Source organism: Calidris pugnax, unplaced genomic scaffold (assembly GCF_001431845.1).
Source record: "Calidris pugnax isolate Ruff unplaced genomic scaffold, ASM143184v1 scaffold211, whole genome shotgun sequence".
Classification (NCBI taxonomy): domain Eukaryota; kingdom Metazoa; phylum Chordata; class Aves; order Charadriiformes; family Scolopacidae; genus Calidris; species Calidris pugnax.
In genome coordinates, this window is record NW_015091083.1 from 3286732 (window position 1) to 3358454 (window position 71723).

Genomic DNA, 71723 nt, shown 5'->3' on the forward strand with positions numbered 1-71723 from the left:
TCCCTCCCTGAGCTTAGAGGACTCAGCTCTGGGGCAGGACCAGGCTGCATGAGGGTCAGTACCAGGGTGAGACATCCCTGCTGCTGTCTGCAGCGCTGGCGTGCCAGGCTGTGGGAAGGGATGCCGAGGGCTTTGGCTGCACCCCTGTGCACACACTGTCAGTCACCCGTGGGGGGCTGATGGCAGGGACCACAGACCATGGTCACTATTTGCCTGTCCTGATGTCCTTCAGATCCTCGGACTGGGAGCCAGGCTGCAAGCTTTGTTCACACCAGTTTTCTCACAGATTAATTTCATCCTCAGAAATATGTATGAAGGTAACAGTGTTTTTTTTCCCTTTCAAAATGAAGCTGCAGGTCCTGGGATGGGTGGGCTCCTGTCCCAGGCTGGGACTCAGACTCTGAGTCTGGAGAATAACCTGTTAGGAGGCCTGAACACCACCAGTGCCACCCTTTTGTAGGTGAGACTAGATGGAGAGAGGTTCATTTTCATCATATGACTTGTTTTCCTCCTCATTTCTGGACAGTGACACCTTTTCTCGGGGCAGAAACTCCTGCCGTCAGTGCTTGAGGTGTGTGGCTCAGAGTTACTGCAATCCTTTCCTCTCCCATTGCATCCACTCCTAAGGTCACCCAGTTCTTGGATTACAATGTTAAGTAACATCATCCATGCTTATACCAATAATATATCCTGGCTCAACAAGGAATCACAGGATTGTGACCCAAATGGGGAAAAATCATTTAATTTTCCCACAGAACAATGGAAAGGTTTTTCCTCTCCTCTCCTCTCCTCTCCTCTCCTCTCCTCTCCTCTCCGGAAGAAGGAGAGATGGAAACCCCTCATGCCCCGATCCTTGTGAGCACAATCCTGCAGTGTCTAAGTGTGTGTGTGTTCACTAGGACTGCTCCATCGTCTCTCTGCTCCTGCCCACACAGCGATGTGTAGTGAACAAGGACCTCCATATCACAAACACCTCCCAGAGACCTGAACTGAAATTGGATTTTGTGGTTCACTGACCAAAATCAAGAAGATAAAAAAAAAAAAAAATCATTTCTGTTTGAAGTAAAAGGGTCCAATCCTGTTATGATATATATCAATTCAGTATTTCAATGCTTGCTGTAAACTGACATGAAGTTCTGCAGTTGACTTACTACTGTTCCATTTATCTTTGTAGCAAAGATGGGTTAATAAAGTTACCACTCACTAGTTCAGCAGCAGAAGAAATTTCTGTGTCTTCATTTACAAATGGATAAATCATGTGCAAAATTGTGACTTGATTCCACTGTGATTTAAATTCTTCCATTAAAATTATTTACTTTATAACTACTGCAAAGAATCTACTGTGACATAAAATGTTAGCAATAGAAGCATCTTAGCACTTTCGTTTGTATTGTATGCATCTTATGATGTACCAATGCATGCTTAATATGCTAACAGCAAAACACAATAATGAAGGAATTTTTCAGGTGGAAGCATTTCAAGAAGCTTTTCAGTCAAAAGCAGTCAAAAAGCACTGATTAGAGCCAGGTGTTTCATTAGAACCATCAATGCCTCTAAATCTTGGCTTAGGACACTGTGGTCTTTCACAGCATTGACGTATTTTAGGAGATATGGCCTTAACAGTGCATATCTGAATTATTGTTAATATCTGAATTGTTACTGTTACAGCAGTAGCCATCCTGATTATGTACCAAAGGTCTTGGGAGTGTGGGGAGGTCCCTGCTGACTAGAAGCTAGCCAATGTTATTCCAATTTACCAGAATGGTGTGAGGGAAGACCCAGGGAACCACAGACCTGTTAGCGTAACCTCAGCTCCTGGAAAAACTATGAAGAAGCTCATACTGGGTACTACTGAAAGGCATTTAAAGAGCAGTAGAATCATCAGGCACAGTAAATATGGATTCACAAAGGGAAAGTCCTGTTTAACTACTTTGATTTCTTTCTATGATAAGGTCATTCTGGACAATGCCCTTAGCAATATGCTTTAACTTGAAGTGGTCAGGCAGCTGGGCTAGATGATGATTGTAAGTCCTTTCCAACTGAACCTCGCCTCTCCTCTCCTCTCCTCTCCTCTCCTCTCCTCTCCTCACAAGCAAGCGAAACCTCTAGGGGATTTCTATGGTAAATCTTTTGACCATTGTTAAGAAGCCTTATTTTTCATGTAAAAATATGAAATATTTGGGGGTTTGTTCTGTTGTGGGGTTTTTTGTTTGGGTTTTTTTTTTTTCTTTTTTAAATTTAGCATCCACAGCAAAGAGATGAGAACATGAGTGCTTACCATACAGACATGTACCTCAGACAGTTACCCCAAATCAAGGAGGGTAAGAAGCCACCTAGGCCCCTCAGCCTGGAAATAAGCCATGAGAGGTTTTGGTGTAGAAGCGGCTAAAGGTTGACATCGCTTGCAATGAGTGACACTGTAAAGACACTTCTCACATATTTTTGTGTGAGAAAATCTTTTCTTTATCCCTTATTCAGTGTTGAAGGAAATGCTGCAAGTTTAGGAGAGACCTGGCTGCAACTTTGAAGTGAATGGATTTATTCTTGTGTTTTACTTAAAAAAAAGGAGTAAGAAAACTTCACATACCAAAAATTCCCAAGAAGACAGCTGTCAGGGGGTGACATGTCGGATATGAAGTGGCTCTCCAGCTGGTCCCTGTCTGCATGCTGGGAAGGCATGTGGAGACATTTTTTCAATTGCTGTACTAGTTTGACACGTTCACAGTGGAAAATGATGTATCATTCTTGAGCCTTTGGTTGGTGGACACTTCAAAGTGCATTGGATCCTCAGAGAGGAGTGCCCTATTGTTAATTGTTCCTTTCACATGTACATTGGGATGAACATGGTGAGAGCAGCGAGGAACAAAAGGGCTCCGGTGGCCTCTTAGAGAAAACCCTGTGCAGCTCAACCTGAGTCTGACCTTGAAAGGGTGGGTTGCTCTGGTTTTTAAAGCCTGATCGCCAGTTCATTCCCCTCGGGCTCCCTGCTGTTACTCAGCTGCAGGGGAATGGGATGCCGGAGCAGGGAGGGCAGTGGGGCACGAGGAGCCCCTCCACTGGTGCCATGTGGTGCCAAAGAAGCTGCATCCTGGGCAAGCGTCCTTCCTCTCCAAGCCCCAAGACCGTGCCTGTCCTCTCTTGGGCTTCTGCAATGGGCGTGTTGGAGGGGTGCTGGGTTTCCCTCCAGTGTGCAGGAGAGCCATTTTGGTCCTCCTCAGTTTAACTGGCTCACTAGTCCTCAGGGTCAGAGCACAGTCCAGGGGTTCTGAGCCCCTGTGATTGGATATAGGGTCTCATAATAAGTGGTGTGAGTTTCTCAGGTCTCTTCTGAGGACGCAGTTCACTAACATATTGAGACAATCCTTTGCTTCCAGGCGCCTGTCCTGTGTTTCTCTGCCTCTCCTTCTCATCCCCTTGGGCAACTGACTAGATCTATTTAGAGACTGCACTGTACCACATGGTGTCAAGGTTGGATTCAAATGCTCAATCACAGGAGGCACTTGATTCCTACAAAAAGAGATGTGATCCCTTGGTGTGCATCTTTTGAAAACCTCTCCCTCTATCCTGGGTTGCACAGACGAATCTGTGTTTGGTCACAGAGAGGCCAGTCCCTGCCTAGCACATCCCAAAACAGATGTTCAGGCAGGTGACTGGAAATGGCACATGCCCCTGTCCCCCCTGAAATGAGCCGAATCGAGAAGATTTTGCAGAGATTTGCATGCTGGTGTGAGGCAGATGATAGAGGCTGCAGGCAGGGCTAGCTGCCCCAGGTCTCCCAGGTCATGAACTGCTTCTGAAATAGAAACTGGGAGGAGAGAGGCCTGCCGTGGTGCCAAAGGCTCTGTAGTACCTCCTGCTGCAGGATATCCTGGCCCTGAGATCTCCCTAGACCTGAAACACCTGAGCCCCTTGTGCTATCACATGTGGCTGAGGCCAGACTGCAAGAAATGATGTGAATAGGGATGGCGGCACTGGGCGTACCAGTATGGAGACACTGAAGAGTCATTCCTGAGGTCTCTGCCCAGAGTTTGTTATAATGGTACAGTCTGGATCTTGCTCTTCTCCAAGAAAAATGAAAGCAATAGAAATACAGTAAAATAACTGTAAAATGTAGCTGTTTTCAACCCTCAATGCTCAGGCCTTTGATGCCTCACATCAGTAAGATAGATTTTACTTGCAAAACTGCTTGGACTTCAGTCCCTGCTTTCCCTGAGGCACGTGTGTGTTTGGACCAGAGCTGGCAGCATCTTCCTGAGGGTGGGTGCACACCTCCTTCCCACCCCCAGGGTGCTGCAGGGTGGAGAGGGGGAGCGGTGCTGCTCTGGCCATGGGATGGAACGGGTCTGGGGGTGGCACATGGGCTGCTGCCAGCTCTGTGTCCTTGGTGTACACGGGGCACACCGAGGGCAGCCCTTCTGCTCTCCAGCTCTCAGTTTTACCGTGCTATTAAGTTATTGCCACCCCTTAGGGACAAGCCTGCGAGAAGGCGGAGGGCTCTCATAGCTCTGGATCAGTAAAGGAAGCAGCTCAATTAGCATTTCACACGCCTTTTCTTCCCTCTCTTCTTACCTTCCCTGCAGCGGGCATGCTTTCCCCTTAAAGGATTGTCCTGTTTCTGCTCCTTGCCAGCGTTGGCAGGGTGACAGTAGTCGAGTGTGCAAACTTGTGCTATTGTCCCCAGGCCAGGGGGAGTCATGGAGACCCACTAATATGACACAGGAAAATGTTTGCTGATGGCAATTCTATGGGCTTTGTCTAACTCTTTCTCCATCATGACGACTCGATTTAAGTCTCTAACTGTTTGACTACAGATGCAAGAGTACTATCCAACTCCATCCTTTTGTCCGGGTGGTTTGAATGGGTAATTCAGCTTTTGTGTAACTCAATTGAGGGGGCAAACATAAAGACAAGATTCTTGAGCGCTCAAGCTCCCTTTCCATGGATATCTGCACATCTCTTTAGAGATTTGTTCCTTTCCTACCTTTTTCTGACATCATCCTCCCCTTAAAAAAAAAAAAAAAAAAGGCTCTGATGGGGAACGGTTAAAAGTAGGCTAGCCCAGTCCCCCGTATTACATTGTCCTGTGCCAATGAAGCATGGTTAGTATCAGCCCTCAGACAGCACCGGGGAGTGCGAAGAAAACAGTGTCAAAACTTTCCTAACTCATCCTCAGCATTTTCGCTTCAGATTGTGCCATTTTTAAAAAGAAAGGCCTTGGTAGGGGTGAAGAGGATAGGGGAGAATGGTAGAAATTGTGGGGAAATGATTGTATTTATTAGCTGTCTTTCTGTGGCTGTCCCCATGGCGACAATTTGTGATGGCAAAGAATGCGAGGAGGGGAGGCTGATGCCTGATTGGGATGCTTTGTATTTGGCAAAGTGGCTTCTGATTGGCCTGGGAGAGCCCCGAACTCGCCGGAGTCGATATTCATTCAGCTTGCTCAAGTGCTCGCTAAACTGCGTCCAAACACTGGCGGGCCCCGGCTGCCTCCGCCGAGGTTGGCGGTGTGTAACCTGCCTAACGAGATTAGCGGGGAAGGGGCTCTTCTCCGCAGCGACGCCGCCAGCACCAGCCAGAAAAGCCGCCGTGTGCCGGGGTGAGTGTCCGTGCTCGCTCGTGTACAGGGAGGTGGGATCAGCCGCCCCGGCTGCTTCTTTTTCCACCTAAGCGCTATCTAACAAGATTAAGCGTGGGGCTGGCCGGCATTCGCCAGCCCGTCCGTGCATGCCGGGGCAGCGGTGCGGGGCGGTGGGATGCGGGCACGCGGCGGCTCCACTGGGAGTTTGCCGGCACGGAGGTGAGCTGATGGACAACCTGTTTGTGTGGATGAGAAGTTTGACATGTGTGTGTCCCCGGGCTTCCATTTGCCTGGTGCAATTTGAAACGAGGCTTCCTGCTTTTAAGTCTGTCTGTCATTTTTCCCAGGTTTGTCCAGAGGCGGATTATAAACTTTTAATGGGAAACTCCACGCGGCACATCCAGTGAGATGGCATCGGACAGCGAGGTAAAAACCCTACTGAACTTCGTCAACCTGGCCTCCAGCGACATCAAAGCGGCTCTGGATAAGTCGGCTCCTTGTCGCCGGTCAGTTGACCACAGAAAATACTTGCAGAAGCAGCTCAAGCGGTTTTCCCAGAAGTACTCACGGATCCCGCGGTGCCACCCCGGCAAAGCCCCCGAGAGCGGCTGGCGCAGGGTGGTGGAGGACCGGGGCCGTGTCCCCCAGCCTGAGCTGCCCGACCCCAGCCCCCATGGTGGGGCTGTCACCGAGAAGGTGCTGCGGACAGGCGAGGCGGAGGAGAGCCTCGCCAGGGAAGGGGTTTTGCAGGAGCAAAACCCCGAGGCCAGCAGGCCGGACCAGGTGCCCATGAGGAAGCGACAGCTCCCCGCCTCCTTCTGGGAAGAGCCACGGCCAGCCCCGAGCCTGCCGGCCAGGGCCTTCCCTGCCGCCATCGAGGGGCTCCCGGCCCCCAGAGACCCTCCTCCCTATGAGGGGAAGAAATGCAAACGGAGCTCAGACACTGCCAGCCCAGAGAGCCCCCCCGAGCCTGCCCCACATGCCGGGGACAAGGACCCTGTTGGTGTCCTCTCGGGCCGGGTGGGTGCCTGGACCTGCTGCCCCTTCCCCTGCCCTGGGCCAGGGGTGTACCAGGCCCCGGGCACGCTGGCCCCATCACCATTCCCTGGGCTGGGGCTGTGGAGGAAGAGTGCGGCCGCGTTACCAGCTGAGGTGCCACACTTCTGCAAAGAGGCCGACGGCACGGGGCAGAAACTCTACCGGCCCGTGGTTTTGAAACCCATCCCCACCAAGCCTGCCGTCCCCCCGCCGATCTTCAATGTTTTTGGCTATCTTTAGCCCCCTGGGGTTGGGGGGGTATCAGAGTCATGGTGAACACGAGTGCTCCTGAGAGTGAATTGCAACGCCCGGTTGGGCGCCGTGGGGGGAAGGAGGCCAGCCATCGCACCCGCTTCCTCTTGGGTGGGCTGGAGAAAATTAGTAACTGTCGGGAAGCTACTCAGGCTCTGCTCTCCGCTCCTCCACACGGGTGGAAATTGGGAATAAGCTTTATGAAGCTGGTGGGACGGAGTGTGAGGCAAAGCAGGGCTCTTTCATCGACGGGCATTGTCTGAGCTGCAGCGAGTGGGGCCGTGGGCTGCTCGCACCCACACTTGTAACACCTAGAAGATCTCCTCCATGTGGGAACATCTTTCCAGGGTTGCCCTACAGCAGCAGCAGCAAAATGAAATGAATTAAACCTCTTCAAAGAGTTTTTGTACTTTTAAGTAATTCCAGAGAAGTCAAGATATTCAGGTCACTTCCTTTTATGTGCAAGAGACTGGAAGGACAGTATTTAATGTAGAAACCATGGCTATGAATTGATTTAAGCTCTTCTTGTATGTAAATACTGAGAGAATTAAAAGAAAAAAATAAGGGAAGAAAGGAGGTAATTTTATTTTGGCAATTCTGCAAATGTTGTCTGTTTATTTTTGCCCCACTGGGTAGACACAGGTTTGGGTTGCAAATGGTGCGTAGATATGAGGGCTGAAATCTCTGCCTATTCAGAGTGATGTAAATAAAAAGTAATTCTGCTGGGGCTGGGAAATTAGCTAGTGCTTTTAATTGGAGCTGGTGAAAAATTAAGCAGGTGAAAATGAAAGCAGGATGAATTTCCGCATCCTGAAATGTTCTGCATCAACAGAACAAATGAGAAATTGTATTAGCTGAATACAAAAGCATAAGTATGATAGAAGAAAAAAGTGTATAGAATAGCCTGCCTTGATTTTGGCTCACAGACATCTTTTATCTTGCCTGATTTTGAGATGCTGTCACGAGACCTGGCTGCAAATGGTTTGCCTGTTATTTTCTCAGTTCTTTTAACAAATTTGTGTTAGAAAAGTTAATAGCTTGGGTTTCTTTTAAGTTAGATTTCTCTTAAACCCATGAAGAAAGTAGTACTAAGGCACAGAACCTGAGATCTGAAAGGTTTAATACTGCTGGCCTATGTCTCTTCAGTTATACTGGAGTAAATCACTGAGGTCAGAGAAGTGTATTATGAGGCAAAAAAAGGCCAAAGTGTGGACACCCGTGATCTCCCAGGGCCCAAACTTGCTAATGGGAACTTCTCCCAGGATTCAATAAAAAGTGCCCTCGATGGGCTTGGTGTCTGGCTAATGTAGCTTTGTATCTCTATGAGGGGAAAAACAGGCAACACTTATTTCGAGCACATTACAGTCATGAAAAAAAAAATTATCATCTTAAGCAATTGTATGATTTTGAATCTTCTGATCGCGCTTGGTGTTATATTACCTGGTGAGGGTAATATACTTACTTTTGTGAGGGTATGAACTACTCTAAGGCTAAAAATAGCTAATTCTTTTCCCAAACCTCACAGTACATCCCAAAAATGTTTACTTTGATGGAAACAATGGTTGTAATGTGCACCATTAGTAGACACAGACATGGCTTTCATTGCTTTCTCCATGCTACCAGCACTTAATATATTTATCTAGCCTGTAGGCTACTCATGTAGGAGAGAGGAAATTACTTTGGTCGCACATACCTGCAATTACATCCAAAGTGCAAGGTGGTAAAGAGCTGAGCTAAGGGTTAAAAACATCAGGTTAGCTCTTGATCCAGAAGTGAAGATACTTAGATATCTTTCTCTTTTTGTCTTTTTGGAAAAAAAAAAAAAAATCCATGGGGACACTCTGTCCCTAGCCATGAGGAGTCTGTAACGGAAACTAGAGGCAGTACTTCAATTTAAGTCAAAGGGAGGGGAACTATGGCTCTGAATTTGCAGAGCTGTAGGTAAGGAATTTTTTACATGGGAACAGAGGTGCTTTCTCACCCCAGTAATTCTGTGTCACTGTTGTAATCCAAATGAACCCAGATGCTGAACTCTGTCTGAGTGCTGTCAATGCAGAGCAGCCTCCTTGGCACCAGTCTGGATTTCCACCCGAATGACCAGAGCAGGTCATGGAACAAACCACAGATATTGCAGTGATTGCTGTGGACAAGTGCTCCTGCTTGAGTTCAGAAGGGAAATTTGAAAGTGATATGAATCTCGCCTGAATATGGATTTCTATCAAAATTAAAATACTTGGCAAAGTGGATAGCCTCTCTAGAAATTTTGTTTCTGAAGAAATCCATAGAAAGAAGAGAGTTAAAATCAGGTTTCTACATTTGGATATTAAATTCTTTGGTTTTTTTTTTTCTTCTTTTGAACTGTTTCTTACTTGAATACATGAGGGCAGCTGTGGGGAGAAGGACTCGGGGGTACTGGTGGATGAAAAGCTAGACATGAGCTGGCAATGTCCGCTTGCAGCCCAGAAAGCCAACCACATCCTGGGCTGCATCAAAAGAAGCATGGTCAGCAGGTCGAGGGAGGTGATTCCAGCTCTCTGATCTACTCTTGTGAGACCCCACCTGGAGTACTGTGTCCACCTTTGGAGTCCTTAGCACAGGAAGGACATGGACCTGTTGAAACAGGTCCAGAGGAGAGCCATGAAGATGATCAGAGGGCTGGACAACCTCTCCTAAAAAGACAGGCTGAGAGAGCTGGGGGTGTTCAGCATGGAGAAGAGAAGGCTCTGGGGGGAACTTATAGTGGGCTTCCTGTACCTGAAAGGTGCCCACAGAAGAGGTGGGGAGGGACTCTTGATGAGGGAGTTTAGCGATATGACAAGAGGTAACGGTTTTAAACTGACAGAGGGAAAATTTAGATAATAATTTCTTCCAAATATGGAAGAAATTCTTTACTGTGAGTGTGGTGAGGCACTGGAACAGGTTGCCCAGAGAAACTGTGGATGCCCCATCCTTGGAGGTGTTCAAGGCCCGGCTGGATAGAGCTTTGAGCAACCCGATTTAGTGGTAGGTGTCCCTGTCCATGGCAGGGAGGTTGGAACTAGATGATCTTTAAGGTTCCTTCCAACTCAAACCACTCTATGATTCCATGATTCTATGTTGCTGTACCTTTTCCATGTAGTAGAATAGCATGTTTTTAAGTTATGATGAAGAATTGAACCAGACTGTCCCAAATTACCTCTGTCACACAGGTATTTATGCACTTACCCTCAGATCTAAATGGATGTTACTTTTTAAAATCCTTCGTGACGTTTAACTTCCCACTCCAGCCCAGGGCAGGCAGTAAACCACAAATGACGAGAAGACAATTAAGTATATTTGAAATCACTGACTGGGGATTTGTGAGACTTTCTAAAATGTTTACAAAGAATAGCAACTCTGCCTTCTCTCTAGAGATACTGTTCTCTCACGCCTGAGATTAACATCAACATTGATTCAGAGTTTTCCTGACTATTTTTGTGTTTGGTTGTTCAATGTTGATATTCAGGACAGCTGATAGCCCTTCAGAATTTACTTGTTTATTCATACTTAGTTTGAAAGATGAAACATAACATTCAAGAGCTACTATTTACTACAACAATGCAAATTTAAACCACAATAGCTTTTATAAATAATGGCAAGAAGAGGTAAATGAAAAAGCTTTCATACAAAATGAAATAAAAAATCACAAAAGTGCACAAGAACATCAAGTGAATTGCACATGTTGAAGTAAAAAAAAAAAAAGTACAGTAACCTGGTCATGAAATATTTCTAGAACATTTCACATAAAGTCATCATCTCTGAATGAGTATATCTATCACACCCAGTAAAAACAAGCCACTTTACCTTTCACTAGAACTACTGATCTGCTTACAAAGCCTGGTTTGTTTGGGTTTTGGGGTATTTGTCTTTTCACAGTAACTTCTAGATAGATGCATTAAATATACAATGAATTTGTGCAGATTCAGTATTGCATACAAAATATTGTGTCAATGACTAGAGTGGAGAGGTAGTGGGCTCCATTTCAGTGCAAATAAATGTAAACTGAGTGTGTGAAGATTTGCTCTAAGGATCAAGCAGAAAGCACTTAATAACATTGCAATTACCAGATTCCCTCACTAACAGCCTCTTCTCTCTTCAGTTTCTGTGTACAGTGTCCCCTTATCCTTCCTGCAGTTGCGTTAAGTTCCCATCAGACCAGTGCTCTCTCTAGATCAGTGACTCTCCTGTTCAGGACAGATGGTTGAGAGCAACCAGGGTCCTCCCAATAGAGACGAAGGTCTCTTGGTTGAAAGAAGAAATAGGCTTTCTATACTTTCTCCACTCAAACCCAGTTACAACTTCTCCAAGGACATAAAAAGAAATCACAACTCGCGAGACTTGTGTACATAACAATGTTGGCTTAGGGGAGATTCCCAGTGTGGGATAGCTTATGAAATCCCACCCCTGTGGTTATACATACAGTTGGTGACTGTGAATCCTTCTATCAGCTGTTGGTCTCCAGGGCTGTCATTGCACACTAAAAAAGCACTTAAGTAAATGGTTTCCAACAAGCAGTGTCTGCATCCATTACCCTATATGACTCTGCTCTGTTACTCTCATTTAATTTCAAGGAATTTTCTTCTGATCTCTATCAACATGAGTAGGACCCAGACCTTCACTGCTCGGTGCCATAAAGTGAGAGTTGCTTGGACTCCACAGGTGATTTTCCATCTCCCAAGATATTGCTTACCAATAGATGGCCTTCCTTGGCAAAACCAGTCTAAATATTTCCTGTTCCCCATTCCTTTCCCTCCACCCAGTATTCTTCTGAGAAGCAGCAATTCCCCATTCATGCTGCAGGAGACAAGGGGGTAGGGTCTTAAACTGGTAGCAATGGAAGTCACTGGACAAAATTTCAGCAGTGGAAGAATCTCACATGACTTTCCAAAGCTTTGCAAGAAGATCGCTGTTTAGTGTGAATTGAAACTCTGTTGGTTTTTCAACTTCTTTTGCATTTGGAAAGGGGACAGCTATGGACAGAATGCCTGCAGCTATAAACAACTCTTCTTCTGCTCACATCCTGTCCCACAAGTGCTGAACATATTTCACACAAACCATCACAGAATCTGAACTTGTGCGCCCAGACAGACTTGTATGTGTGCAACACACTTTTAGTCCTGTGTTAAGGTACAAAACTCCACACAAATAAAACTCGGTGCAATGCATTTTCCCTACTTACATTTCTATCTGATACCATGGATGCTACGCAGGCCAACAAACAGAGCCAGATCTGTCAGGTCTCTGGTGGGGAATCCAAACAAACCATGGTGCACAGCTCCTTTGTCACCTAAGGTAAGAATGAGCATGCTTCTAGCATGAAGTCTGCAAAGGCTTAGTTCTGAAATTTAGGCTCTTCCATTCTTACTGAGATGCCTAGTCAGGAATAAGGCACTCATCAGATCAGTGGTTCAGCAAGTCACACCTGTCAACTGGGCTGTAGTCACTGCCAATAACTGTTCATGGGCTCCTCAGCCTCCCCAGCTGTGAGGGAATGTGACTTGTTAAAAACTTCAATAAAAGAATTTCACGGACAATTATAGCGGTTCAGCTGATAGATGGTAACTTGTTAAACTGCCATAAATCAGTTGTGGATCTGAGCTGTAAATAGGTGACCTAATTTTCAAAGAAGCTGAGATAATAACTTTCATCAGTGTCAAAGGGAGCTAATAGATACTTCAAACTTCTGAAGTCAGGAAATTCAGGGCAAAATCCTAAGACTTTTATTCTGCCTTAGTAATATCTGACACCAAATGCGGTTCCCATTGGCTTAAGTGGAACCACACCTGGTGCAAGCAATGTGGCATTGTTTAGGCACCTGAATAAGGATTTGTAAGCCTCATTCTGGGTATTTGTTTTCATAAAAGTCTAAGTCTGACTTCCATAATTTTGAAAAAAATCTCCCTTTTCTTCCAGTGATGGTACTGTTATAGCCACAGAGGTCCAAGGAGCAAGAGAGGCTGGGTTTTGTAGGGACAAGATCTTCTTGGGGAGGAACGGATAAAGTTGGTTTAGCAGTGTTGCCTCTCCCTACGTACCTTGCCTCTCTCCTTCACATCACTTTCTGTTCCTGCTCCTCTGTGGCTTTGTGCTGTTCTGACACCAGCTTCATGACAGAGTAAAGCTATTATTTACAGTGCAGCTACTTCTAATTTACACCAAAAAAAAAAAAAAAAAAAAAAAAAAAAAGCTCAGAGTTGCTTTCAAATCCCCAGTCTAGGAAATTCTCTCAAGCAGAATTTCACCTACTTCTTATTGCAAATATAATACAAACTGAACTATATTCACTATGTGCAACTACAATTCTTACACCCTTCTTAAAGAAACCTTTCCTTGACTTTTAAAGGAACCAGCATTTCTGCATGTTAGTCTATTAAAAAGTTCTGATATTTGAATATTCAGAAATCAGGTACTCAATAAGTCAAAAAAAACAGAAAGGAAGAGTGTTAGCTAGATGGTGTAAAAGTATCAGGGAATTAGCAACCAGCACACTTAGCAGAAATCCAAACAGTAGAATAGAAACGAAAATAAAGATCTCAGTCAGTGACGGAAATGTGATTGTTTTCCCAAATATGGAGATTCTTGACAATTTCTGAATTGTGATCACAGCAAGGATGCTAAGCTCCACCACACCCCCAGGATACCTTTGAATTCCTCACTGATACTTGCTTCAGCACTGTGCATTTCTCAGTGTTGGCTTTCATTTCTTGCTCTTTGCAGATCAAGATCTGAGGTGTATCGTGTTTTCTCTTGGAAAACCTAACAACGGTCCTATGTTTAGCTCTCTGTCTCTCTGTTTTCTTCTCACTGATGCTTCAGAAGCATATATCTCTTAGATTAATGATTGGAGGGCGCTTGACCAAGCCAGCAGCAATTCCTCCCCACCATGCACGATATGCGCCCTCGCCATGCCGATGACGTTGGGTTGCCGTGCCAGGAAGCCGCTGCGTGTCCCGTGTGCCTGGGCTCACTGCGTGTAATCGTGCTTTAAGTACCGAATCAGCCTGTCCGGGAGAGGCAAGGTGTCCAGAAGTTTAATGCGGTTTCTTCCAACTAAGCTTCGTACCTTGATGCGGCAAAGATGGGAAAGAGGTCGTGGGGGTTCTGAAAGACAGGCAAGACAGATACATGAGTGGGACTGTTTTAAACTTGAGAGGCACAGCTTCTCCTTGGGAGAAGGAGGAATGGAAAAAGGGGGCTTTTCTGTAATGGAGGGATGGTGCATCTAGCATTGGTGGCAGCTCATCTACCCCGAGGCATGACATAGGGAGGGAAGTGGGGCTGGAGGGTGGAGTACTGTATCCCATCTCAGCCTTAGCAGTGGGATTTCTAGGATGATCTAAACAAAATGCCTCACAGTACTCTGTCCTCCCACTGAAAATAAATGTAATATGTACCAAATTTAGCTTGGTGCCAGAAAACTGATTCTGATAATGCCTATGAATGACTTTGGATCCTGGGGCAAAAGATGTTTATGACAGCAGGATATTAGCAAAGGCTTTAAAGGCCACTGGTGGCTGCTGGGGAGATGGTCATGCTGCCCACCTGCCCTGGCCTGACTGCACCCCAGCTGCAGCCTAATGAGCCTTTCTGCACTGGCAATGGTCCTTCCCCGTGGGCCAGGTCCACAGCTGCTGTACATTTAACATCACAGACTCAGTGACACCCCAGTGATTTCTAGTGCCTCATACCTGGTCTAAAACGCAATTCAGTCTCAGCAGGGAAATCTTATCAAGTTTAAGGGATGAATACTAAGGGGACATGGTGACTGAGGTTTTGAATCCAATAGTGGGACTATTTGTGCCAGATTCTCTCCTGGGTGACCATACCTGCTTTTTCTTTAATGACAGCCCAGTCCTCATAGCTGTCGATGTGCTCCTTGAGCCGGGAACAGAGCTGCACGTTACCCACATAATCCAGGAGAACATCGATGATTGGCCCGGCCCAGCGACTCATCTCTGGAGTGGACACCATTTCACAAAACTTAAAGGAAAAACAGATTGACTACAGTGAGTGGGACATGAATGCACCTGTGGAAACTGCAACTACAGCAACAGCCCTGACAGCATCGGTGGTCCCACCCTTCTACCAATTGCCAGTTTCCCCTCAAAAAACTTCAACTAAAGCATCTTTTTTTTGGCAATTGAGTGCAGAATCTCCTCTTTACTTGTCTGTGGGAGAACTGTCCTGGCCTAATACAGCGCAGAGGTGGCTTCTGTACTCAGTCCTGGATCAGGGAAATCTGTTGCCTTCCGTTCAAACTGCGGAGTACTCAGAGCCATTGTATGGTGGGCTGCTTACAGAGATACTGAAGAACAGACTTAAGGACCTGAGTTTAAGCAGTCTCATTTCAAAAAAGTAATGACTTCTCTTTCCACTTTGCATAAATATGCATATTATACCAGACAGCTTCATCTATCTCTGTTAGGGTGCTGCATATGATGAAGATATCTGTGGACTTGTCTGCATGTGAGCAGTCAGAAAATTTAAGATGAATTAAATCACGCTGTGTGGATAAGAGCTCTGGCACGTGGCTGAACCCAATTGAATGATGGTGGCTTAAGCACCATCCATCAGCTTAGTCACTGCAACTGTCTGCGGGTACCCTCCAAGCCCACCACAAACATGAAAGATAAAGCACCAGCTTAAACCTCTTTCAGTTTAAGCTCCTGTAACTAGATCACATTTGATTATACATGCATGAGCCCTAACTCAAAATGCATTAAACTCTAGTGTGGATATGCTTATTCAGAAATAAAATTATATTCTCTCACCTAGGAAAGAATAACACTGCAGAAAATTATAAGGCCATTATATTAAAGGTGACAGCATTCACAGAGGTGTTTACTACACTTCTGATTTTTATTTTTTTTTTCCCACTGAGCAATCACCATGCAATGTCTCCCAGGAAAATTAGATACAGTAACGTCAGGAGGATTGCAGAGGACAACCCACTGTTTTCTACCCAGGAGTTCTGTTTTGTATATCTGGCTGTTATTTTCCAGTGCATACACCATTGCCATGCAGTTACCCATAGGACATGCAAGCTGGGGATCTGCACTGCCACCTACAAGCAGTAACTCCTCTTCGTCAGAGTTTAAATGAGGACACGTGTGCTGAGCAATAAACACTAGATCTTACTGCTTTCCTCTTCGTGTCTCCCCCAGAGATCTTGCCAGACTTCTTCTACCCTCCCTATTCACAACCTTAGCCTACAAAAACATTTTCTGGAAAAAAAAATATTCCAAAACATGTTGCAGGAAAAGAACCACAGCAAAACAAAGGAAAATAATGCAAACCTGCAACTACAGGCAATGGGGATTGACTCAGGGACAAAGCGACTGCGAGCCTGCAGTCTCAGTGGGCCTCTGATTGCCCTCTCGTGGCAGTAGGATACTTCACTCCCCACGCTCACAGTATTGACACTGCAATTCTGGGTATGTGGAGTGAGACAACAACCATTTTTCGGCATTCACTTTCTCCAGGATACATTAACTTAGTAGCAACACTAATGATTTATAGTTACGCATTTTTCAAATCCACCTCCAGTAGCTCATAGCCTTTACTACATAAAGACTCATCATTCAGATTTATTATCCTTACATCATCTGTGCAAAAAATAAAAAATGCACAACTTTTGTGTGGAGAAGGCTGCAGTTTCATAAGATCTTCTATATTTCAGAATATAAATCATATCACAACTATATCATGAAGCTACACTGTACAAGCTTTACTTGTATTAGCCAAATTCCTAGCAGTAAGAAGTAAATTTAAAATAATATTGGATAGAAGGGATTGATTTTTCTCTGTATGCATTTGTTTGGGATTTCTTTGTTGTGTTGCATGTTAAAGAACAGCAAATTTTGACTGGAGGGTCAGATTTTCTTTGAGATATATTGGAAGAAGTCAACATACAGCGATCAGAAAAAAAAAAAAAGAAAAAAAGAAGTGTAATCTGAGATTTTGCAAAGTCCTTTAAAGGACTGAGAGTCTAATTCCAAATCAATGGAAGCTGAGCTCAGCTGTGCTTTGGAAAGGACTGCAAAGATACACATGTAAAATGTGGGTATCTAAAATCTGTAAGTAACTTTAAAAATACAGAATCATGCATCTAAATCTCCTAATCTCTTTTCAAAACTTGAATATAACGCACAGTCATTCAGCTAATGTAATGATTCACACTCTCTCTCCAGGGCTGCTTATCCAGTAGGATCAGAAATTGCAACTATTTAGAATCACTAGTTTATGCTCATAAAATGAGGCCTAGTTTTAATCTAACCAGGAGCTTAAATTCCATATCAAACAAAACAAATCTTACAGGGCAAACAAAACAAGTAGGGTTCTGCTGTCCATGCGCTACTGCCCATGTGCTACCACCCGTATGACACTGCCTGTAAGAAAACATGCTTCACTCCTGGCACCTCGGGTCCAGAGGAAAAGAATATTGCAAATCTGATGGCAAGGCTGTCAAGACGGCTGTAGTTCACTTAAAATTCAAGCTAGGGCCACAGAGGCTGTTGTCTACCCTCCTGCTGTCATTGAACATGGACTTGGAATATTCACTAACTCTTATTGAGCCCTTTTTTTTCCATAAATAAAGTAGGAATAAAAGCATCGTCTCTCACAGGAAAGTTGAGAGAAAAAATACATTATTGTTGTCAAGATATATTGGGTATATGGGTATGAGAGATCCTCAGAAGTACTTTAGGTAGACTAGGCAGTTCTTACCTGTACTACAGTTGGCTCCTTGGACAGCTGAGGATCATTAAGTCTGTCCCGTCTGTAATTTAATGCAGGGTGTGGGCCGTTTCCATACTGACACTCAAAACAGGAACCTGCGTCACAGCCCAGATCCAGGAGATACTTCAGCACAGAAAGGTACTTCATCGAAAACATGATGGTAGCTGGGAAGGTAGTGGGATGACTTGATATATAGGCATCAATGTTTGCTCCATGGTCAAGGAGCAGTTTCATGGTCTTCAGGCAGCCGTGACGGATGGAGATGAGTAATGGGTTAATGAGGTCAACATTGGGGTTGGCTCCGGCTTGCAGCAAGAGCTCTGTGGCATAGATGTTATTGTTAAAAACAGCGAAATAGAGGGGAGTGGTGCGTCTGTCCTCGTAAAGGCAGGAGCGTTCATTGGAGAGGGCAGTGTTGACATCGTAGCCAGCATCAATCAGCTCTTCCAAAATGTCATCATTGTTGCGTTCAGCTGCTAAATGCAGGGGGCTGATGCCACTACGCTTGACACGGGTGCGGCTGGTCACAGGGATCAGCATGGAGACAATCCTGACGGGTGGAGAGTCAGTGAGCAACAGTGAGTTCTAGGGGATTTAGGGATCTACAAGTATAGCAAATCATAGCTGTAACCATAAGAGAGAGCCTGCTAACTTGGGCAGAGGGACAATTCTCTCTGAGAGAAACCAGTGTGTGGGCTTGAAATCTGTCAACAATTCCCTGTGCTCCTACCTTGCAAAAAATGCGAGTTGTTTGACTCCCTCTTTCACACAGGAACAAGTTTTTTTGGAATTATCACCCAGTTTCTATGAGGCAATGGCAGCTCCAGGGGCAGTTACAGTGGAAGAGATGATGTGCTGGCACCTGATCTACCACCTTGCAACTTCTTTTAGGTGCCACAGCCCAAATAGCAGACACCCAGCCAGGATCTCTCAGATGTTCTACACCTTCATCATGGTGCTGTGGGTACCATGATTGGGTAGGATTGGGGGAACAGGTGCAATGCCTGACGTGCCAAAAGGGAGGCTGTATCTCCCCACCTCAACTGGGATTGCTTTATTGCTCAGCAGAGGAGGGCTCCAACACCAAGTGCTGGTAGGCCTCGCGGGTCACAGCCACAGCAAGAGGCTTGAGATCAGAAAGGGGGTGAAACCAAACCTTCCTCTGCAGGACTGAGCTAGGATAAACTACATACTTTGTTCTCAGGCCTCCCCACTAGATTTTACAATTCAGTTATTGCCCGGGATGGATCCCCATCCTGGAGGCCCTTACTGTGTGGCTTTTGGCTCTGGCAAATCCATGGGTCTATCGACATTCATTCTAGATCAATTAGGAAAGGGAAGAAAAAGAAACAAAAATATTTTCCAGGCTGTTTTCCATGCTTTATCCCAAGGAGTAAAAATGTACAGTGAAGACCTAAACCCCAATAAAAAGGGATTGCTATTGGGAATTGCGATATAAACAGAGCAACATAAATCAAACTACTCTTGTAGCTTGTAATGTGAAGTTCAAATACATAATGTACAGGAGCTGTGCAGTTGCAAATCTGTGATCATTTTAATGTCTCTATTGTCATTGGAGATGCATCATCAGCCCCATGGTTAAACCCTTATTTCCTGCTCATAAAGTTGGGTGGTATAGCCAAGGCACTGACTTGATCCCGTACATACAGACAAGTCACCTTAAGCTACTTCCAGGAGGAGCCTGGTGACCATCCAACCTGAGTCTGTTCCTGTCCCAGGAGAGACCCATGCTCCCTATATAATGCCTGTGGAGAGAGGGATATCTAAAAAGGAACTTGTGGGAGCCACCAAACTAAGCACACCTTTTCCTCCTCTTCTTCCTCCCATGCAGACTCCTCTACCTAGCAGTCAACAGCTCTTCTAACACACAAACATACAAAGCTCAGTTTCCTACCATGTAGTGCGTTTTCTTTAAAATGCTGCATATCTTCAGCTTGACTGCAATGGCTGGTCCCAACACTGGGCCCTCAAACATATATGTACTAAATGAACTAAACCAAATATAAGCACTAGTCTCAGGAAAACCTCTGTCTGTGATGCACGGAATGATCCTGTGAAAGACAGCCTCCAACGCTCCCAGGAGCTGAAATCAGAGTTGAAGATGCATAACACTTTACAGGGTTATGTTCCTATTTACATAACGGACTGTTGATGTCTCCAAGTTATTTGTACTCTCATTTTTAAACAAAAAGGCTTTTAAAATTATATAAATATCTTGGGAAATTAAGCACTTTTTTTTTTTTTCTCCAGGCAGTCTCACTAATCTTCCAGTGCTGTGACACTCACCAGGGAGCAGGAGGTTTGGGTGCTGGTGAGCTGGCAACTTCCCAGCGTTAGCAAATGTTCTGTAAGAGCCATAATAACAAAAAGGGCACAGAGCACTGCGAAGACACCATGCCAAGTGCCAGCATTAGTCATCCCATGATCAACTGTTTTGAAGATTTAAGGGTCTGTTTTGTTCTTTGCCTCCAGCATGTGTTCTTCAGCCAGCTCTTCACATCTGAGTTAAAGAGGCACTGCATCATTTCTGTCTGCAAGGAGGACCTGAACTTCAACCCAGGGGTGCCACACTGAGGCTCTCTATCCCAAGGTTGCAATGTCCCAGACCTCAGTACACTCCCTGTACCCCAGATTTATTTTTAGAGGAAAAGCAGGAAGCATCAAATTTTTATCAGTTTAATATTTTAGCTTGAACCTGTCTCTCTTCCTCATTCTCCAAAGTCAGTTGATTCAGTAATATGGTGCCTTCACCTCTGCAGTCTTTAAAGTCTGTCTAGAGGGAGAAAGCAGCTCAAGTGAAGGTAGCCAAGGCCAAACAAGCCAGATCACATCCCACATGTCACAGGGCTGAGCTTCATGCAGAGTTTTGAAATAGCACTGAGTTTCCCCTTATCCCTGACACCTGCTTCTGTGATTTTTATTTATTACAAATTCTATGGAAGAGGAGGCAGAGCATCCTTAGTATGAGTGTGCCAAGAGTTTAGTGACTTGTGTTTACTTAATAAATCTGCCCACACTTCACTAAATCTTCCCTTCTCAACAACTGAGTTCCGAGGAATGAGTTAAATGACTGCTTGCAATTGTCCTACAGCTGATGAGATGACCCTTATGAATATCAGGTCAGTATTGACAAGGTGTCATTTAAAGTAAACAAACACCAAGCAATAAGAGTTGACAGTTGAGCATTGGGACCACATTCTTGGCTTTTTGATGGTAGGGAGCCTTCGTGCTCTGGCAAAAAGTTGAAGCATGGAATTCCTGCAGAATTACGTATTAAATCTGCAGGAATACAAAGAGAGGTCACCGTGAAGAGTGTTATTTTACTGAATACCAAAGGAATTAAGAATGATCAGCCAATTGGGATAAAGCTGTGTCATTTGGATAAATATTTATAAGGGAAGATCTTTTTCTTTTTTCTTTCTTTCTCACTTAGTTTGCAGCAGTTGTGCACAAAAATTTGTGCTCAGTGTTTTCAAGTGAAGGAGCACAGCATTTGGGCTGAATTCTGGTCTCATTTATGCTGCTGGTCGTTGGGAATAATAGACATGACACCTGAATCAGGACCTTTCTTTCTTAACATGGGGATGGACTCAGGTCGGGGTGTGGAACTATTGAGGAGAGGAAAAGATTCAGAGAACTGGTCCAGACTCTATATACAAATTGGATTCATACCAACTTACTGTACTTTCAGATGAACTGTTTTGAAAGTGAGCAACTGGAGCTGGGTTCTGTCTCTGGCACATTTCATCTAAAATGTGTTTGTTTTCAAGAAAATGTCTTTGTAACTCAAACCCCAGAGAAAATTTTGAATCGTGCCTGCATTACTCTATGCAGAGTATTCATGTACATGCTGTAAGCACATAAACCCATTACATAAATTCACATTGGGCTGCTCTCTGGAATACACAGCTTGCACAAAGAAGCAGGCCTACTCCAACTACAGAAAATTAATATCCTCAGGTCTATCAAGGTGATTTGAGAAGCTTAATTGGGATTCCCAAGCAGACCTAAATACTAGGATAAAAGATGCTATAGGAAACTGTAGTGCTGTCAAAAGTTTTCATTCCTCAGACATTGTGAAATATGTAAGAATCCACTCTAGCAGCTGTTTGCAAAGATAGCTTTACTATCCAGAAACAGTCTTTGCAGTTGAATATCCTTTGACTGTTGCTGAAAGGATTTTGGTAGAAACTGTGATAGTCAGAAAGTCCACTACACTCACTGCAAGATGTTATTGTGTTTTGCAAAAATAGCTATGTGCCATTGGCCCTCCCAGTAGCAAGGGGTTAAAGGCAGGAGATAAAACTTGCCCTAGGATCAGAAATAAATGCTAAGGACTTCATGCTTGGAAGCAGGCTGCAACAGCCCAGGTCTTGAAAGGGCTAAGTAAACACTACTTGCATGACAGTGCAGTCATGTAAACAGTCCCATCCCTAGACAGCATCTTCTAAATTGATATCCTTCATCACAGGCTTAGCAGAGTTTCTCCCCATCCTAGAAACACCTGTCCTCCAGAGGTCGGGTTACACCCAATTCCCGGTTATTTTTTCCATTAGTTACTTTTCTCACTATTCAAAGAATGTGTTCAGCAATATCCCAAACACATTTCATGTCAGAAGAAAAACACTGGATCTTTCTATGCATGTCTGTTACATTTAAGAGTCATTTAATCGCTCACTAATAAAGTGTATTTTCCAGACCATGAGTAATTCTTGTACTTCTTTTCTGAAGCATTTCCAATTTCCTGAAAGGTTTCTGAAAGGGAAGCTACCAAAACCGGACACCGTATTCTAGCAACAATCTCACTAATGCCCTAGAGATTCACTTAACCACTTCCCGCTGTCAGCGTCTGAATTATTGTCAATAAAACCTGAACACAGAGACGAGTGCAGCATGTTCTGTTTGTGCAGAGAATCACAATGGGCTCATGTAGATAAATGATCACAAACTATGCTGCAATAGCTATAGAGGACTAACCTTAATTGCCCTCCCAGACACACACAGATGCTTTTTATTCTATCTCAGGCAAATTTTTTGGAGCTTGGTTTAATTGAAATCCTAGGTACATGAGGTTATCCAGCTGTAATAGGTGTTATCTTGGCAAAACTCAAGGAATCTTGCACCCCACATTCCTGCTCACCCCACCCCATCCCAACCAGCAAACACATTCTTCATTTCTACACGATTCTATGAATCTTTTCATAAGGACTTTGGACTTTTGTCTAAAAGATGAAACTGTGAAATAAAGTAAAACTTACTCGCAAATCCCTTTTTTTGCTGCTATGTGAAGAGGTAACAGGCCATCCTTGTTGGCTTTGTTAGCATCTGCTCCTTGGGACAAAAGAAACTCCACAATAGGTACGTGTCCATTTTTACAGGCTTCATAAAGAGCAGAGGCGTTATCACTGGCTTGAGTATTTATATCAGCACCTAGGAAGGAAGAAAATCTTTATAGCACCAAAAGATAAAAATAAGATGTAAGGAACATACTTTGAATGAACATGTATGTTTCCATGACAATGGAGCTACAAAACGCGCTGGATGGGGATATGAATGAGGTCATATCAGAGGCGACACAGTCATATAAGTTCTATACAGTTATAACATAGTAATCCACTGGCTTTTAGTATGGTGTGGATTTTACGGGGGAGAGTTTAACGTGTGTGGCAACCATTAGCTACCATTAGCATGAAGGTTCAGGTTAGGCTCCAAACAGGAACCAAAAAAAGATAAGTATTATCAATGAGCCACTAGATTATTTGAGGCATTTTTTTCTTGAGCTCTAGCTTGTGCTTGGCTTAATAAAAAACATGCAAGAATAAACCAACATGTAATACTTGGCCAAAACCAATTTGGAACCTGTTATTTTCTGTGCTATATATTTAAGGCCTGAAAGCCTGGGCTTCAACTGTAATATACTGTACCATGGTGTCCTCAGGAAGGCTGCTCTGTGTGTATTCTAAATAGGAATGACAGTTCACTGGAGTTTCGCTTCTAAACTCCAATAAAGAAGCCAATCAGTCTCCTGTTTGATCAAGAAAACTCCCTGCCAAAGAGAACATTACCCTCTGCTGTCACCCCAAACTGAAACATCTGTGTTGTGTTTGACCCTTTGAAGATGTTATAGCTGGAAACATCAGGAGAATTGCAGTGATAAAACATAACACAGGACTATGTTCCTAATGAAAAAGAAATGAAAAAGAAGTCATTTTCATGATGAACTTTGATCATGCAGTGATATCATTCCTGGGATTCTCAGAGGAGCTTTTCAGGGCCTGAAACAATTGGGCAGTTTTATTGGATTATCTCCTGAGTATTTTTCTCAAAATTGAACTTTAAGGAAATCCTAATATCTACCTAAGTTGAAACACAAATCACATTCTGGCTTAGTTTCTAAAATTGTAGGCAGTATGATGGACTAACTGATTATATAAAACTGACTCAACAATGCTTGCTGGACAGCAGGAAACATTTTTTCTTTCCCCAATGCTCATATTTTTCTTAGCCATACTGACTGCTTCATACTGACTTTTTCTTATCTTCATCAGAAGTGCAGGACCCAATTCTTACCTACATTAGCCCACAGTGAGAATAAAATATGTCTCAGAATCATAGTAAAGAATGTTTTGCTTACTGTAAAGCTGTTTTACATGAATGGAGCCATAAAAGACTTTATTTTCAGCAGGATTAATTAGTGGAGGAGAGCTAACCTTGCCCATCACTGCACATATTCATGAGCAGATGGGGTTGGCTAATGTTCAGCTTCTGCCATCTATTACCACCTTTAGTTGTCTCTTATGACTGATTGGATTTTAGGCTACATGCATGTAGCAATACCGGTTTTGAAAGCTGTCAGGCAATGCAATTAGAGAGTACCACATTACTTCCCAAAGTAGGTGATCATAAATGAATGCTGAAGAAGCGTGCGTATCTAGACCATGCTCTCTGAAAGACCCTACAGAATTCAGCCATCTGGAGCGACAGGGTTCCAGATCCTCTGCAGGCTATGCCTTGTCTCCAGAGGCAGAAAATCTGAGCCAGGGGAGAATTAATGGGAACTTTGAAATATTAAGAATGAAATGAGTAAAAGCACGTAATGGCACAACTGTACTCACCGCATTTTGCCAGGTATCTCAAAGCTTCCAACTGCCCACTCTCAGCTGCCACAAATAAAGAAGTGATCCCATAGGCGTTCGCAGACTCAATCTTGGCACCCCCTTTCACAAGGATATCAATAATCTCCAGGTCATTTCGAGAGACAGCCTCATGGAGAGCAGTCCACCCTCGGTTACAACGGTGGTTGGTATCAGCATTGTACTGTACCAGGAGCCTTGCGGCCTCTGCATTCTTGCGCTCACAGGCTGTTTCGGAAAAAGGAGAAGTGATTAGGACAAGCTTTTGAAAGATTCTGGGTGTTGTGGTACCCATTTCATGTAGCATAAGGCAATATAATACAACTAGGCCATAGTGAGTAAGACCAAAGATGCATCTAGGTCAATATGACGGCCAAGGCTGCTGCCAACCAACATTGTCCAGGGTTTGCAAAGCATGTGGGTGTGAAGTCAATCTTCAGCTGGGACCTGGGGGAGGGTAAGCATCATGTACGGGACTGAGGGGAATCCAGCCCAGCACATTTGTACCAACCAGACACCACAGTGACACAGGGAGATAATTTCTAAAGAACAAACATGTTACAGAAATCACATGACCTGAACACTTTTTTTTCCAAATTCTGTCCAAACTGACTCTGTATCTTACTGCCCTGGACTGCTGATAAAGCTGTATATAGGCAAGAAAATAAAAAGCCCAAACCAACAGTGGCCCTGTGAAAAGGATCCTTAGAAAACAATAATTGTTTTAGTCAGTAGCACTCTCTTGGCTGGCAACAATTTATGAACATCAGGACCATGCTGCGCTAAAGGTATTTTAATGATAATTAATACTATTTTGTTGATTTTTATTCTACCAATTTGTTCCATTGCTTTTTGAATCCCAAATCATAAGGCTTCCTACACACCTTTATTGTTGGACCCCAAACCAAAGACACCTAGAATAAGCAGCCAGATTTACAAACCCCACTTAGCATTTGTTTTATAATGTGCAGAAAGAGAGGCCAGCACATTCCATAGCAATTGTTTTTTTCTTTGAATAATAATTTCTTTTTCTCACAGAGGTTTGGCCTTTTGTTTTTGATTCTACCCTTGGGACATCCCATAGCTTCCTCTCCCATACATAGGTGTCAGGTGTGAAAGCAACTGTCTGATTAGACACTGCTGTAATTACCCATGCATAGCTCTGCAGAGTTTAATTTGCTTCCATAGAGGGATAAGTAATTTGTTATGCTAATTTTTTCGCTCTTTTTTTTGCTGGAGGATAGACCAGAATATTTTGGCATCAATGCTAGCACATTCTTAATAACAGTTTTTCTCTGGCTAAAGGGTGCCAGAGGTTCATTTGATTGTTGTTATTATTATTGTTATTATTATTACTACAAGTAGTACTACTGCTGCTTCTACTACCACTGTGTTTAATGCACAGCTGAACAACTTTCCCGTAGTTGAGTATAAGCCAGAAGTTTAAAACTAAATCTTCTAAACTGAGCAGCGCCAAGCATCCAAAGTTGGAAGCAAGTTTACTGCTGAAACCAGCAATATGTTCTTTTTAGTATTTTAGAGCACCAAAAATAGTCATGACAAGAGCAGTCAATAAAAGTGGGAGGGACATGAAGGTGTGAGAGATCAGCTCTTTCTCGGAATCTTTGTGATATCATGAATGTAATGCTAAAGTAAGTGTTCTCTCTGACCAGCAGCAAAGTTATATGTACATGTCAGATACTTTATCTGAATTGTTTATAACTTTATGCCTCCCCCTAGCACACAGCCTAACCTGACCCACACAGGATATGAATCACTGGCATGTCTACAATTACTGTATCCCCACATCTTACTTAGGTCTTGCTGTTTAGAAATGCATACATATTCCTGTCCTACCCATTTTCCTGAAGGCTAGGACACTGTGTGGACACCCTGTGCTGAAAGGGCCCCACTAATTATCACAATCCCCACTCTTGGCACCACATCACACTCCACAGGCCAGCCACTAATTCTGGCTTCGATGTGGATGAGATGAGAAGCCATGGCACAGCAGGTCAGGCATAGAAGATAAGGAGGTAGAAAACAGGAGGTCATTGCTGCATTTCAGCCCCACACCACAATAGAACCTGCAGCCCTGCCTTGGTGCTGCCAGAAGAGCTCAGCATCCCTGGAAACACAGCCACTCACCTTTGTAGAGTGGCGTTTCTCTGGCCTTGTTGGAGATGTCGGGCTCAGCCCCAGCCTGCAGCAGGGTGAGCAGGCAGTCCAGGTTGCCCCGGCTGGTGGCCAGGTAGAGAGCCGTCTCCTCATTGAGTGTGCGCTGGTCGATTGTACCAGGGTATGCTGTGAAGAAATGGTGAGTCCAGAGTCATTATGGCATCTAGTGCACCATCTGCAGCACCATCACCTGCCAAAATCCTTGGAGTTTTAGGTAAGTTTTTGTTGTTTATTCCTTCTTTTAGTTTCCTTGCCCATGAACAAAGTAAGTTAACATACTATAAAGTCAGTATAACTCAGATTAACTTTCTAAACCAGTCACTGGTTCAGATTAAAACTTTCATCTATGGCCACTGGTGATGCAGAAAGCTGTTGAGATAGGCTTGTAGCAGTTTGAAAGCAACCTGGGGTAGTTCACCACTTTGAGTCACCAGCAAAGAGGTGCTGTGCTGGATCTCCAGCTTGTCAGAAGTGGGGTAATTGCTGTCAGCCATGGCAGCCGCAGCTCACAGCAGCCGGGAGCTCACCTACAAGGCTTTACTGTGAGAAATCCAGGACTTGGCAAGATCTATCTGGAGATCATTTTCTCCTGAAGATCCTGACTTTTAGAGGTTTCAGTCTGGAAACCTATTCTCAAAGAGGAGATGAAATTAATATACACTCAGGTTGAAAGAAAAGCTTTACAGAGAGTCCCAAGCAAGGACTGGGCTGCTGCTATTTCTGCTTTATATTTTATTCATATTAGTCTTCTCCCTTTTGTAATGAGTTACTTTTAACTTCACTGACCTTTTTGCAACAGGCTCAGGCAACCCACTTGGCCATAGTATGCAGCTTCATGGAGGGGTATCCAGCCGTCCTTATTAGGTTCAGAAAGGTTTTTTCCTGATTTCATCATGTTACATACTGCTTTTTCATCTCCATCCTTGATTGCTGCCACTACAGGGTCAAGTTCTCTTTAAAACAAGATTAAAATTAGATTACTTCTTCCTTCAATACTGAGAAGCTTTTTCCAGCAACACCACTGTATCATTTCGCCAAAATAGCGAACCCGTACAGACTAGCTCTATCCATGCTCTGTACACTGCCATGAGCGTCCATGGTTGTGATAATTACATCACTCTCCCATGTGGGAAGGTGTTTCCATATGAGATCTCTTAAACAAGATCAGCTTTGAAGAGAATTGCCTCTCCTCATCCCTGAAGAAATTTTTTTCTTTGATTTCCAGGTGGCTTAGCCCTAAAGCAGAAATTCTCCATGAATCTTGTTCTTGAATTTTAAAGATACTCCCTATTTCTCTTATGCAAACCTCTTTCCAGAAGTTAGCCGGCCCAGTTATGAAGAAGGGAGAGCTCTGGTTAGATCATGTGAACATCGCGGTGTTGGTCTCGGCTCTCCTTTCTTCAGCCAGGGAGGACTGAAATAGACATAATCCACCCACCCAAATGAAATTCTGAGCTGCCCTTTGTGACCATGCCCCAGACATCCCCAGCTGTTATCTCAGCACTGACTACTCAAATTTGCAGAAATAAGAACCACTTTGTACTTTATAGTCCTTCAAAAATGTGTCTTTGGTGTCCCAGTAAAACATGTTATTTGCTAGACACTTATGAAAATCTGGTCCTCAGAAGCCTGCTTGGGAGCAGATCCATCAGCTCTGTTGACAAGTCCCCTCTTGCAAATCTCTTAGTCAGGTTAGCAGTTCCCCAGGTAACTGCATCATTGAGGGGCATCTGGAACCACAACTGGGACCTCGCACCTAGCTGTGAAGTGGTGCATGTTACAATGCATTTGAACTCAGAAAACCACTGCCAGGCTCCACAGGGCCAAGTAACCTCTAGGCACAGAGAGTAAAATGAATTTAAAAAAATTTGAAAGGCAGGGAATATTTTAAAACCTCTTTGGGGTAGAAAGTCATAGAAATGTCTGAACTGAACTGAACACTGAAAAGTGTTGAAGTATTATTTCGGTGAAAAGAAAGAGAATGTGAAAGTCATCTTTTTTGATGCCACCTAATTCTGAAGCTTTCAAGAGGAAGATCAATGTGAAAATCTGCAAAAAGCATGAAGTATGCTCCGTGCCACCCAGAAGTGAGACACAATGAGCAGCCTAGAAGCGAGCTTTGCTGTGACAAGCCTTCCCTGTGCCAAGCATGCATTCCGCACAGCCCGGGCAGCAGCCCATTTCTCTGGGCTCTGTAAGAGCAATTGCAAAGCAGGGCTGACCTGGGCACATCAGTCTTTCTCACAGAGCAACAGCGAGAGCTGCTGTGGGACTCCCCGCTCTGCTGGAGTCAAGACACTGCCTGGCAGTCACCATACCAGTGTTCAGCAGTGCCTGCAGGGGACCTGCTTCCCTCCTTCCACCCCAGCTGAGATGGCAGGGAGCCGGTACCCTGCAGGTGATGTGGGCAGGATCCTTGCCCATGGCAGGCAGCCACTCTGTGCAGGGTGATGTGCTGTGCCTTCCAACAAAGCAACGGAGCTGCTGAGCAGTCTAGAGAACAAGTCTCATGAGGAACAGCTGAGGGAACTGGCATTGTTTAGTCTGGAGAAAAGGAGGCTGAGGGGAGATCTTATCGCTCTCTACCACTACCTGAGAGGAGGTTGTAGTGAGGTGGGGTTTGGTCTCTGCTCCCAAGTAACAGAAAGTTGCCTCAAGATGCACCAGGGTAGATTTAGAACGGCTATTAGGAAATTTTTTTTTCACTGAAAGGGTTTTGAAACGTTGGAACAGGACCCAAGGAGGTGGTTGAATCACCATGCCTGGAGGTATTTAAAAGATGAGTAGACATGGTGCTCAGGGACATGGTTTAGTGGTGGACTTGGCAGTGCCAGGTTAATGGTTAGACTCATGGAGTCATCGAATTGTCTAGGTTGGAAGGGACCCTTAATTTCATCTAGTCCAACCACCAACCTAACTCTAATAAAAACCATCACTAAACCATATCACTAAGCACTATGTAAATGTAATAATCTTAAAGGTCCCTTCCAACCTAGACGATTCTAAGATTCCAGTGCTAGAGCCTGGCCCTGCTCCTGGTCCTGCTGAGCTGTGCTGGGAGAAGGCAGCCACCAAATGGCTAAGCTCCAGGAGAGCAAACACTGCAGAGGAGGAAGCATTTTTCCTGTTATAATGGGGACTTGCAAAAAATGAACATGGACTATATTTTCAGAGACAGAGAACAAGAGGATGTTGAAAACACAGGAGAGTTTGTGGTTTGAAATAACTCTAAAGATCAAGGCTGCAAGATTTTAAGGCAGAGAAACTGGGAAGGGAGGTGCATCTCAAGAGACTATTAGCATCACCAGGGTAGGAATACAGCATGTGATGAAGGTCATGCAGGGCAGAGATGATGGGAACAACCAGAAACTCTGGTTGTGACAGAGGGTCTAAAATGCCATAACAGAGTGAGATCAGAGACAGAAAAATATGGGCAGTTCAGCACAGAAGTGTTCAAAAAGCAGATCATTGTTACAATCTTTGTATTTAGTGCAGGTTACAGGAGCAGCAGTTACAGGACTTCATTGTCTTGCAGGGGTTTGAGAGACCAACCTGAAATTTAGCCTGAAATTCACATGGGCATCACTAATTTCAGCCTGCCCAGACATACCCAATCTTTGTAATAAACATTGATATTAGCACTGAAAGAAAGGTCAGCAAGCTGCTTCTCTGAGGATAAACTCAGGGCCTGGAGTGGAAGCAGGTGAACACAGCGTGTGTGCCAAGGAATGGGAAAAGACAGGTGAAAAAAGTAGTCAGTGTCCCTTGTTCCTTCTCTATAGGTGGAAGAGGTGATCTCAAGAGAGCAGAGTCACAAAAATAGCAACACTGGAATGGAGGGAGATATGGGACACAAAGCCAGGCATGGCCGTGTTATCTCCTGGGGAGATAACAGCTAGAGCAGGCAGCTGCCTTCCTGGCCACAGCCCACCCAGGAGGAATCAACTGACCTTCTGATAGCTGCCAGGCTGAGGTCCCAGGCACACTGTTGTATCTCCTTACTATTTTGAGTACCCCAAGTACTGCACCTAAAATTGTTAGTTTGCTACAGATAATAGGTTCTTATATAGGCATTTAAAAATGAGCATTTTGTCGAAGTCAGTTAACTGCAACAATTGGCATGTTTGGCTGGGCGAGGAGGAGAAGGTGGGGGATTTTGGTCTTTAAAAGCCTCTGGCAGAAGGCTGCTGAAGCCATCTGTTGTTCTGTGCAAAAGTTCGGGTTACACATGCAGAGCTGATCACTGTGACCTCCGGATTTGGGCACACGATAGAGTTACCAGCACTTAATGAGCTCCTGCATGCCAGGTGGGCCACAGCAGGAGTCTGTGCCTGGGGCTGGCACACAGCAAATGCAAGGTGCATCACGTTTGCTGAAGCCTCAGTGAAAGCAGAGAGTGCCTCGGGTGTGTGGTAGGGTTAAAAATGTGTGAAGAATCAGTTACTACTCTGCTTAAGCTCTTGGGTGTTGAATGAAGCAAACTTCTGTTGGGCTCCTTGACCTTAAATGATCCCTGAGTAAGATGAGGGGGTTTGCTGGACCAGGCTGTAGATGCTTTAGCCAAGCAAATTCCAGATGAGTACAGAAAGTTTAACAAATCGCCATGTGAAATCCTTGTTCTTTGTCTGGCTCATAGTTGGCTGTTACAAAAAGCCAACACGTTCTGCTTCTTGGATTTCATCAGATACAGAGAAAATGAGTATTAAAACTATGGAGGAAGCCTGAAATCTTAATCTTATAGGAGAATCAAAAGAACTACTGCATTTCAAAAGCCAGTAACCAAGATAATAAATACTCATTGCTGATGAGACGTATGGTGGGGTCAGTTCTGAGGGCTGCAGAAGAGCTTCAGTAGAGCACAGCAAGGTTCAGGAAGCTTCTTTTCCTGGCAGCTTGGTGAGATGCCAGCAGCATGAAAGAACAACATCTCCCCAGGTGAAGCCAACTATCATCCCTGCTATAAAAGTCATGCCATCATGCTCTCCTGCGGCTTCCCAGCTACATTTTTGCTCTCACCTGGCAGCAGAGGAGGGGTAGCTCATATCAGCCTTGTCCCAACCTTCTTGTGCACTGAACCCTATTGAGCTACTGATGCAGAAGAAAAAACTGCCCTCCAGTCATTGAACCCAGGGCAGGAGAGAGGCATGCAAGGTGTGCAGAGCACTTAATGAGAGGATGCGATTTTGGGATGTCCAAGAGAAGTTGGAAGCTGACAGGGATGAGGGAGATTTCATGTGTCAGCAGAAAGAGGTTTTCACAATGTCAGGGAGGGCAACGTTGATGGAGAACCAGGGACAGAGCCTGGATCTGCCAGGGTGAGGGTGAGGTGAGGGAGACTGTAGAGCTGGGTGAGGGATGAAAAGGGTGAGAGTGGTGGAGGGCCAGTCACTGCAACCATGCATCCAGGGAGTGACTTGTGAGATGGGTAAAACAAAGTGGATTTGAACTGGGTAGACAAAAAAGGCAGGGAAATTTTTTCTGTGGCACACAGAGAATTGCTGCCTACAAAGCTTTCCTCTCCTCATCTGGTAGCTAAAGGCAGGTACATGCCTCTACTCTGTCTCTCTGAGAGCTGTAACAAACCCATCATGGTCTAGATGCTTCCAGTGCATACAGGCACTGGGCAGAGCTCGGGCTACCCTGTTGCCTGTCTGCTTTCCTCATCCATGACTGTGTTCACCTCAGCTTATTGACAGCCTCTGCCAACAGCAAAAGATGGCCAGGAGGATCAAAGTCAGTCAAGCCGGTTTCCTCCTTGGGGAGATAAGATGTGGTACCCAGCAGCCCTCCTCGACATGGCAGGACAGTGTAGGTATCGCTGAGAACAGGCAGAGTATTTTGGGAACATTCATAAATACTTACTTCAAAGGACTGGACTTCCTCATCCCATTTATATACTGCTATAAAATGTCTATTTTCCCTACTCTTCCTCACCATTGAACCGTGAACTTAATACCAAAGGAGTTAATATCAGCACCTGCCTGCCTCATCTGCTGTGTGGATACGGGAGCCAGCCTGTAAAAATAAACCACAGCACAGGCTTGACAGCACTTCCCTGCTGTCCTTGTCACCTCAGAGCTACTGAATGACCCAGAGCCCCCAGGACATGTGCACTGGAGAGGGATGAAAGGGGAGAAGAGACCAAGGGAGGTTTGAGAGGAGTGACCCGCGAGAGCCTGGGCATGGTCCAGGGCAGGTGGGAAGGAAGAGCGGGGAGGCAGCGAGCGTGCGGTGCGGGCATCAGCAAGACCCTTCCAAGCAGTTCATGAACTCCTCCAGATGAACACCACCATTTCCCCCCACCAGACACCATTGCCACACAGAAGAGCTGGCTTGGGAGAGAGTGGGTAGCGAGGCTTGTTTTGACCGTGGGGGAAAGCGGGAGAAGGAGAAGGCGGCACTTACACGGGCTGGGATGTGCTGAACAGGCTGCCGTCGTACCTTCGCCTGACCCCCCAGGCTGCCCCCGAGCTGGATGGCTGAGCACGGCCTCTCGGCTGGGCTGCCAATCTGGAGCGGCGATGACATGAATGAAATAAGGAGAAATACTCCGAATAGGAGAAACAGGTCATGTTGAGGCAGAGACAGAGACACACATCCACAGAGACGGAGAGAGAAAGCCTGCCGGTCAGGGCTTTGAATAAAAGCAGATGGCCACGGCTTGCTCAGCGCTGGATTCAGCTGCTCGCTCGGCTCGAGATTATTTTTGGCCCTCTGAGGAAGCGTCAGGGGATTCAAATGACCATATAAGACAACAGTGAGGTTAACCCTACCGCCACCGCACAGGAAGCAGGCACAAGGCGAGGTGACATTCATCACCTCGGAAGTACCACGCAAGCAGGTCGGCGGCGGGGGCGGAGGAGGACCCAGGGCCCTGGGTGCCGGCTCCGTTTTTCCAGCCCAGCTCTGCCCCGGTGACAGAAGATTTCAGCAAGGCTGCAGATCTGGAGCTACAAGGTTTTTCCTCCAGTGGGAGGTCAAAAGCCGCTGGGCTGAGGCAAAGACAGAGCAGGTTAATGCACAGAACTGCAGAAGCTGCCTTTGCCAAAATAGCAGGTGCCAAAGGACCCCTGAGGAGAACACGAGCAAATGGTCAGGGACCCTATTGGGTCCCTACAGCAGAGCTGACAGTACAAGTAACGAGACAGAGATGCCACAACTTTTGGTGGGAGGAGGACTGCCTGCTGTACAGCATCCTGATTCCACAGCTATGAAACAGCCGTACTGCTCACCAAGCTGTCCCAAGTTTCCCAGCCTTGGAAGCCAGACATTCACAGGTGGTAATGAGTGAGGCACCAGAGGATAGTAGAGTTTTGAGAAAGAAGGATGAACAAAAATTCAGTTACTCCCAGCTCTTTAAAAAATAAAAAAATTAAAGGGATATTTTTCCTTGGTTTGGGGGTGACTTTGTAATCCCTTCCCTACCCCCTTAAGAAATTTGCCTTTTGGAAAATGAAAGGAGAACAATGTCTAGGTTTGAAACTGTCAGCAGGTCTAACCCCTATTCTCCCATGTATTGGGTCCCTACAGCAGAGCTGACAGTACAAGTAACGAGACAGAGATGCCACACCCTATTGGGTCCCTACAGCAGAGCTGACAGTACAAGTAACGAGACAGAGATGCCACAACTTTTGGTGGGAGGAGGACTGCCTGCTGTACAGCATCCTGATTCCACAGCTATGAAACAGCCGTACTGCTCACCAAGCTGTCCCAAGTTTCCCAGCCTTGGAAGCCAGACATTCACAGGTGGTAATGAGTGAGGCACCAGAGGATAGTAGAGTTTTGAGAAAGAAGGATGAACAAAAATTCAGTTACTCCCAGCTCTTTAAAAAATAAAAAAATTAAAGGGATATTTTTCCTTGGTTTGGGGGTGACTTTGTAATCCCTTCCCTACCCCCTTAAGAAATTTGCCTTTTGGAAAATGAAAGGAGAACAATGTCTAGGTTTGAAACTGTCAGCAGGTCTCTGTAACCCACAGCCCAGCATGACAGGGGAAGAGGATGCTGCCACACTTTGGTATCTGGAGCTGCTCTTGGCTGAGAGCGGTGTGCTTGAGGTCAGATTCTGATCTGAAGTAACTAAGTCTTTTAAAGACTGTAGTATCTAAAACGTAGCCCGCTCACACTGTTTTATATGCCTATTTTTGGCCTCTCTCCTATGTTTTCCCATAACAAATATTGTGCTCCCTCTCAGGGGAAACCTCAGCTCGGCGTACAGTGTGTCCCCATGGGCGAAAGGAGCTGCTGGCTTCGGCAGGGCTCCTGTCATTCAGGAGAGCTTGTACCAGTGCCCCTTTTCTTATTTCATTTGTTCCTTAAAACAGACAACATCAAGAAAATTCTCATTTTGCTGTGAGGGCATAAATTGTTGACCTCATCGCATTAATAGCAGACTCTGGCTTTCAAACTAATGAGAGACTGGCAGAGCAGCTGCCTGGTAAAGCTAATTAGAAAGCACGTGTTTAGACAGGGAACTGGTTTCGCTCTTCCCAGGCAGGGTGTTTGCAGGGATGGCACAGCTCAGGCAGGCGCTCACTCACCTTTGCCAGGGGTAGATGTGGTAGGGTGGGTTGTGGCTGCTGGCACGGCCGGGGAGGGTCGCCTCGCTGGGACCCGCCACCATCGACTTCTGGTGGCTCTGGGCAGCCCCCTGACCCACAGGGTCCTCTTCCAAGCTCTGCTGGATGGCCATCTTTATAAGCTCGTCTTCACTCAAGCTGCTGTACAGGCTGTATTCCTCACAGCCTATCGTTTGTCTTTGAGTATTTGCTGCCGTTGTAGCCATTTTTATCTTTATTTTTTTCTTTCCTGTAAAAGGAAATAGTCATCATCAAAATCTGGAGAATGAAAGAAAGACACTCAGCTATCTTGTGCTTTTGTTCAGCTCTGCCTCTTGATTCAACTGATCAGAAAACCCTTCAGAAATCCGTCACTGGGGAGAGAACATTATATAAAGTTAATGAACTTTATGTCAAATAGAAGTAACTGATTTAGCTGGTGTTTGAAAAAGGGAAGGGAGCTGCTGCAAGCAAGGCAGGTTTTTATCTACTTATTCTGGTTACCACAGTTCAAAAGAAAAATAGGTAAAGGAAATCCACTAAGATTAAAGACACACAGCTTTGAAATGAATTTAGGAGATTGCCAATGGACATCTCTTTTTATTTGGTTGGTTTTTTTGTTTATTTCTTTCTCTAATTGCAGAAAATTAAGAGAAGAGGTTTGCCTGTGTTTGCTGGTGTTATGCAAGGGCAAGTTCACCACCATGAAGTGTAAAGAGACTCCGTAGAGCAATTTTTTCCACCATATCTGGAGACCTCTCAAGCAACATGCAAAGCTATTCTTTGAAGTGACTTTCTTTGCTTAACTCATCTAGGAGAGCAGCACAACTGCTCAGTTTCACTTCTGATTTTTGGTTTTTCACAGAACAAAGTTCAACATCATGATCTTTAAGACTTATGGTCAGAACCTCTTCTAAGAACTGGTGGTTAAGAGCTGGTAATGAGAGAAGGGGGAAACATCACACTCGGCAATCACAGAATGACTGTGAACCATCACTGCAGCGTGAACTCAAAAAAGGGAAAGACAATCCGAAATTCTGTGGTATTTCCAGCAGCGAGAGGAACTATTCAGCCATTAATAGTTTGATGCTCTAGCAGGATCTCATCTGGATGTCAGAGAGCACTCTGGCCACCAGTGTTCGAGAGCCAAGGGCTTATTTCATGGGAGGAGGTGGAAAAGCTTGCCTCTTAAGAAGATGACAGCCAAGGGGGAAAGGTTTGCTTTTTATAAGCACAGCAGGCAGCAAGAATCGTGTAAAATCATGTAGAACGCTGGGATGCGGAGCAATGGCTACAGGCTGCCCATGGACAGCACAGGGAGCTAGCAGAGAGGCACTGGGAAGGACATGTCCTCCAGGCGCAGAGGGGCTGGCTGGGTGGTGCACCTATAGGGTTGCTGGCAAAGTCCCTCCTGAAGGCCATCAGTCCATGCCCCAGTGATGCCACAGCAGGGCTGGTCTCCAGCTCTCCACAACCCTACCCTCCCTGGCCATGGGCCAAGCTGAGCTGGGCCACCTGGCAGAGCCACCCCAGCCTCCTGCTGCTCAGAACCTGCCTCCAGGCACCGCTGATGGAGCGAAGCCTTCAGCTCCTCTTCCACCTGCAGCTGCTCTCTCCAGTGGGCTGGGACCTTGTCCCTGGCTCACCGAATGCCCAGGGCAGCATTGACTGCCCAGGGACTGGCACCCACATCAATAGCAATGGGTCCAGCATGCCATGAACCTCATGCCAGGAGATTACTCTGCTCTAGCAGTCCTTGCTGCTGAATGCACAGCCAAGAGACAGTCCTGACCCCAAGTGGCAGCTCAGCCGTGTCTGTGCATGTCAGGACGCTCATGTTTGTTTCTTTAACCATAATTTTTTAAAGAGAAACTAATGCAGAGTTTGAAGAAATTGCAAGATCTTGAATCAAGTAATAAGTAACTTAAAATCTTGGATTTAAGCATTTCACTTGTGGAATGGTGATATCTCCCACATCAACAGCCACCTCAGACTCCAAGTACACCCCAGGAGAAGTGGGAAGAGTTCAGAGTAAAGGGAAGCTCAGCAGATTTCAGACTGACATTATGACTTGCAACAAGAAGGGATGTATTTAACAGCCATGAAAACTGCCAAAGTAAAACCTTCTGTTGCTGTAAACAATGCAACCCGGTTTTGCTGGGTTTTCTTTTTTAATTTTTTGCCAGATCTCTCATGGCTGCTGTTGTTGTTGAAGCAAGAGCTGGTGTGCCTCACAGAATCACATGGGGTTCAAAGGGACCTCTGGAGATCATCTAGTGCAATCCCCCTGCCAAAGCAGGTCCACCTAGACCAGGTTGCACAGGAACTTGTCCGGGTGCGTTTTGAAGGTCTCCAGAGAAGGAGACTCCACCACCTCTCGGGGCAGCCTATTCCAATGCTCTGCCACCCTCAAAGTAAAGAAGTTCCTCCTCATGTTTAGGTGGAACTTCTTATATTCAAGTTTGTGCCCATTTCCTCTTGTCCTATCCCTGGGCATCACTGAAAAAAGACCGACCCCATCCTCTTAACACCCATCCTTTAAGCATTTATAAGCACTGATCAAATCCCCCCTCAGCCTTTTCTTCTCTAGACTAAAAAGACCCAAGCCTCAGCTCTGCTATGACTCTCACTGTCCCAGGGAACCAAGCCCAAGCATCCAACTGCTGATAGCTCCCATACGGAGCTGCTCCCTATGGATAGCCCTGTGCCCCAGCCACTCCAGTACCTGTTCTTGGTTGCGCTCCAGCCCACCCCTGGCCAAGAACCATGACACAGCTTTGTTTTCCCAGCAGTTTCTGCTGCTGCTTGGCTTGCTCAACTCCTGGCATGCTGGGCAGCCCTTTCATAGTCCATCAGCCTACATACTCACTCAGTGACCGGTGTGCTGCCGATGTGCGAAACCCATGGGCTGAAGTCAGAAGGCTTGTCTGCAGCATCCAGCACTGCAATGCCTAAATGTAGGGACCTGGCCCCAATGGTGACTCAGAGACCTAAGCTAAGCAGTTAATGCAGAGGGCAGGATCTGATCGTAAGCTCCTAATAGAGGTGATGCACAATGACTCTTGGGAGGAGGCAAGAATGGAGACATGAGGGCTCCTCTCCAAGGGCAACCTGTGCCAGTGGAGCATGGGGCACAGATCCCTCCTCTTTATCCTCCTCAGCCCCACCACCAGGATCCTGAGAGCACAGGAGGCAGAGTTTAGCCTCGCCATGTTTCTGAGCTGTGTGTTGGAGTCCCTTTGTGGGCAGTCAGGGCTTTGAAGAATGTACAGGAGACCACTGCCAATGTAAGTCTACACTCTGGCACAGATGGGCTAACTGATTTAGGTGCTTCCCTAAATCCACTATGGTTCTGGGTATAAAGGCCATTTCTGCACATCTTCCCTTCCTTCCTCCTTTTCTTTCACACCTCATTGAGGCATAGAGAAGGAAAAAGAAGATTCTGAGTTTAGGGCTAACTCCTATTTCACCCTCTTACTCTTTCTATGGGTTAACTGGGTCCCACCCACTCTCAGAGAAAAGGGAGAACCTCCCCTGCATGTTGATGATCCTCAGTAATCTAAATATTTTGACAGGAGTCCCACAGAGTGCAGAAACAACAGCGCTGGCTGCAGATCCCACCACTGACTCATCCTACAGCAAGGAAAATCATGGGGCTCAAAATAGAGAAAGCTTTCAGTTCTGCTCATTTAACTGGTAAAACCCCAATGAAGGTGTGAGGGTCACATCCTGGGGCTGCAGGAGCTCTTGGGTCCATCCTGATAGCCAAGGACAACCTTGGCTGTCCTGACTCCTGGCAGAGATGGTTCCAGTGGGGCTTCAAGCCTTTCTCGCTTCCCTCCACCCGTCTCTCCTACCTCAGACTGACCTGCATGGTGCATCTCAGCTTGGCAGGAGGTACGATGCATGCCTCCTCCATACAGCTCCCTGTGCAGTGGCACAGAGAAGAGCCATCACCCTCCCCTTCCACCTGGGGATGCTTTTATTTGAAGCTGTAGAGCCACAGGGCTCAGGCACCGGTTCAAGTTGTTTCTGTGACAAGCCCCAGTGAGCCAGCTGAGCTGCATTAATGACCAAGCTCATGCCTTCAGCTGGAACACAGATGGATTAAGTTTAACCTTCTTTGGCTGCAGCTGAGCTTGGTGGCATCATCTAGCACTGCTCTAGCTACCCGGACCCACCATGGCTCAGCTGACACAGCAGGGCTAAGGTAGCCCCATCTGTGGCCAGTGGTGAACTACCAAAACATTATGAAAGCCCACTATACCAACGCACTGTAAGTTATAAGCTTCTGTAACAGAAGTGTGAAAAAAATCAGTCTGGGTTGCTAAGGAATGGTTGACCCAGTTTGAATAAGTAAGATCCAGCCAAAGTGGTCTTTCTAAATGCAGCTTGAACCTATTTGCTTGCTCTGAGCTTGCTTACTGTAGCTATAAAACGTTGGAATCAGGTTTTTAAGTTGAATGCTGGGTTTACCGTTCACCCTAATTCCAGGTTTTGGGGAGAGGTTTTGATGTTTGGCTGTGCCCTGCATTCCTCTGGCAGCCCAAGAGCCCATCTCTGGGGCAGGGAGCACATGGCGTTGCATCTGCTTTGAGAGCAGAATGCAATTTTTAAAGCTGGGGGTATAGTGCCCTTATTCCTTAGAGATCACTTTGCCGTCAGGTCTGAATGGCTTCATTAGTGGTCTCCCATGGCAGAGACACGTGTTAGGATGCTGCTGCCTGTGCTGCCATTTACTAGCTCAGTCTGACAAGATCTTCTGGATCTCAATTTATTATCATTTCTACATGGGGCCCGATCCTGATTCTTAATTTTGCCATCCCTATTTCAGCACAAGTTGGTTTATTTCGATATAGAGAACAGGCCTGTCCCATGCAGAGGTGCCTTAGCTGCATCCAGTGACCAGAAGGTAAGGTCAGAAATGAAATGCTTGTGGCAGGTCCATGCTGTGATGCTCTGCCCTGCTTGGAGGAGCAGCTGTACCTGGCAGATCTTCCAAACCAAAGGTACTGCTCACCGGGGTGGCTGTTAGTAACCACTCTCACTATGGCAAAAGCCACAGACAAATGCAATTAGGTTGCTATTATATTTGGACAGCAAGCTCTGTCAACATACAGTGCTTGATAGAATGGGCCTCTGATCCCTGATGCAACATAAATAAACAACGAGGATTACAGCTGGCTTTGAGCATGCAGAACCACGCTATTCAATACCATTAGCATCTGAAACAACTGGTCCCCATTGATAGCACTTCCTTAAAGAAAAGCTTAGCAAGGCTGCCTGTCCTCCTTCAATAGATCCCAGGCAGCAGAATTAGCAGAATTACTTCTTGCTGTCAGAGGAGGGTGGCAGGTGAGTGACAAGGTCATTAAGGGAGCAGAGCCATGGACTCTGCCTGCCTTTGCACTCAGTTTACCCCAGTCAGCTTGTAACTCAATACAGGACCTCAGTATTTATGGCTCAGGGTGTGATAAACTACATTTCTAAAAACAAAAACAAGTCTTTGGAGGCTGCAAAAGAGAGAGGAGAGGAGCAGCTTGCTCGTTTTGCTTTTTGCAAGGAATGATTGAGCCCCAGGTTGTGCAGATACACATTTGCATTTCTGTGTGTTTGCTTTTTTACTTCTGAGAGCAGCAGGAGCACACAGTGGGGAAGGTAAGCATAGCTGGAAGCCTTCAGAGTAAACCAAGCTTCCACTTTAGCTCTTACTGTGGCACCTTTCAGGCCAGGTCCTCTGCTGGCAATGGCAACTAGACCAGTTTGCAGCACTCAAAGCACGCACGTTTTTGTTTATTTTAGGCCAGTTTCCAGATAAATCTTTGCAGTTCTCAAAGGATGTTAAATTGGACACCTACTGCTGGGAAGCAAATGATTTTTGAAAAACAGAAAGATTTTAGTGGCCATCCGATCTGCCAGAGCTGGGACATTAGGAGAATGACACCTCATGCTGCCCAGCTGCAGCAACAGGCAAATATATTTTGTAATGACAGGTTATGCAAACCGCTCCAGTTCTAGCCCAGTGTTGAAGGAGCAAAGCCAGGCTTCCCAAAAGAATCCTCCAAGCAAACAAATCTCCTTGTCCAGTCCCAGCTGTCAAAACAGGTCACCTATCAGTCTGGCATACGTTATGATGCCATCAAGTCATGATTCTGTGCAAATTTTTTACTGGAAATACATACACCTGCAAGCTTTTTTTTCCTTTTCAGAAAAGCACAAATTCACACAGCATTCAGTGCAATATTAGCTTTGTGTCACACCAACTGGAAATTTATAAATGAAAGAAATCATTTGCTGGTGTCATTTTTTTTGCCTTCACACTCAGACTTATACACTACATTGTCCCTTAACATGTTGTGACAACGACAACAATTGTTTCTGAGCAAGTTATTCCAGTGATAAAGATACAAGCATCATCTACAAATAAAAGAAAAATAAGGAAATGGCAGAGCTACAGTTCTGCTTAACACCAGTGAGTGGTTTATGGCTAATTTGAAAAAAAAAGAAATCCAACCCAAAAACAAACCACAAAACTCCCAAGACTGCATTAGGGTGCTAGGTTATAGGAATAAATATTTGCATAGATATAGCAAAGTGGCAGATTGAAAATGTTAAATAAGTTCAAAACATGCATATTTGCATTACCTTTCTGTTCTGAAATAAAAGGGTAATAATATTGTCGAAATAGGTTATCTCCTTGATTAAGTCTTAATTCAGAAAATCCTCGCTGGTATTCATCTCCCTGCTTTGCCTGGATGTTTCGATCAACTGCAGGACAGCTTTGAAACACTCTTGCTTTGAAGCCTGGAGTTTATTTCTGGATCACCCCATGATCAGCGAATACAAGCCAAAATATAAGTTGTTCTGAATCTCAGATTTCCTGTTTGAAGATGCACAGCAGAAACTTTTATCCATCCTAAACTTCTTCTTTGTTGCATTATCTGAAGAACTTTACTTCATCAAGCATCTTGTAGCTAAATGACACAAAGTTGACCTTTCTATTACATCATTATTTATTGTCCCCGACAAGAAGACCATATATGGACATGTTTCTGGAACCTAAAAGAAAAAAAAAAAAGATTGCCGTATAATTTTGAAGTAAAATATGTTGTCCTGGAGAGTTTTATTTACTTGGGGAGAAGGGAGCTCAATTTACTTTTCTTTTAGCTGCTGTTTGTTAAATGAAACAGGCAAACATTATGTGGGTATTTATGATGTTTTAGAGTGGTTCGTATATTTTTAAGGCTGCAAGTTTGAGACTTTGGGATTCCAAAAGATGACAAAAACGGCTGTGAACCTGTTCCAAGTTGTAAGAGCTTACTACTGGAAAAGAACAGCTCTTGTACTACGTAAATGTGAACGACAGACCTTCCCTCAGATTCCTCGAGGCCATTAATGTGAAACGGTAGCCATCTTCCCCACCTCTGACAGAACGCAAGCTGGTCAAGGGTGAGATAGCACTGATCCAGGGATGAGCTAGAACAAAACTGTCAGGCATGTACAGGAGAATTGTCACTGTTGGATTAGCTGGAATATGGGAATAATACTGTGTTTGGGAAGGTTTCTAGGTAGTTGTCCAGCTAATACAATGAATGAAGGGAAACAGTATAATACAGTATCAAAATGATGGATGTGCTTTTTCCTTCAGCTCCTTCTTCACTGATTCCCATGGCAAAACATTGCATGTAAAGATAATAAAGCCTAGGTTTTAGTGGATCTGACTTCCTTTCTGAGTAGCTTGTCAAGCCTCAGGCTAGCTGTGCTCACCCTGTCAGTGCATAAACACCCCCTAGCTAAGGCTTAACAAGAGCAATCTTGAAGAGAAACCATTTAGCAGGGCCGTATCATCCACTAATAGGTGGACCCTTCCAACTCACCTGCTTTGTTTTTAGGGTCTTTCAGGACCACCAGCGTCATTCCTGCTCCATGCTTGCTCCTCGATCTGACTTGCTCCAGCACGATAGGATGGCCAGTATCTGACATGTCCACCTCCTCTGCTGCATGCAAAACCATGTGCCCTTTGGTACTGACGGAGAATCAAAAAAATTAAAGCATTGTTAAATAAAGATAGTAGAGCAAGGCCAGGAATAGCAGAAGTATTGTTCCAAAAGGTTAGTAGAGCAAGGCAGGAACAAGATAACTACAAGGACAGTTGCAACAGACTACTTGAACAAGACAAAAACCCATTCAAGCAAAATGTTGCAACCTGCAAGTTGGCATATAGACCAAGGATGCCCTTATTTGGTATCAAGACTCAAGGGTTTACCCAGGGGACAAGTAAGAACAACCACCAGAGGGTCCTAGAAGACCACTGAGATGATAAAATGAGTTCTGAGAAAAAGTATGAATATGTATACTCATTCCTGGAAAAGTGATGAATATGTATAAATTTCACTAATATAAATGAAGTATTGAGCATCTCTGGGTGTGCACATTAGGAGGAGTGATCCCCCATGTATCCAGTGCTGTAATAAGGAATGCTTGCTTTCTAAAATTTCCAAACGAGTTTTAGAGAGTTTTTATTTTGCCAACTTAACGGTAACGGTACTAGTGCTAGGACTGCTGTTTTGTCCAAAGTTAAGGACACTAGAAGCTACTGTGGCAAACGAAGGATACTCTGGATGTCGCTACCAAGAGGGTATGAACCTCTTACACACTTGAAAACATAGCAGCCAACCCTCCATGACTTTTAAACAACACCCAACACTTTTTTTCCCCGATATTACTTTAAGATTGTAACCAGCCTTGGCTTAAAACCAAGAGTGAGTGTCTCCCACATTTAACACTTCTGCTTGCCTTTTAGCAGTCTCATCAGATCCACACCCTTGCCACTCTCGTGGCTGACTTGATATGCCACTGAACTCAAGGAAAAATGTTGATGTTTTGAGGCAGATTCACGTTTGGCAGAGGCAAGGGTGCCTACGTCTTCTGGGATGGACTACTCAATTATAAAAAAGATACTGGGGCTGAAGTCCCATCAGCTATGAATGTTGCAGGTGGTTCCCCATGCCATTCACACCAAGCACATTGCAATTCCCTTCCCTCCCACATTCCTGGGTTTCCTCGCAAAGCCCCGTGCACCCTTTTGATGTATTTGGAGCTCCTGTGAACATTTTCCAATAAAAGTGCAGGACTCTGCTTCAGAAGATCTATTTTCAGATACCACTAACTCTCTCTCTTGTCTTGAATAAATCATTTAACTCCTCTGTGTCTCATTTTCTACACTAGTGCAGTGGAAATAATCAAGTGCATTAACGTTGGAGGAGAGTCCAAAATTCCTTGTTGATGGGAAGCCAGTAAGACTACTTATATGGACAGAAATTGCTGAAAAGACCTTATTTAATTAGTATCTATGAAATACTTTGGTATTGACAGAGGAAGACCTCATAGAATTTTGAAATATTAATTAAATATTACTATACAGGAGTGAAATCATACATTTTGGGGTTGATTTTTTTTTTTTGCAATAAAACAATGTTGTGGCTTTACTACAACACATCAAAAGCATAATAATAACAATGTTATGATTTATTAGCTTTGCATCAGATTTGTTAATATTTCCCTTGGGGCATGCACAGTTATGGATCTGCATTTTCAGCTTAACCCCAAGACATTCCAGGAGATTACAAAATGTCACCTGCAAAAATAAATACATAAATTTATGCCATTTTCTGGGACAGATTTCAAACTCAGATGCTGCGTATTAGATCTGTTTGCTTTCTCTTTAAATAGAAAACGATGGAAATAGCCAACTCATGCTGATGGGGGAGTCAGCTAGGGTCTCACAAACAGGGCAATAAAAGCATATTAAAATCAATTTGGACCTGAGAGAAGACAAAGAAGGATGACCACATCAAAATAATAAATGGAGAAACAAACAGCAAGATTTATTCTTCATGTTTACGCAAAATAGTGAGCAGAAGAACATTTCCTTAAGTTTTTGATTTGTTCAGAGTCTCTATTTCCATTAGTTGAATTAAGTAACCCTTCAGCATTACTTTGTTTTAAGACAAAACTGAATCAGGTAACTGTTCATTTGTGCATCCCGGGAGATCGATGAGCTTGTAACAAACTCATTCTCTCTGCAGAGCTGCCACGGATGTGCCAAAACATGACAAATGCAGGTGAGAATGGGCATTAGGACAATCTGTATTCTTGTCCGTATAACTATCAATGATGAGTAACTCTACTGCACCTGAACACTTAGCTTATGGGTGGCTGTTCTGAAAGGAAGAAAATACTGATTAGTTGTGACAGTAACAGCCCCTGGACGGAAAATCCTTGTAATACATTGCTACAAACCAGCAATCTGTTTTGTGCACCAATTACCTCCAACTGTTCCCTTGTTACTCTTGTTACTTCTGTCTTGTCTGAACGTTTTTACTGTAGAAAGACAGCAAAATGGGTGGCATATTTCACTGAGAGCGTAGACCTAGGGCACACATCTCTGTACCTTTAGCAATCATATTGCAGAGAGCAGAGCTTTGCTTTTGGGGTTGCCCAGATACTCCCAAAGGTTAAATGCAAACACCAGAACCAAAAGCGACCCTCCTGTGCCTCCCACTATACAACCCACATTCAAATAACGGGAAGATAGAAACTCCCACTGGGGAATATGGTTTCAATTTCCTTTGCAAGAACTAATGATTGCTTTGGCCCCAGTACCCTGAGAGAGGCGAGGAGCCAGAGGCACTTGTATGGGAAAAGGTGCGGGATGTCACTCATGCCCAGGGGTAGGGAATACAATATACATTACTTCTTGCTGACTCTGCTGCCTAAATACTTCACTGCTGCAAAGAAGGATGTGTTTTGAGATGACTGTACTCAGAACACAATTCCCCTTTCTGGAGGAATTTATCCCATGCTAACGGCTCCTGACTCACACCCCCGAGTCAGGGTGGACTTTGGGTCAGTGTGTGACTTCCCCCTCTACACAGTGGCTCCTCGCCGAAAATTTTTACCTTTCAGGTACAAACAAAACAGAGTCCTCACTCCTCTGGAAATACAACATCAGCACATAGGGGAAGACCAAGTATCCAGGGTCCTAAGCCCCATTTCATGTATCTGATGACTCAGCCCGGACCTGCGCTGCTTTGGAAGAGCATGCAGCTACTGCAGTCACTGCCTCTCTGCAAATGTCATCATAAGGTCACATCCACCGACTCAAACTGAAAGAGGAATCAGTCAGAGGGAACATGAAATGCTAATACGAAGCGAACACAACCCAAAGACTACATAAACAAATACATGCTCCTTGGAGGAAGAGGGAAAGCATAAACATTATCTTTTAGTCACTCTTTGCTGTGCAAATATCATTTACCTTATGTTATAATGTATGTTAGTAAGAATTTTAATGAAAGACTTATCTTTTCCTTGACCTTTACAAAATCCACAAAATTCAGAGATGTTGCTGCAACCCCATTGCTCCAAGGATCTTGCAGGGGAGCAGAAGGATGAGAATGGCAGCAAGAGACACAAGCTACTGTGAGTAGAAAAGGTGCTGGGAAAAACAGCAACTCCAAAACAGCAATGATGGACAAGCGAAATTGATTTTGATGGGAAAAAACATTTCCAGTTTTTTTAAAGCAGTATTTGGAAATATGCAATGGGTGTTCACCTCTCCATTCAATCCCTTAGGCTAGTTTATGAACACAGTCTCTTTTGATGCTTTTCCTCTAATTCCTTTAAGACTATTTTGTTTCTAACTGTTGTGCTGGCTGTATGCAATAACAACTGCAGCATTGGTCTCTTTCCCTTCCCTCAAAGACGTGAGAACAATAGGCTTACTAGATATGGACCTGTCTTTGCTTTACTATTGTCACAGAGAAACAGCCCTCAAAAAACAAAAGCTGCCCCTATTTACATTCAGAGCGTGCAGAATTGTCCATAACTTGGCGCACAATGAAGTTCAAGGAATTAAAACTTTCTATATGCTTGGAGTTAAACTAACACTAGCTCGTGGTACTGGAGTGGCAAAGCAGAGCAGGACCCTCCTACCTGCGGGTAGGTGGGTCTGGTTCCTGAGAGATGGGCTCCAGCCTGGCTTGGGATGAATGCTGAAGGTGGCTTCTGGCCACCCAAACTGGAAGTGGGTTTGCTGCCACAGGTGTCAGAAACTCAAAGCAGAGGGACAAGCTGTCATCCACATTGACTCCTGACATGCTACACTGGCCTGATCCCCCTGATGAGATGGCCAGGACTGGGACATCATCGGGTGCTGTGCAGACAAGAGCAGCGAAAGAACCAGAATAGACTGTGCTAAAGGACACAGCACCATCATCTCTATTTACCCACTACTGTTTTAGCTGTGCTGTCAAGTTTATATGTAATAAATACAGTATCTAAAGCCCTGATTAATTGAACTGTCCTTTATGCCACTTCACTGTCCTGCACTGAATGCTTTGAGCACGCATGTGAGAGGACCAGAGCTCTATGCCTCCTTTAAGCTCAAATCACAATGCAACAGGTTTGTTTTGCCGGGCTGACATTTAATTATTTGCCCTACATCTCTCAGGTTAAAATTAGAGCTAAATTTAGGACAAGTGTCTGGACAGAATGTCATATGACACCAGCGTATATCTGTTGCTCAACATGCCATACGAACGTGTAACGTTCAACTCGGTTAAAAATAACTGTACACTTACCTAATTCAGCAGGCTTCTGGACTCTATCTACTGACCTGGTAAGCAGACAGTGCAATAACAAGAGTCACAAGTACACTGAGTGAGGAGACATCACTAAAAGCACAAAGACAGAAAAAAACCCCCTTATTCTGTATTTGTTCTCTTTTTTTTATATCGAGCAGTAATTACTGTCCCGTAGTAATTACTGTCCCATAGTAATTTATGTCTGGCAGTCTAGATTATCTTAAAAAAGAGCAAGAATAGGCAAATTAGAGTGGAATTGAGAAAAGAATTGTAGAGTTCTTCCCACCAAAGTGAGAGATCGCTGATTCCTCAAGAGCATAGTTAAATGTCTGTTAAAACTCCCACCCTAAGCCTAGAAGAGGATAGATTCTTTCACAGTAAAGAAGTAACTTGCTACGTATATGGCTTTCCCAGATACAACAGGTCTAGATGACACCAGTCAGTGGGGCAGAGAAGGGAGACCCAGGTCTCCAAACTAAGCATCATTGGCTTCCTGAGCTGTCTGCGGAGATCATAGCTCCAGGAAAACCTGTGCACAGGAAAAAACAACCTGTCATACAAGTGTCAAAACCACAAAGCGAGATGGAAAATCTGTTTAACGCCTTTACAGATAAGATGAGAACAAGCACACCAACACAGATGAAGGCTGGAGTAAAGAGCTGAACTTCAGCCAAGCTTCCTTCATGTTACTGAGAGCTGTAACGATAAGCAGGATGCATTTCTCCATGTAAACTGCTGCCATGCTTCTGTCCTTTGGCATTTATCTAGGCCCACCTTACTGATGAGGAAAGGTTTGGGTGTTTTCGCTAGGCCTCGGATGGTGGGGCTGTCAGCCAAGACAGTGTGCAGTGCTGCTGAGCAAGCTCTGGGGGAGTGTGGGGAACCAATGGTCCGGTGGCAGCTGAGTAAGGAGGGGGTTTAGTTTCAAGGCTTTAGAAATGGGATACAAACAGCTCCCTGGGTCACTAGGGAGGTCCAGCCCAAAGCTGGTCCAGCCCAAACGGAGGGGGCTGATACCTGGCACTTGACCAACAGGTGATGGGAGCACATGCAGGCTCAGTTTGGGTGTAGGGGCAGGATAAACAATCACATCATGGGCTACAGCAGGTACTACCTGGTCTTCTCAGCCAAAAAACGCTCACCCTTGGGTGGGACAGTCTCTTGGGACCAAAGCAAAATGTGTTACTGCATCAGTGTAGGGAAATCTGTCCCTTTACTTCATGCTTACTCTCCAAATAGCAAAGCACTCTGCTATCAGCACAGTGCCTTTCAAAAGTGTTTAAATCATGCTCACCATTTTTTCCTTTAATTAGTGGTTTCCTTTTGACCCAAGATTGTGAGATAAGTTTAGACATCTTAAGCTACTCACACTATATATGAGTGTAGGTGGGTCCATGCAGAGTCTCAAAGATATTTTTATTGAAATGCTGCAAAGACTGAGTCATTTCTTGGTTGGCACATTCTATTTTTCATGAAAATGGTTTTACTTTCTCTGCTGCAACTGTACATCATGTCTGTCACATTAGTTGTGGTCACAGCTACATAACATGGATTAATCTCTGATTTAATCTTATTTTCTGCGGTTCTGTACCTAAAAATCAATCAGGCCAGTGGTCAACTTAATTAGATCCCATTTGCTGACTCTGACAGTGGTCATATAGCAGCATTTGCAAGAAACTTCTGGTAGGATATGTTCCTCTCAGAGATAACCTGCTGGCTCATAAAGACTGGTTTAAGTCTTCAAAACTTGGCACTTTACCACATTTATAAATATTTTTTTCTGATTATTTACTTCTCAACAGCCCTGTTTTCATGTAACACTGAACACAAATTTAAATCTTGCTAAATTCTTTATCTCTGTGACATTTTGAAGCAACGAGCCCAAGAGCCACAAATAGCACATTTCTGTGCTATTGTTGTCAAACTTCTGACAGCCTCTTGCTGTGTACCAGCAGAGACCCAGATGTGGCTTTGGACACCAGGAGCAGGGACCTCCATCCCCAATGGATGCTGGCACTGTGAGGCAGGCACTAGGGGAAAGCAAGGCTGCAGGCACCAGCCAAGCTTTTGACACGTTGAGTCCCACGGAAATGACACTGGGGCACGCTGCGAACATGGAGGTTGAGTTGCACAGGAAACTGTGGCCAGCCTCAAAACGTAGTTGTTTAGTGGCATACTCAGGTATATTGGTTCAGTACCAGAGAAGCTGATGGAGTCACACTGGAGTAAGTGAGGAAAAACCAATCAGTCAGAATACATGAGTCTCCTAACATGCTGGAAATAACACACATAAATATGCAAAGAAAGAATAGATCAAGCAGGCAATACCAACCTTATTCTTTTCCTAGTGTAATTATACTGTATGACAAACTATGTTTGTCTCTTCTGACCCACCTGTCATGCAAAACATACACATGAATAAGCACTCACTGTCTCTCCTTGCATGCACATGTGCACATGTACAGATATCTTACTGGAAATCTGCTGTACTTGAATGAAGAGGGCGAAGTCCTTTACCCAAGATACCCATTACAGGTAAAAATCAGTGCGGCAAGAGAGTAGCTGGGGAAAATACTGCAGAAGGTACAGGCTTTCTCCAGCTTTCTTCTGATCAAGAATTCCTTCATATAGCTAAAACTCCACTTCCAAATGCTTTCCATCCATCCTTAAGTTCTTAACTGTATGCTGCAAAATTGACAGACAAGGCCAGGGAATGCAGTCTTTTGCATTTATTTACATAAAGAACAAGCAGAGCTTTAGCTACTGGAAATCACCATATCCCTGTTTATTTTAGTGGAACTGTAATTACTTGTTTCCAAAGAAGGTGCAGTTCAGGCCAAGGAGCACAAGAAGCACTTCAGGGAGAGAGGCAGAGAGTCGTGTATTCCATCAAGAGATTTTTAAAAATGGTGTCTCAGGTTTGTGAAATAATGTGACATGCAAATGGCCTGCACTGGCTTGTCATACGAAGTTCTCATGACACATTAACACTTTTTGAGCTCCAGAGTGATATCCTACGTCTGATAAGAAACAAACAATAAAACCTCGTGCTCTCTGGAGACGAGTGAAAAGCTCTCTGCTGATCCCATATGGTTCAGGGTAATTTGCTGACAACCACAATTGCAAATAGACCTGGAAAGGATCTGATGATGTGCTTGTGCAGAGGGTCCACAACTCTGTCTGACCTCAGCAGCGATGAAATATCAAAAAATAGGTGTGCATTATGCAGATGGTTAGGCTGGATTGGAGCAAGAATTAAAAAGAGTATGTCTTAGGAAGGATATGTCTTTACCATTGTGGGTGGACAGGTCAGAGTTCTGTAGTGTCTAAGCATCCTCTGGAAAAAATCCGCATAAAGATCAGCAGCACAGTATGCATATTAGCAGAACATCAAAATAAAGGTTTTGCTGACCCAGTTGGGTGAATACAGGTAGGTGACTTAATTTCAAACCCCGCCGTGCTCTTGAATTTAAAAGAAGAAAGTTTTATGGGGACCTTGCTGGTTGGGGATTTTTCAAAAACAGCAATGTTTCTAAAGAAATTAGTACAGAAAGGAAGAATGACTGAGTAGTAACTTTCCTGTACATGTAAAACAACTCCATCAGTAAACTTAGTGCTGTGCATTAAAGGGTGGCATGCCAGAGAATAAAACCACACTGGGATGATGTCAGTAGGCACTGACTGAATTTAAATCTGTCTTGCACCATAGGGAAGGGAGACTGTAGAAGGCAGTGAGATGATTCATCATTGTAAAGTCAGAATTTATAGCACTTAATACGGAGTCAATAAAAATAAAAAGCTAGAACACCACCATGCATAATATGACACATATGTGCACAACTGGTTGACTCAACCCCAGAAAAGCCTAGAGCAGATCTGGGAAACTGAGTATGTGCAGCTGCTGCTCACACGTGAGTCCATCGAATCTATCCCTCAACCATAATGTGGCCACCACTGTGAAATCTATTCACATACCATAGAGCTCTGACACACACATGCATCGACCTGCTTTGCCTAAATTGCTGACCAAACCTACTTGGCCAGTTGCCTACGCCTAGCTGACTTGCCCATCAGCCTTCTCAAAATGGTGCAAAAGATCGGAGGGGCACAGTCCTTCCCACATGTGTTGGCAGCATTTCTTTCCTATAGAGCATGTCTTCAAATGAATCGGCAACACACCAGACATGCCCATTAGTTTTGCACATTTCAAGACCATTCTCTCACAGTTTGCCCTCAAAGACCTCCACCACCAGTAATAAAAGGCTCTAGACTTCCAAAATAATAATTTGTAACCATAATAATTTATAACCATAACCAGACCAAATGCATAAGATCACTTAAGACATTTTGAATGGGACTAACCCTGGAACAGAAGCCTCATTTTTCATCCCATATCTGCCAGGTTTATTCTGCTCCCAGTGGAAAATTAGTAGCTGGGACCGTATCATTTGTAAAACCTGAGACCAGACACTTTCTCCAAGACTCCAGAAATCATGTCCACTGAATTAGTTTCTGTAGAGGTGGCAGGACAAACATTTCATCTGAAGAAAATTCTCAGGAGATGTTTAGCATCCATCCGTACAGAAGGATACATTCAAGAGACTGCCACACTCTGATTTATACTGATAAATACATGTCAACCTTGCCTATCAGGATCTGGGCTCTCAAATTTGTAAAATTTCAAATCTTCAGACTTAGACTATGGAGTCAAACTTAAAAGAGAAGTGTGATACAAAGGCTCATGTTGGTAATTTTTGGCTTGAATCCTCCTGTTGGAAAACCCGTCTGCCTCCTGAATGCCTTTCTCCATTGTGCAATATGATGCAATGTATTTGCTGCCTGGCCCCTGAGTGCAGTACTAAAGTATAATCTTTGCATCAACTTGTCAAGAAGCTGGATGGGTCTGTTTTATATTCCCTCAGTCTGTATTTAGTCCACTTTGTCCTCATAAGGAGCCCTGCCCATATAGATATATATGTTTATAAAAACACCCATTCGTTTTGTACGCAGAACATTTCAAAGTATGGTCATCTCTATAAACACCCAGACCAAAACCCCTTTGGCATTGAAAGTGCTGATGCCAGAGCAATGAAAGAGACTCTTTTCTTTGTCATCTTTGCTATTGTGCACTACTGAGCATTGCTGTGTGATTGTTTGCCATGACAATGCACCGCATATAATTACAATTATCAGGGTTAAGAAGTGTATTAGGAAACAAATCTCATCACTGCAAGCTGATATTTCTCATACAAAGTCTGATTCCAGAAGCAAATTATTGATCTGATTGTAGATATGCCGTGTAGTCTTTCTTTAAAAAGCAAAATCTAATAAAATACATCAGATTTCTTGTTACATTACCATTTAACTTAATATCAAAGCTAAAAGATATGTTGAAATAGCAAAAATGACTGAAATGGCCTTGCTTCATAAAATAAAATTTTCCAAGTAATACAATTGCTTTTGAAACCAACCAAGCTTTATAAAAATCAGAATATTAAACTTCCCCTGTCATCGATTCATAAATTTTAAAGAACTTTTCAAACCATCACTGCATTCAGTAAGCTGATGACAAATCTACTAGACACAAGGGATGCATCCTGCCCTCAGCTCTTCTAACTTATCTGATTATAACACCAATGAATACAACCAATTCCATTTCAATCTACATCAGCATCATTGAGCTTATGACTTGGGCACAGTATTAAGTAATCGTGTCTCAACAGAAAATCAGTAACTAGAAATATTATCAAAAGAAACATGATGAAAGTTGTTGCCTGACCAGTCTTTACTGGCAAATAAGTAATGCTAATTTTTAAAAAAACATGTCAATTGAGTAGCTTTCTGGCTGATGCCAACGTTTTGTCCCACATCGGTGGAGTTACCTGCCAGCAGAGAGAGTCCAAGTCTGGATGGAAGATAACCAAGGTGACCTACAATTTTGCCTGGCATGGCCTAGATGACAGACAACATCAGCAGCACTAGCTATGGTCATTCCCTTCCTCTGGTCCCCAGGGAGAGAGAGAAGAAATGGTCACCTCCAACCCTCTCTGAGAGATGAGGAATGGGTCTTGCTCTTCTTAATCTCGTAGTGTGGGTGCGAGGCCAGAAAGATTGGCACTCCTGATTGATTGTTGGGAAGAGGAGCACAAAGGTGTCACTCGTGTCCTCGTCATCTGTAAGGTTGGATGAATCTCTTTATCTATTTATGTGTGTGTCAGACAGTCTCAGGGAACAGCATTCTCTCCTTGATTCAACTCAAACTCTTAATTAAACTTCTGCCCTCTCAGTGCACAGTGTGTGTGTCTGTCAGGCTCAACCCAGATGTCTTCAGCTATTTGTCTCTTGTCATTTGGATCCAAGTTTGGGCCCCTAGAGAAGTAAGCACATGGCACTCTGTTCTTCAGGAAAATTACCTTAGTACGGCTTAGTACCTCAACAGCTGAGGTGAGGCAGTGTCATGAGTGCAGGAAGCCAAGTATACAGTACATTCCATCAGAAATTAGCAGGGAAATTTGGGCTAGACACAGTAAGGGGCTGCAAGAACTGCTAAGCTGGGCAATGTTACAGCCAAAGGGGACTCGAGATTTGGGAGCTCAGGTTCCTTCTGCAGTCAGTGGGGATTAGCCCCTGTTATCTAGCCTGGCTGTCAAGGAAGAAGCTGTGTAAAGTGTGGGTAGTGGAGCACTGCCTCCCCCTCCTCTAGTCAGGCTTAAAATACAGTGGCTCTCAAATATTGCTAGGGGCTTGGACCTGACAATCCGCTGAAACCCCAGGGTGAGAAACCCTCCAGGTTTAACGCCCAGGACATCAGCTGGTGATTGGCTACTTCTGATGGGGCTCAGGTGTGAGCAAAAGCATGGAGCTGCTCAGCCCAAGCAGTGCTGGGTGTGGGGGACACAGAGCCCCCAGCTCCCAGGAGACCCTCAGTGCCCATGGGACAGTGCTAAGCAGTTTAGGCACCTCCAGCATTGGAGGGCTTTCAGGAGGACGTAGCTGGCAATGACAGCATGCAAAGGGACAGTGTCCAGCATGGCTCTAGCCCCAGCTCCTGTTACACCCAGTGATATATTGTTCAACACCTCTCTCCTCTGATTACAGACTTTCTTCTAAATCACTCATGGCCCTTTATTTCTTTTGCAGCCAACTCTGTTCTTTAGCTGAACTGGCTCTTCGTTCTCCCTGGTGTTATGCCCTTGCTTTATTTATAGAAAGCACTGGTTTCCACTCTGGGATACTTTCTTGCCAGCCTTAAGCCAGCCAAGTTCCCCTTGTCCCAGACAGGCGCTCGGCTCCCCTCTCTGCTCAGCCCTCCCTGCCCCGGCCTGTCTGGTCCAAACCTGCCTTTCGTGAACACAGGGTATTTGGGAGAAAAGATCATTAATGTCTAGTACCACAGGATGTTAATACGTGACATTATTAAGTATTATGATTATTAGCATTCCTATTAGTTCAGGAGCCACTGGGAGGCTGAACTGCCAGAACTGCTCGATTTCTCCCTCAAAGTGTCGTTGCTTTTACAAACTACTCCAACATCATGGAAACCCTCTTCATGTGGCCTAGCATAATTAAAAGCTCCTTTGACACCCAAGGCTCCCTTTAACAACATGTTTCATTCTCACTGTTTGAACTAACTTCTATAAAAGTGTATTTGTGTATTTCTTCATTTTCTGTGCCAGCAGCAAAAGGTACGGAGGAAAGCTGCTAAATACGAAGAATATGAAGATTTCCTACTGAAAAGCAGTGACAAATTGCCTGAGAGTGTTACTCTAAGGCACCTACTGGCTCTTTTGCTGTAATAACAGCGGTTGTTGTTGCTTCCCTTTGCTCCTGAGCTGTGGTGTGGCCAATGCAGTCACCAGCAGCCAGCTGTGGAGAGAGGTGCTGGTGCTGTAGCTGGCAGCTGATGGCAGGAACAGCCCAGAGCAAGTCAGACCCACGCTCCTGGGGCTGAGCCTGGGTGCCTGGTCAGCTCTGTCAAGGTAGAGGACAAGGGAGCCAGATCCCTTCTATAAAAGCTGCAGCCCAGTTTGACCATGGGATCTGCATAACCTTATGGTTGGGAACTAGGAGCACACAGTTCTCCAGCTGATATAAGCACAAGGGACAGAAATCTTCCTCAATTTACCAATACAACTGTGCTTGGAATAAAGTAAGTCAGAATGGCATCGTCCAGCTTAGCAGCATCACAGCAACTAATTGATGATGTTGCCTGCTGGGCCAAGATGACATGAAGTTGCTGAAAGGATTCCCAAAGTATGTGAAGTATATTCTGCCTTGCTGAGCTTGTCTGCTGTTGAAGGTGGGGTCTAAAGTATGCCTTCTGGACAGGGACCTCTTAGACCTGCAGACTCAAACCACGTACCACAGACTGCACTGGCAGTGGCTATAAGCACCCTGAGCCTTCTGACCGCCTTGCTTCCCATTACCATCGTTGGCTCTCAGCTCTCTTATGCTTCTGGCTCCAAAAAACCATGCAACACTTGGGTAGAGCTAACCTGAAGAAACCTGCCTGGACAAGTTGTAGCCTATTGGCCTTGCTTAGCACTTTTCTCAGACCGCACAGGCACATCCTCAGCCCCCAGGACTTAGGTTTTGACCGTGGTTGGGTTCTCTCCCCCCAGGACACTATGGACCTTGCCTTAAAATGGCTCCAGAGCACATGCTTGCATGGGAGCACTGTGGATGGGAGGCAGCTCTGAACTTCTGTTTCCACCCTTTATGAGAGACACGGTCTATTTTTCTCCACTTATTTATTAGAGGATTAGAGTTGCAGTAGAAGAGGCCCCAGACTGTTTTATAGCTCAATGTTTTTGAGCAAATTGGTTGTGACCCCTGTAGCCCCATGTAAGGCAACCAAGAGGGCTGTGATATGTTGAAACATTTATTGCACTATAAAATGGATACAGTCCTGCTCCCTGACCCCCTCCCACATGTCTAAGGTCAACTATGCTCTGTCAGCTTCTCCAAACAAGCAAGCGAGTCCAATAAGCTTTGATACTTTTTTCTCTTGCTTTTATTACAAATATACTGAGGTCAAGGGAATATTTTTGTTACAATGAGGGGGGCTACCACCCAGTGGAGGCTGTTAAACATAGATCCAGTTTGCAGAAGACTCTATTTGGTGTAGATAAACCCATTTGTGCTTTAATGCTGTATTTAAACACTTAGGTGATTTTCTTTTAAGTAAATTCACTGATGTATTGTTTACGTAGAGGTAAAGGACCTGTCTATAATTTCCAAAGTCTCTAATCCTGCTGAGTTACACATACCTTACAGAAGATGCATTAAATGCACTTTCTTATATAGATCTACCTGAATCCTTTCAAGCGTTGCAGGTCTTTGGGTTTTCAGTCCAGTCTCAGTCTGGAGTTATAATTCTGTACCAAAAGGTTTATCAGCAAGAGCTATTTAACACCCAGTCAGGTGTTAAGCCTATAAATAGTTTATCTCTTGGCAACATTTAGACCTTGAGCCATGAAAAGTTACTGGCTTCCTTTCATTATGAGGTCAAGTCTGTTTCAAGAAATAGCCTATTTAAAGGACACAGAAGTCCTCGTGTACACTTTAAAAAGCAACAAACCAACAGATCAAAAAACCTCAAAACAATCCAAACAAAAAAACCAAACCAAAACCCCAAACAAATAGGTTCTCTTAAAACCCCATTTCAGTCATTGGCGTGAAGTCTCACATTGGATTGATCTCCTTGTTAGGTCGCTACAGATGCTGGCTGTATTCATTCCATATTCATTCTCTATTCTCTTCACCTTACTCGGTAAAGAGTTTTTCTCCTTTCCACACTCATCACCATGTTTTTCAGAAATTAGATTCCATGGGTTTAGAAGCTTAAAGCCCACAGTAGCAGAGGTATGAAGTCCAATACATTTCCCTGACAAAATCTTGAAATGAAATAACCTCAGTCACCTTGTTTTCTAACCAATCCACTTTCTCTGAGTAAACCGGGGTTGTTTCCTTTTGTCAGACATCTACCAGCAGAGGCACTTTACCTCATTTTCTCACACCTGAGCTGATGCTTTGGACTCAGCAGATGATGCAGCAGTCATCACTGCTCAGGCAGGGGTGCGGAAGGAGGCACGGTGTTTGTTTTTCCTAAGGAATCCATTATGAGCCTCTTCAAAGTTGCAGGGAAAGAACCTGAAAATGTGAAACTCCCACATTTATAAACCGGTTGGCACAAAGAACTCTCAATTTCTATCTTTGGGATACGTGATTGTTGAGATGACTTCCAGATGCAGTAGAAGCATCTGAGCAAGAAGGGAGCAAGCTGAGTGCTGAGATACGAGTGCTCTAGTCGTCTTGAATCAATTTCCACAGCTAGACATAGTCCTCAGCAGTGAGATTAGGCTGTTATGCAGAGATCCTGGTCCTTCATGCATTTTGTAAGGTGCAGGCACTTCCTCAGAGGTCTATGAGCAGGCAGGAAAACATGCCTGCGGGAAGAAATCTGTACATCAGCAGGATTTGGCCCCTGCCATGCAATAAAGTGTATGTGACGGATGGTAGGTGGCACACATATCCCCTTTGTGGTCCATTTCCCTTGTCCCCTTCTACCGATTATTTGGAAAACAGTAGGGACCCTGTGGTGACAGCTATCATCAGGAAGTATGAGACTCTCTCACCTACAAACCAGAACTTGATAAAGAAGTAAGCATCTTGTCAGATGACTACAAAAAAAGCTAGCATGACCTTGAAGCCTTGTCATGAGAACATAATACCACAGAAATTGTAATGTTATTATGCATGTTATTTATGGTTTATAGGGCGGTATTTAGGTCAAGAGAGTCACAGCACCTAAAAATCAAATTTTTTGTAGTGTTAAATGCCACAAGAAATCCCTAGGGCCCAGATTCAGACATAACAGCTGAAGAGGGGAACATCTCTCCAGTTATTGCTGACCATAAATATAAAATATATTCCCCACATTTGAGCAGAAAAAAATCCCTGTTCTTGAAAGAGTGGTGTCAGTGGCCACTGCACAGCCTGGATCCCCTCCCTGCTGGAAGTCTCTCATGGATATCAAGTGGGTTCCTGGAGGTGGGCCAAGTGCAATACAGGCCGCAGCGATAACACAGACATGGTGATTGAACCCTAATTTTGAGCCATGTTTACAAAATGTTGCTACTGAAGCGGATTTTTCTGGTTAAAAGATTACTCTCGATATTTTTGGTTAAATCAATCATCCTTATTTGTTATTTGAATTGGGATAAATTGAGAAGCCGTGCCCTTGCTGGGAAGAGAAAGCAGTCCTGCAGAAACCTGTCTCCTCAGATCATCTCCCTGGATCTGATACTCCAGGCCAGGTCCCAAGGAGGCTCAAGTGGCACCCACCAGGCTTGGGCTGTGCCCGGGCAGCACTTCTCCTGGCGCCGACCTTTCTGCTGACGCTGGAGATGCTCAAGGTTTACCTCGGCATTGCTGGTAAGAGAAGATGGCCCTGCCAGCAAAGGCAGAGCTGCACAGCGCCTTGCAGAACCTTGGTGCTTGTGGACCAGCCTAGCCTACACTTGTCCAGCCCCAGAAGCAGACTAAATTTGCGAAGGCACTTACTGTCACTTGGAAAACCATTGGGAACTGGAAGCCATCACAGCTGGCCACCTCTCTGCAACTGAGAAGCACAACAGCGAGTGAGCTTTCTGCTTTCTGCGTCCAGACACCGATGAGTGAGGTTCCCCTACTTCAGACAATGGGCTCATGGAAAAAAACAAAGAGGTGGAGCTACCCACCACCCAGGAGAAAGGTCACTTCAGAGAGCAGGTGAGCAGATTGCAGAAAGGCCAGCCAGAGTGACAGGGAGGAAACGAGGACAGGGACAAAAGCAGCAGTGGTGTTATTGGGAAGCTCCCAAAAGAAAAAGAGGAGCTCCCAAAGGGATTTGTTCTGGGCTGGAGCCTTGCTCTGTCACCGTGGGAGGAATGGCCTTTTCTGGGAACTTAGCAATCCTACACTCGCTCCGGGGGGGGGCAGAAACTCACACAGGTCTTTTGTGCCAGGGCAGAGCCAGGAACGTGGCGGTCTGCTGCCAGCCACCCCATCCTCTGCAGCCCTGGCCAGCCTAGACATGAGGCAGGTGAATATCAATCACGCTTTGATCATGGCACACGTGTGTGACACGCCTCTGCGGGGAGCACACACACACCCCCTGGTCAGCTAAACTCCCCTCAACTCACCCTGCTCACCAAAGCACTCTGGCAAACACAGAACCACCCTGATGAGCAGCATCACCAACCAGATCAGGGGTATCACAGCCACGGGCAGTGTCTTGCACAAACAGGTAGGAACAAGGAGATCCAAACTGTCCCTTTGCTCTACCAGAGAGTTATGAAGAGACTGGGAAAAAGTCACAGAAGGCCATGCTTTGCCCCCCGTGAAGAACAATATTTCTCTGCCTCTCACATTTTCTCTGAAAGTAAACAGACAAATTAAACAACGGAAATACTGGGGGGAAAAGTGCTAAAAAAGCTCAAAAGGGCTGTGTATCAGCAGCAGCACATGCACCCATCCGTGTGTGGCACGCACATCGCACAAAGCATCCCTAGTCTCACTTTGCTGCCAATGTGTAACACTAACGGCGATGGATGAGGCTCCTTTTAGGTGATCTGATAACAGACAGGATATAAAGCCAGGACAGGGAGACTCGTACTTCTTGGACAAGGTATGTCACAACATGTTCTTCAAAGCTGATCATTCTAGGATTCAGCCCCTGGGAATGTAAACCTGAGGAGCAGAGTAATGTTGGAGAAAGCCACAGAGCACACAGTCTCTCTGGGATAAATAAATCTACTCGGAGACTGCCTAAGTTTGGCTATATATGGACATTTCTACAAAGTGAGAACTGCAATGGTTTTTCCATCAATATTACAAGGGCATTCTCCAGCCTCTCCCAAACCCCTGTATTAAAGTGGTTTAGCAGAATAATCCTGTTTTAACAGAGAGATAACAGAGACAGGGAGAAGTGCTTGGTCAGAGGAAGAGCCAGGGATAGGGCCAAGAATAGTGTCTAAAGACAGTTCCCAAGCTGTTACAGCTTTGGGTCTAACTCTGAACCTTGCCTCAGATCTCTCAATTGTCAGTCGAAATCCTGGCCCTACTAAGACAAGGATAATTATTCTACCTTGCTAAAATAAAGAGTAAGGAGGAAGTCAGTTTACCTTATCTTCTTAAGACCCAGATCATGGACCTAGTCTGCATCTATATGCATTTTATAGTGATGGCAGGGAATCCTGAAGGTAGGATATGTTAATAAAAATACATAATCCCACTAACTGTCCAAGACTAGTTAATGGGGTACAGAAACAGACTCCTTTCTTCACTTTTTCTCATCCACTGTGCCTACATTCCTGGCTACTGCATCTGCCTGTAATGGGCAGCACTGCCTCATGACGAGACTACAGTGAGGGCACAGGCCAAGGAGAGCCGAGCTGTAGACTCAAATCCTGGAGGTTAAGAGGGAATTGAGATAATTAATGGTTTCCTGCAGAGGAATCCTCTCCTTTTCATCACCAGAATTCACTTCTGAAAAAATTCATGTCATGCACTTAGTGACACAGCCTGATGATTCTAGAAAGTTGCAATCTGGTTTTGGAGACCAGATTCAATGCAAGATGATATGAGGAAGGCATAAAACAACCTACTGGTGGGCAGTGGTGGAATAATACATTGTGGTAACAAAAAGTGGAAAGCATCCACATGGCAGTATTTTAGATTAACGTACTGCTGCTTCAACAGATTAAAATTGCGAACCTCAGCTTCAGACTAGCTGGCTTTCCTTAACTCATTCTTCTTCTGGTGCTCTTTTCTTTTGCCTGCATATCCAAGCTTGGTAAAAATAGATGTAACTGCTGCATAATGGAAACACACTGATAATAAAAACCATTGACATTATGCTGGTCGTGCTGGGAATGAGTGGGATCAATGTCTATTTTGGTGCACACTTGATTCAGGGCATCCGCTTTGAATTTAGCACAGAACCCCTTATTTTAGTTCCTTTTTCTCTGGGAGAAAGAAGGGTTTACAGACTGGACAGTGTTACATACTGGATCACTGTGGGAACGGTGATGAGTGATGCTACTGGAATCACTCAGTGCCAAAACCGTATCATGATACTTTACAGCCATTTCAGTGTGAGGCCAGTGGTTCCATTTATCCAAGGATTGAGACCTCCGAGAGCCCCATCAGCCAAAAGAGGAGAGCAGGCTGCAATTCTCTTTCACTCATCCTCCCTCTTACCTTCTCTCCCCTGTGACAATCCAGGCCCTGGGTGCTCCTCAGCTCTGGGGCGGAAGAGGTAGAGGAGGCCATCAGGAGCTGATGCTCTCCAAGGCCAGATGATGTGAGCAGGAATGGAGGAGCAAAAAAAGGTAGGATATGAACCCAGCATCACAGATCCCATGATGCCACATTACTGGTCAGTAGCACACACGTTGCACTGTGTTATCACAGCGTCTCTCACTCTGTTGAGAGGTGATTCATTACCTATAAAACACAGGGGCTCTACTGACTTATGCCTGGTGAGCATCTTGCCCACGATTTCCAATGTCGTAGCAGTGTGTTGCATTCACAGCTCTCCTGCAGTCTGCCAAATCTCCATACTAGAGAAACCTTGCTGGAAAACTACCAAATTGGAAAGGAAGCATCCAACATTGCTTTGCACCGGGCTGCAGTGAACCAAGCCCTTGACTTCTCCCTCACACCAGTCTAAACAGGAGAGCTGGTTGCTAAAGTTTTGTTTCCTAAGAACCACTAAATTAGACACTCCTAAGTGACTCACCAGCTAATGAAGCTAGAGGCATTCATTGCAGGCAGCATCAGGTTCTTTCAGATCTACCCTCAAACTCCTTGTCTTTTGTCTCAGTCCAAAGGTAGCATCAGTTTTAATAGCTCTGGCATCAAACCACTCCTCAAGATCAGCCCTCCTTGAGTCACCAAGAATTATCCAGCTACTAAAAACCCTGTAGGACAGCAGCTGAGTACGTTTCATGCCCCATGCTTGTTGCCAGATGGAACAAGGAGTGGTACTGGTGACAAGGATGCTAACCTTTAGGACAGGAAAGCGAACGGTGGTAAGAGCTAGCACTGGTGCCTTAGCTGGTAGGTGTGGAGCTGGGCCCAGAACCCTGGACTGCAGATTCCCACATGCTCTCCAAAATCTCCCACCACTGTTCTGCAGATCCTGCTCCCTCCTCGCCTTGTGAATCGTAGGCTCCACCCTGGGCAGCTGCTGAAGCAGGGCTTGGTACTGCCTCCACCTCGCTCTTGCCCAGACGCTGCCATAAGATGTAATTTGGACCTCTCAACCTGAGGACAGGGAAAGAACCTCAAATTAATTTCTAATCATCATGCCATTGATAAGAGATGAACACCATGTCCCTGTGCTGTAGAAAAGTAGGGGAGATCACAAAAACTCATTCCGTAATATCCCTGGCTGCAATCTTTAGGTAATGCCTTATAGAGAGCATGGGGTTTTTTGAGCAAAAGGAACTAAGTATCCAGCTTTTGGATCAGATCCCACTTGACTGGCCTTGTTGTTTTTTTGCTAAATAGTGCTAAATAGCTGACCTGGGACATTGAGGACTTGAACCTGCATTTCCCAGTTCCCAGCAGTGTGTTCCTCTCACAGGATTCACCACGTTGACACATGCATTTGAAAATCCCTCTCAACCTGAAAAGTTGCCAGCAGGGAGAAACGTAATATCATTGCCCAAAACAGCATAATACCATCTTCACATCAATGTGACTGTTCCTGAAAGTCACTTGGATACGGGGACGCAGGGGGCCAATCACCTGGGTAGGCACTTGCTTGTCTCTGGTCCCCCTGTGCTCTCCAGTGAGGGTGTGGTAGTGGTGGCTCTTCATCCAGGGCATGGGACAGTGGGCTGGATAGGACTGGGCTGCTCACTGGACTGCCCTGGATGCTGTTTTGTATAAAAGTTGCCCTCTGATCACATGGAAGATGAGAGAAATCTTTTTTTCCAGCTGGTACCGCAGTGCCATGTTCAGCCAGTCCATTGGAAAACAAATAGCAATTGATTCTCGTAGCAGTTCACTGACTCAGTCACCCCAGATTCTGCTAAGTTCCCCATTTCCCAGAATCACAGAATGATATGGGGTTGGAAGGGACCTCCAGAGATCACCTATTCCAACCCCCCTGCCAAACCTGCCAAACTGGGGTCAGTCTGTGTGACCATCACAATTAGCAGTCTATAGAGCGTAAACAGAAATGAGTGAGGCATCTGAGTGGGAATTCCCCAGAAGAGAAACCCACAAGAGGTGTCTGCTGAGGCCGTTTACCAACAGAAGTGTGGAGAGTTAAAATATCCTTGTTTCAGGCAGGAGGCACAGGGGAAAAACAATCCAGAACTGCTGTGTCTGGACAGCTTTGGAACAGTAACAGGGGTTTGTTCATCTGACTACAAAACGCCAGTCCTCGCTGTCAAGACCCATGTCTGTCCACTTGCTTCACACCACCATTTTGTCTAGAAGTTTTCCAGCTTCCTTTGCCCTGCCTCGCTAGGGTAGACTTAAAGGACAACTGTGATCATCTTTTTTTCTGGATCTGAACATACACAGATCAACATGAGTGCACAGGAACAAAATGGTTGCAAAATATTGAGGATTTAAGCAAGGCTGAAGTCCAGTCTGCTTCATGTTCTTTGTTGCTGAGACACAAAGTAAAAAAAAAAAGTAAGTTTGGGCAAGTAAAAGGGGAAGTGCAAATATTCAACATTTGTAATTTCACCCATAAGCCACAAAGAGGAACATTTACAGATATATAAACTTGGGACACGCTCTTGCCGAGGCTAACGAAGCAGGGTGTTTTACACCAAGGGTTCATAATTACATCGGTCACAGTCCCTCATGTTTCCCACTCAGGTGCTTTCACAGTGGAGCCCCAGGTTTGGCCTCGAGGACGATGCCCCAGACTCAGCCCACCCCACCTCATCCCATCCCATCCCATCCCACCCCATCCCATTCCAGCTTCCCTCCTGCTCTGCAAGGGCGCTGGTGCCATCTAGCGGCTGTTCTGCCTCACTACCGAAATGTCCCACCGGGAGCAGCCCATGATTGCGATGAAGACATTCTGGGAATTCATTAGTTGGCTAATTGCTAACGACTCTCACTGGGTTAAGATATACCTGAGAAGGAAGAAACTCCCTTGCATCCATAGGCACACAATCGTCCAGTCATTAACCGCTAAGGAGAGCTGAACACAGGCAAGTTACTCTTTCTGCACACCTCTTTTTCCTGTTACCTGTGAAAAAGGAAGTGCTGCAGTTTTGCCCTCTGGGAACTACGCAATGAAATTCAACTTGGAAGGCCTTCAAAAATCCCTCAATGTCTTTTTAAGTGCTTCGAGCCACTTGGATGTTTCCCTCTTGCGAGAACACATAAAGATCCATTAAAATGGGTGTTAGAGTTGTTATTCCAGAGGTAAATCGAGCATGAAGTGCCTTGTTTGCCTTTTCTCTAATTAATAGCACCTACTTAATCACAGCTTTCATAAGCTTCTACTCAGACAGGTCTGCAAGAGCAAGATGGTCTCTGCTTATCAGAGACCACAAGCCCCTTACTCAACTATTTGCAGCAAACTGAAGATCTTCAGTACAAGATGCCAAAACTATGTGTGTATTTCTATAAGAGACCTCTGCATGCAACTAATACTGGAGTTAATCACTGGACCAGCTTATCCCTCAATGTATCCACTGCTGCAATGTGCTGTGCACTTTATAATCCAACAGAAAAGTGAATTTGTTTACTTAAAATTCAGTACTGGCTAGGGAAAAATGTACTATCACATTTGCCAGGATGGATAAAGCCAATGGCTAAAGCAGAGAAAAGACCTGTTTACTTGTCACAACAGCAGCAGCCGTTTGAATTTGAAGGTTTCCTTCCGGAACCTGAGAAAAGTTTTTGAACGATCATGGCATTTTTGTGCAAGGGGCACACACACACAATGCCTGATATTCACCATTCACCAGATAAAGCCAGAATCTCTTAAGGTTTTAACCGGGAGAGTTGCCTGTCTATCCCCCAGACACAATGCAGCCTGCTGAACTCCCAGGGTCTTAAAATGACAAACGATTTGACACCCAAAGGGGCGCAGGCTGATGGGACTGGGACAGTCTTTTGCTCAGTGCATGTTAAGCAACCAGCTCGCGGGAGCCCGGTCTGCACCTGGCGGTTCTGGCTGTATGACTGGTGTTGGATCAGTAACTAATGAGAGCTGTCAGCAATTGGCAAGCCCCCCTCCAAAAGCTGTCACTCAAATCCTTTGGAACAGTAACAGGGGTTTGTTCATCTGACTACAAAACGACCTGCCAAACTGGGGTCAGTCTGTGTGACCATCACAATTAGCAGTCTATAGAGCGTAAACAGAAATGAGTGAGGCATCTGAGTGGGAATTCCCCAGAAGAGAAACCCACAAGAGGTGTCTGCTGAGGCCGTTTACCAACAGAAGTGTGGAGAGTTAAAATATCCTTGTTTCAGGCAGGAGGCACAGGGGAAAAACAATCCAGAACTGCTGTGTCTGGACAGGGTCAGTAACAGGGGTTTGTTCATCTGACTACAAAACGCCAGTCCTCGCTGTCAAGACCCATGTCTGTCCACTTGCTTCACACCACCATTTTGTCTAGAAGTTTTCCAGCTTCCTTTGCCCTGCCTCGCTAGGGTAGACTTAAAGGACAACTGTGATCATCTTTTTTTCTGGATCTGAACATACACAGATCAACATGAGTGCACAGGAACAAAATGGTTGCAAAATATTGAGGATTTAAGCAAGGCTGAAGTCCAGTCTGCTTCATGTTCTTTGTTGCTGAGACACAAAGTAAAAAAAAAAAGTAAGTTTGGGCAAGTAAAAGGGGAAGTGCAAATATTCAACATTTGTAATTTCACCCACAAGCCACAAAGAGGAACATTTACAGATATATAAACTTGGGACATGCTCTTGCCGAGGCTAACGAAGCAGGGTGTTTTACACCAAGGGTTCATAATTACATCGGTCACAGTCCCTCATGTTTCCCACTCAGGTGCTTTCACAGTGGAGCCCCAGGTTTGGCCTCGAGGACGATGCCCCAGACTCAGCCCACCCCACCTCATCCCACCCCACCTCATCCCATCCCATCCCACCCCATCCCATTCCAGCTTCCCTCCTGCTCTGCAAGGGCGCTGGTGCCATCTAGCGGCTGTTCTGCCTCACTACCGAAATGTCCCACCGGGAGCAGCCCATGATTGCGATGAAGACATTCTGGGAATTCATTAGTTGGCTAATTGCTAACGACTCTCACTGGGTTAAGATATACCTGAGAAGGAAGAAACTCCCTTGCATCCATAGGCACACAATCGTCCAGTCATTAACCGCTAAGGAGAGCTGAACACAGGCAAGTTACTCTTTCTGCACACCTCTTTTTCCTGTTACCTGTGAAAAAGGAAGTGCTGCAGTTTTGCCCTCTGGGAACTACGCAATGAAATTCAACTTGGAAGGCCTTCAAAAATCCCTCAATGTCTTTTTAAGTGCTTCGAGCCACTTGGATGTTTCCCTCTTGCGAGAACACATAAAGATCCATTAAAATGGGTGTTAGAGTTGTTACTCCAGAGGTAAATCGAGCATGAAGTGCCTTGTTTGCCTTTTCTCTAATTAATAGCACCTACTTAATCACAGCTTTCATAAGCTTCTACTCAGACAGGTCTGCAAGAGCAAGATGGTCTCTGCTTATCAGAGACCACAAGCCCCTTACTCAACTATTTGCAGCAAACTGAAGATCTTCAGTACAAGATGCCAAAACTATGTGTGTATTTCTATAAGAGACCTCTGCATGCAACTAATACTGGAGTTAATCACTGGACCAGCTTATCCCTCAATGTATCCACTGCTGCAATGTGCTGTGCACTTTATAATCCAACAGAAAAGTGAATTTGTTTACTTAAAATTCAGTACTGGCTAGGGAAAAATGTACTATCACATTTGCCAGGATGGATAAAGCCAATGGCTAAAGCAGAGAAAAGACCTGTTTACTTGTCACAACAGCAGCAGCCGTTTGAATTTGAAGGTTTCCTTCCGGAACCTGAGAAAAGTTTTTGAACGATCATGGCATTTTTGTGCAAGGGGCACACACACACAATGCCTGATATTCACCATTCACCAGATAAAGCCAGAATCTCTTAAGGTTTTAACCGGGAGAGTTGCCTGTCTATCCCCCAGACACAATGCAGCCTGCTGAACTCCCAGGGTCTTAAAATGACAAACGATTTGACACCCAAAGGGGCGCAGGCTGATGGGACTGGGACAGTCTTTTGCTCAGTGCATGTTAAGCAACCAGCTCGCGGGAGCCCGGTCTGCACCTGGCGGTTCTGGCTGTATGACTGGTGTTGGATCAGTAACTAATGAGAGCTGTCAGCAATTGGCAAGCCCCCCTCCAAAAGCTGTCACTCAAATCCAGTTCTCTTCCCCCCCTTCCCCTCCCCAACACTGAGGCGTTTAATCAATTTTTCTAAATGAGTGTTTACTTTTCACATTAACTCATCTGAAAAGTTATGCCAATAGCTTAAAAGCAAAGCAAGGAGGGAGAACATGTAGTTCTAGCAATTGCAAGGTCACAGAACATTTGTTTGTCTTTTTTTTTAACTCCCTCCTCCCTAACTCCTCTGCTTTGGCTGTTTGGTGGAGCAAAGCACGTTTACCAGCCCTGCATATACCTGTGCATTAGTCCTCTGTTGGGGAAACAATGCCATATATTCAAAAGCCTGACTTGCTTTTCAGAGCATATAAAAAGGGTCATAAATATAAGAACAATGAAGAGAGGAATGTTTATTTATGGCATTGTTTGCCCAGCAATGCAACCAGTGTCTCGCTGCTGTTTGTTCTTGCACGGTAACCCTGCTCTGGGGGGCTGTAATTCATTGTGAACTGAATTCTGGTTCCACTCTCTGTATATGAGGAACAGTTAAATTAAAATGCAGGAATAACAAAGACAGCTTCCATTGACATACAGTAGCTAAACCTTTCTCAGACTGATGTCTTACAAAAGGCAGTTTTTCCAGTCTAGGTTTTTTGTGTTGTTTTTTAGATAATAAGGCATTGCAGAATAATGAAACATAATAGAAAATGCAAAGATTTTCTTCATTGCAAGCAGAAGGCTGCCCCTGGCTATTGGTAACACCCAGACTTTTGTGCACAGAAAAGTGCTGGGATAAATGATAGTATTCTCTTCTAATGAAACAGTTCCTGATAAATGCTTCTCAATGTTTATTTTTGTGCTGTCATCAATCATATTTTAAATAGGAGAAAACAACATGGAATTTCAACTTTCCTCATTTTTATGCTCCAAATATCAGGTCTTGATTCCCTTTTTTTTTTTTTTTTGCCAATGAAGCAATGTTATTTTTGTTGTCCTTGGGTGGGAAACAGGAAGAGGAAAGATAAGTCAGTATCAGATATCCTGTTTCGAGGCTTAAAGGAGGGTACACTTTTTTGGCTGAGATTTAGTTGAGATTGAATATTTCCTGTTTCTTTCAAAATGTGTGATGAGAACATTTTTTCCAGTTTGCATTCATTTATAATTTGGTAAATGTGTACCTCATTTATTTAATGAATGAGAGAAACAGCTCCGGGGGGGGAGCAAATCACAGTACTTTGTTCTTTTATAAATAAATGTAGTTATATTAGCTAAAAGCTAGGTCACATTGTGTGCATGTGTATACACATATATAATCAAATTATGTGCTAGAAAATAGATAAATAGATTTTTGAAAACTTCTATGATGAAAGGGACATAATTTCCATTCATGTTTATACATGTATATATGTGCAAGAATAAACTTTTTTTTCCCAGCTGGAACTTAGGGGATTTTGAGAACCTAGGAAAACAAGGAAGAAAAATATTGGGAAATATTTCAGCAAATTTAATTCTCACTAATTTTTTAACTTGCCAAAAAACCCACAGCGTGAGGTCTTCTCAGAACTGAGGATGGAAACGACTTCACTTGAGGCACACTAGAAGTCACACTAGAAGAAGCAGTCTAAAATGACTGCATCTTGTACCTTGGACCTTACAGCACTGTTATTACCAATATTGGTACAGAAATATAATAGGAATATATTCCTGTATTATAGAAGAAATTTGATTAACCATTCTTCTCTCTGAATAGTCTTTTTTAGTGTTAGTTTTGCACTAGTAGATCAAGCACTTGAAGCCTTAGGCCACAAGAGCTGACCGAGAGTAAACTTTTTGATAAAACTGATGCTGCTAGCACAGAACTTGCTGAATCCAGCAGATGTGAGCTGAATGAAGAAGATAAGGACCAAGGAAACAATTCCAAGAGAATGAGGTAACTTCAGAAGAAGGCCAGCCCACAAACAGTGAAAACCAATAAGAAATCAAGAGACCACCAGTCAGAATTAATCCCCCAGGACTTGGGGATCAGGTGCTGGGTAGTGTAATTGAGGAGTGTGACCTGCCACAGATGGGTGGCCAGGGGGTGTGGGGAAGATTTGTGATCACAGAAGAATCTCCTACGTGTTTGTTGGGTGATCACAATTCCTAAATGCCCAGATCTGTCTGTCCCCAGAAAGGGTAGATAGAACTTATAATAGCAGGGGTCTGTCTCACTGTCAAAAAGTTGCTCAAAATTCCTGGGGTTCCACCTAAACTTATTAAAGTACCTTCAAAATTGTGGAGCTCCTGTAGAATGGATGGGAGTTTATTGAAATCAGCACAATCAATCTCCATAAAAACAAAGGGAGAAAAGCCTGTAGCAATCAGGCAGCATCAAATTCCCAGGGAAGCTGAAAAAAGTATTCAGAAACAAATTGACCAATATCTGACAAAAGTGGTTTTATGATAATACAGCCCCCCTGCATTACACAGGGGTGTAATACCCCTATTTTACCTGTAAGCAAAAATAGGTTATATAAAGAAGGTAATCCAGAATATCAGTTTGTACAGGACCTTAGAGCAATAAGTCAACATGTGATTGTACTTCATCTGGTGGTCCCGGACCCATCAGCAATATTATTACAAATCCCAGCTTGAGCAAAATAACTTACTGTTATCAATTTAAGAGCTGCATTTTTTAGTATTCCTATAGCAAAAGACAGCCAGCATCTGCTTGCATTTACGTGGAAAGGCCACCAACTAACATGGACCCATTTGTCCCAAGGGGTCACTGAGTCTCCTGTGATACTCTCCCATTTGCTTAAAGATAACTTGAAAGATATTACCTGGGGGTTCTATACTTCTACAATATATAGATGGTTTGTTACTTGCTAGCAAGACATATGGAGATTGCTTGAAAGATAATAGTTGTCTGCTTTAGCAGAAAAAGGTCACCAGGCATGTCTTTCTAAGCTTCAGCTGTGTCAGCAGGGGGTAAAATATTTAGGATTCATATTAAAAGGAGGACAAAGATTAGTAGACCCCGAATGGGTCCAGGCTATTGTAGAAATACCTTGACTGGTAACAAAGAAACAACGGTGAGGATTTTTAGGCACAGGAGGATGCTGCAGACCCTGGGTACCGGGGCTAGGGGGGTTAAATAAACCGTTGACAGAAGCT

At 44.6% G+C, this 71723-nt stretch overlaps 2 protein-coding genes across 3 annotated transcripts; one reads left to right on the forward strand and one right to left on the reverse strand.

Annotated features, from left to right (window-relative positions):
• The first annotated feature begins 5467 nt into the window (after nt 1-5467).
• Nucleotides 5468-7139, forward strand: FAM181A (family with sequence similarity 181 member A). The gene is made up of 2 exons (XM_014957484.1): nt 5468-5596; nt 5926-7139. The coding sequence occupies exon 2, from the start codon at nt 5987-5989 to the stop codon at nt 6854-6856; it is 870 nt and encodes a 289-aa protein (XP_014812970.1). The 5' UTR covers nt 5468-5596; nt 5926-5986; the 3' UTR covers nt 6857-7139.
• Nucleotides 7140-10367: 3228 nt separating this feature from the next.
• On the reverse strand, nt 10368-42469 carry ASB2 (ankyrin repeat and SOCS box containing 2). Of its 2 annotated transcripts, XM_014957668.1 has the most exons (10): nt 42158-42469; nt 35495-35762; nt 33361-33465; nt 27742-27908; nt 26926-27081; nt 24760-25005; nt 22903-23074; nt 17612-18173; nt 14713-14866; nt 10368-13987 (listed from the first exon to the last, which is right to left on the reverse strand). In XM_014957668.1, the coding sequence occupies exons 2-10, from the start codon at nt 35737-35739 to the stop codon at nt 13851-13853; spliced, it is 1944 nt and encodes a 647-aa protein (XP_014813154.1). In that variant the 5' UTR covers nt 35740-35762; nt 42158-42469; the 3' UTR covers nt 10368-13850. The 2 variants fall into 2 exon arrangements, with proteins under 2 accessions (XP_014813154.1, XP_014813155.1); XM_014957669.1 differs by lacking the exon at nt 33361-33465 and having other exon boundaries at nt 42158-42468.
• Between the last annotated feature and the right edge of the window lie 29254 nt (nt 42470-71723).

Excerpts from the sequence above, each read along its gene's own strand:
- FAM181A (XM_014957484.1), top strand. The coding sequence starts at position 5,987 with ATGGCATCGGACAGCGAGGTAAAAACCCTACTGAACTTCGTCAACCTG.
- ASB2 (XM_014957668.1), bottom strand. The coding sequence starts at position 35,739 with ATGGCTACAACGGCAGCAAATACTCAAAGACAAACGATAGGCTGTGAG. Across the intron at positions 33,466-35,494 it reads CACATCTACCCCTGGCAAAG|ATTGGCAGCCCAGCCGAGAG; the intron begins GTGAGTGAGCGC and ends TCGCCGCTCCAG. Across the intron at positions 14,867-17,611 it reads AGGAGCCAACTGTAGTACAG|TTTTGTGAAATGGTGTCCAC; the intron begins GTAAGAACTGCC and ends TTTTCCTTTAAG.